This window comes from Phoenix dactylifera, unplaced genomic scaffold (assembly GCF_009389715.1).
Source record: "Phoenix dactylifera cultivar Barhee BC4 unplaced genomic scaffold, palm_55x_up_171113_PBpolish2nd_filt_p 000834F, whole genome shotgun sequence".
Taxonomy (NCBI): Eukaryota; Viridiplantae; Streptophyta; class Magnoliopsida; order Arecales; family Arecaceae; genus Phoenix; species Phoenix dactylifera.
In genome coordinates this window covers 139,294-211,382 of record NW_024068199.1, presented here as the reverse complement: position 1 = coordinate 211,382, position 72,089 = coordinate 139,294, and the positions used below count along the sequence as shown (strand labels likewise).

The 72,089-nt window shown below is 39.6% G+C and overlaps 3 protein-coding genes across 7 annotated transcripts; all 3 read left to right on the top strand.

Moving 5' to 3' along the window:
• The first annotated feature begins 25,299 nt into the window (after nucleotides 1–25,299).
• On the top strand, nucleotides 25,300–26,786 carry LOC120107353 (probable peroxygenase 4). The gene is made up of 5 exons (XM_039120598.1): nucleotides 25,300–25,378; nucleotides 25,484–25,569; nucleotides 26,003–26,097; nucleotides 26,373–26,498; nucleotides 26,628–26,786. The coding sequence occupies exons 1-5, from the start codon at nucleotides 25,300–25,302 to the stop codon at nucleotides 26,767–26,769; spliced, it is 528 nt and encodes a 175-aa protein (XP_038976526.1). The 3' UTR covers nucleotides 26,770–26,786.
• Nucleotides 26,787–37,029: 10,243 nt separating this feature from the next.
• LOC120107350 (probable peroxygenase 4) lies at nucleotides 37,030–42,962 on the top strand. Its single transcript, XM_039120594.1, has 7 exons — nucleotides 37,030–37,109; nucleotides 37,240–37,325; nucleotides 38,139–38,233; nucleotides 40,877–40,889; nucleotides 40,968–41,054; nucleotides 42,571–42,662; nucleotides 42,749–42,962. Exons 1-7 carry the CDS (start codon nucleotides 37,031–37,033, stop codon nucleotides 42,960–42,962), a joined length of 666 nt encoding a protein of 221 aa, XP_038976522.1. The 5' UTR covers nucleotide 37,030.
• Nucleotides 42,963–51,600: 8,638 nt separating this feature from the next.
• LOC103696166 (probable peroxygenase 4) lies at nucleotides 51,601–59,917 on the top strand. 5 transcript variants are annotated; one of them, XR_005509183.1, is made up of 6 exons: nucleotides 51,601–51,754; nucleotides 52,734–52,849; nucleotides 52,965–53,050; nucleotides 53,950–54,044; nucleotides 59,391–59,516; nucleotides 59,649–59,702. XR_005509183.1 is itself a non-coding variant. In XM_039120591.1 (5 exons), exons 1-5 carry the CDS (start codon nucleotides 51,697–51,699, stop codon nucleotides 59,788–59,790), a joined length of 507 nt encoding a protein of 168 aa, XP_038976519.1. In that variant the 5' UTR covers nucleotides 51,637–51,696; the 3' UTR covers nucleotides 59,791–59,917. The 5 variants fall into 5 exon arrangements, 1 of the variants encoding a protein (XP_038976519.1); XR_005509185.1 differs by lacking the exon at nucleotides 51,601–51,754 and adding an exon at nucleotides 51,797–51,918; XR_005509184.1 differs by lacking the exon at nucleotides 51,601–51,754 and adding an exon at nucleotides 51,797–51,926.
• Nucleotides 59,918–72,089: the final 12,172 nt, after the last annotated feature.

The window sequence follows — 72,089 nt, the reverse complement described above, 5'->3', positions numbered from 1 at the left end:
GCACACTAATCCTAATGCATTGACATCTGATGAGTTTGAAAGAGATGCTTAAGGCGAATCAACAACCTAATGACCAGTGGGTTACTTCGATTAGTGGAAGCTATGCATATAGGAAACTGTTGATTAAAAAAAATTATCATCATTTTAAGCAAATGTAAGCCATTCTCGCAATTCTAATACTTATTCTTGCTTTGAAATTATTGTAGGGTTGCTAGCCGGACAGAGTGGGAGATTTTACTCCTTGTTGCCAAGTGTAAGAACCCAGGAAAAGAAAAGAAAAAGAAAAGAAAAAGAAAAGAAAGAAAAAAAAGGGGTGGACGGGCCGGCCCGAAAAGATCGGGCCATCCACCATTTACGATCGTGCCCTAGCACGATCGTGGGAGAAGAACCACAAAAAGGGGGGGGGGGGGGGGGGCGGCGGCGTCGAGTCAATTGCCGGAGGAGACGAGCGCCAGGGAGGGGAGCGGTTCCGAGAACCGACCCGGCCGTGGAGGGTAGTCTTATCCTTCGGTGAAAGCCCCCCACAAAAGCTTGGGATCTTGTCGATTTCATCCAAGTGCTCACGGTTCCTCCTCGCCGATTTCTCGCCGGAAGATCGCCGGAACATCCCGTTGGACCGAGGTAAGCGTGGCCTCCTTTTCTTGTACTTCATTTGCTAGGATTAGGGCCTTGTTGGTGGGGGATTTGCCGGTGAGATCATCGAGAAGGTCCGAAACAGGGTACCCCTGTTTCGGCTCCTCTTCCGGATTCCGCCCGCCGCCGGCCGCCGGCCGCCGGGTTGGCCGAGATTCATGGCAGATGGGGTGGATCGAGTTTGTGTAGAGATTGGTGATGGATTTCTAGGGTTTGTTGGGGATGGGGATTGGTGGACCGGAGGGCTTCCCTCGTGGTTCCACCTTCTTCTCTCCCTCTCGCGTCGGTTGGCACCGGCGGTGACGACGGCGGGGGGGGGGGGGGGGGGGAGGCCACTGGGGTTGTTGTCGGGTGGGGGCTGAGTCACTATTATGATGGTTTTGATGGATGATTGGAGGAGGGGAAGAGTGGTCTTCGGCTGATGATGGAGGAGGGGGGGACCCCTTTGCTGGTTCTTGGGAGGAAGAAGAAGAAGAGGAGATATCTTCTTCTCCCTTTCTCTTGGTCGGCCACCATCGCTGGCGACTGCAAAAGTGGCGGTCGGCGATGGTTCGGCCAGTGGTGGCCGAGGTGTGTCGTGTTGGGGAAGGTAAAGGCGCAGCCACCATGGCTGCTGCCTTGGACTAAGAGGTGGAGGATGGGAGACATATTCCCATCCGTGAAGAGAGAAGGGTCTTCTCCCCTTCTCTCTCGTCTACCCCTTCTTTTGGTCTCTTCACCGGGATCGATCATCGTCGCGGCGTGGCTGCGGCCACGGCTAGTGACGACATAGGCTGGTGGTACAAGGGGGGAGTCAGGCCACCCCGACTGTCCCTAGATCCGAAGGGATTGAGATGTTTGGAGACTTGGTGATGGACCCCATAGCAGATGTGAATTATAGTTTAGAATATTTAAATAATAAATGATTTAGTTGTAATTTATAATTGATGTTGTAGGGGGAAGAGTCAGCGGTGCCAGGAGGTTTTGATCAGGGGATTCAACATCCCAGCTCATAGGTTGCGATTCGAATCCGTATTTGAGCCAGTCTACAAATTTCTGTAAGAATCGCTGCATCTGAGCACCTCTATGCATATATTTGATTTATCATTGGATTTATTTTATAATTATGTTGTTATTATTTTATGAGCTGATACAATACCTATGAGGCGTGCATTTGTTTATTATGAAAATATTGAAATAAATTCATTTGAGAAGAAATAACATATTTCTTGAGAATTTATGAAAATATGTGATGTGATGGAAAGGTGATTAAACATGTAAAACTAGATATGTAAAATGGGTTGGACCAACTTTGTCATGAGATAGCCTCTACGAGCTTATGCGTAGGATAGCTGCCACGAGCTGATGCGTGGGATAGCCTCTACGAGCTTATACGTAGGATAGCCTCCCACGGGCTTATGCGTGGGATAGCTGCCACGAGCTTATACGTGAGATTTGTGTAGTCTTGGACTGGGACATGATCTTGGTTAGTCCAAAGCCAGAAGTGATAAATTTTTAAAACTTGGGAATCAGAGTAATACGTGAATGGATCACATAATGTGAAAAATGAATTATGTATATGAAATGGTTATATATATACTTGTTGTTTGTTTTAAGCCTTTGAAATGATGAAATGATATTTATTTGATGCTTTGATTATCTTATTATTATTACTGTGTGTGGCTGTTGGGATTCTTACTGGGCTGGAAAAGCTCATACTATACTTACTTTCTTTTTCAGAGGTACTGGATTCGTAGAATCTGTCGGGTGGGACAAGAAGTGAGATCGATATGGAGTCAGACTACTAGATAGTTAGAAGTAGCTTATCTTTTATTTATGGACATTTGAAATTATGTAATAAATCAATACATTTTAGTTGGATTTGATTGAATTACATTAATCTTTGATTTTGGCATTTTGGGAATATTGTACCTTATTAGGCCTTACATGATCTCTAGAATTTTACTTTAGGGATTATGTGGCCATGTCACGTGGTCGACCCGAGTAATGGGTTTGGGGCGTGACATATTTGGTATCAGAGCTTAAGGTTTAGGAATCTTAGGGTTTAGGTTCGAGTAAGCTTGAGTGGGGAAAATCACTAAACATGTAAGATATTAAAATGGTGTGATTAGCCTCTTCTCATTTAAATCCTACTTCAGGTAGGCAGGTTTACCAATTTGAATATCATTAAAATTATTATCTTCTTTGTTAATTTCAGAGCTAAGCAAAACAAAAATACTATTGGACATAGCCCAACAGGGCCCAAAGTTGGCCTATAATGAGCACGAACCAATAGGGACCAAACTTGGCCCACATTGGACACGACCCAATAGTCCCGCATTGGCTTACATTGGACACGATCCAATAGGTCCCGATGTCGATCTGCAATGTATATGGCCCAAGAGGGTCAAGCTTAGCCCACATTGGATATGGCCCAATAGGCCCACATTGGCCCATACTGAACACGACCCAATAGGGACCGAAGTCGGCCTGCAATGGACACGGCCCAATAGGGCCTAAGCTTGGCCCACATTGGACATGCCTCAATAGGGCCCAAAATCAGCCTGCAATGGATACGGCCCAATAGGGCCCAAGCTTGGCCCACATTGAACATGGCCCTATAGGCCCAAACTCGGCCCACAATGGCACGACCCAAAAAGCCCGATCTCGGCCCATAATAGGCATGGTCCAGCAGGGCCCAAATTTGGGCCACAAAGGGCATGACCCAATGGGGCCCAAATTGGCTAAATTGGGCCCAAGTTTGGCCTGCAATGGGCACGACTCAACAGGACCCAATGTAGCTGAATTGGGCCCAAGTTTGGTCCGAAATGGACACAGCCCAATAGGGCCCAAAATGATTGAATTAGGCCCAACACAACCCAACACGAATGAATGGGCCCAACATGGCCCAATAAGAGCTCTTCAACCCGACGCGCTCGAAAACAAGAAGGAAGGAAGAAGAAGGAAGAGGGAAGAGGAAAGAGGCTCAGCAGCGACAGGGCTTGGGTGGCCGGAGGCCGTCGTCCGGTCGATGGCCAGGCGAATGCAGTGGCGGCTAGCATCCATTGTGGTAGCTAGCAAGAAGGAGAAATCGAGAATAGTCTCGGTTGGGGCCGGAATAGAGGAAAAAATTGGCCTCTATTTATCCAAAAATAGAAAATCAGAGGGAAGGGTGACTCACCGGCAAGTGGCTGGAAAGAGGGTTCTCAGTCGAGGAGCTCGGTCCGGCGGTTAGCGCCGGCGCCGGCGGCGGAGCTTCCAACAAAGAGAGAACAAGGATCTTGGAATTGGGGAATCACAAGAAACAAAAAAAAATTCAAAAAAAAGAAGACCCGGGGTGGCGGAGCTTGGTCGAGGTGGTGCGCGTAGCCACCGAAGGGGGAGAAGGAGGGAGTAGAGGGAAGAGTGGAGAGCTTGGTTGTCTCAGAGGACTGAGGGGAGTCTTTTATAGAGCCTCCAAAAAAGGATAAGCTTGCGGGCGGTTGCACCTTCTGTGAGGATCATGGCTGCAGCACCACGGAACGGCTTGCGACTGTTCTAACTCTCCTGCATGGTTAGAGAGTTCAGCTACCATGGAGTGGCCACGACTCCGCAGCAGCCCCGCTCCAAAGAAGACGGAGCTGGACTCCGCCCTATTCTGGTTTTTGGCCTGGGCTGAAGTTAGCTTGGCCTGCTGGCTTCAGCCCATTTTGGCATATTCTCATAATAGTCTTGAGTTATATTAATTTGTATTATCATAGGAAGTATGAATTCAATAAGGTAGAAGTTAGTGAAGAGCTTGAGGATGATAACGAGCTTGAGGCTGAAGTTGGCCGAGCATGAGATCAGGTTGGCGGAAGCCTGCGCCTTGGCCGTGCAGGCCCAAGCAGAAAGCCGCCAATCAGAAGGTAGTGGAACTTTCTACGAGGCTAGACCAGGTTGAGCAAAGGGCCAATGAGGTAGAGCGGCGCGGCAGCGAGCCCAAGTAGTGAGACAATGAGGCCAATTAGCAGGCTACTGGGGCCAAGGAGTAGGTCCTTTGTGCCTAGGGAAAGGTCACAGAGGCGGTCGAGGAGTACCATGCCTCAGAGGAGTTTCAAGAGGAGGACTTGAAAAATGTGACATATGCCTTCGGGAAGGGCTTTGAGGCATGCTGAGCTGAAACCCAATGGCTTCTCCTGGGGATGGACCTCTCCATCCTCGACGATGATGATGGAGACCATTTAGGTTGAAAGCCATAGTAGTAATACCTAAAGCAGTGAACCAGATACCTACTATAGGCCAAGCAGCCAAGAAGAAATGTAAGGAATGAGAATTGTTGAAACTAGCATATGTGATGAGTCCTAATCAGATCCCAAGCAGATCTAAAGGAGAATCAGCCTATCTGGGGGGACCATTAGCTGGAAACTCCAGGTATGGATCAACTACTGGGTCTTGATCTAAGACTGGATCTGCTGCTAGGTTAACTGCTTGCTTTACTCTTGCCATCCTTGCCTCTATTTCTATTAGGGCTGGTTCTCGATCTGGAACAATTGACTCTAGTACTGGTGCTTGCTTTGCTTATGACGTATATGGATCACAAAGGTTTGGGTCTTCAGTAGTTAATCACCTAAAATCCAAGGAGGTTGGCTTGCATACCGTACCTATACCATACAGTGTCAGGCAGGCAGGGAATTTCATCTCTTAAGTCACACCTTCAAAAACAGTTCAGAATGAAAGATCTTGGTGACTTGAGGTACTTTATCGGTATTGAGATTTTAGAAGTCTCTCGTGGGTACATACATCATGAGCCAACAGAAGCCCTTGAGTTGATTTGTTCGATTTACATCGGTGAAGGCTGGGGTGGTAGAAGTGGCAGCCCAATCAATGGCAAGGGTCGTGATGTCGGCTGCTGTGAAGGCACCGACGGGGACAAGTGTGAAGGATGAAGTCTTTGACTTCATCATTTTCTGCGTGCCTTTTCTTCTCACTCGGGTACACCAAGCTTGATGTCCTTTCTTTTTGGTCGGCCTCTATTGAGGTCAGTGTAATGATTCAAAAGTAATGAAAGTAAATTTTTTTTCATGGTACCTTACTTCAGTTTTCATCCTTCCTATTCACTTTTCCTTGTGTTGAGGTTGTCACCCCAAGCTTTGACCTTTTGTATAGTTCCTTTCGTTCAGGCTCTGCTGAGCTCAAAGTCTACATTAAAAGATAATAATAAAAGTTAAGAAATTCTCAAAGCATCTGACTTCAGTCTTTACTTATCTTCGACCACTTTTTGATTTGAGCTTGGGTCGTCGCACCAAGCTCTTCCCCTAGTGGGGCTTCAGCTTGTGTTGGGCTCCTCAATCGATCTTCCTGGAGTTCGTCTCCCAAGGAATTTTGAGTGAGCCCGGCTGAAGGAGGTTCTAGGTTGGCTCCGGGTGTCTCCTTTCATCTCTAGACTATAGTCCTAGAGGCATCTCTGGATTGAGATGTGAGAGGAATTCTGAGTGGGCTTGATCTTCAGCTCTCACCATTTTCGACCTAGGGAGGTTCGTTGGTACGCCATGCCTGCAACATGGAGCCAAGTCTTCTGCTTGGGCTATTTTCGATCTAGTCGAAAGACATGTGAAGCCTTCGGCGCGACGACCGGTCTTCAGCTTGAGCCGTTCGACCTAAAGAAGTCGATTGGCATGCCAAGCCTTCAATGCAGCGGCTGGTCTTTTGTTTTAGTTGTTTTCGATATAAAGAGGTCGGTTGGCATGCCATGCCATCGGCACAGCAGCCGGTCTTCTGCTTGGGCCATTTTTGACTTGAAGAGCTCGGGTGGCACATCAAGCCTTCGGCATGGTTTAGGTCTCCTACTTGGGTCATTTCGATCGAAAGAGATCGATTAGCATGCCAAGTCTTTGGTGCTGAGATCGGTCTTCTGCTTGGGCTATTTTTAACTTGAAGTGGTCGGTTGGCATGCCAAGCCTTCGGCGCGGGGGCCGGTCTACTGCTTGGACTATTTTCAACCTGAAACGATCGGTTGGCACACCAAGCCTTCAGTGTAGGAGCCGACCTTCTCATCTCTGGAGAATGCTCCTAGAAGTATCTCTAGAGTTTGCTCCTAGAGGAAATCTGTGTGGACATGGTCATGAGGAGGCCCCAACCCCTCCTTCTTAGTGTGTGGAGTGATTGATTAAAACCCCATTTGATTTTGATGAGCTCAAAGCATTTGAGTATATCTTGTGATTACTAATGAATTCAATTGAGTGTTTCAGTGAAAATCCTGTCCAAGTGTCTCTAGATTTGGTTCATAGTATTTTGGATAAGTTAAGAAGTCTGCTGAACCAAAGTCTGAGACTCGAGTCGACTTCCGAGTATCACGAGTCGACTCCAAGCGTATCAAGTTCACTGGCACGAGCTCGAGTCGACTCCAGACTAGTACGAGTCGACTCCGACTGAGAACAGAAAGAAGAACAGAAAGCCTCATCTCAGAACCTGTCAACGAGTCGACTCCTGAAGTGCGCGAGTCGACTCCAATGTTCAACGAGTCGACTCCAGGGTAGTAAGAGTCGACTCCAAGAGGTACACAAAGAAAAGGTCAGAGAGCATTTTATGGACTCTGAGATTCGAGTCGACTCCCGCAATACGCGAGTCGACTCCGAGACTGTGCGACCATCGACAGACAGAAAACCATGTTACTGCCTCTGAGATTCGAGTCGACTCCCAGACAGCTCGAGTCGACTCCAAGACAAGCTTCACGTCAAAAGGCAGAAGACCAACTTTCGAAAACTGAGAGCCGAGTCGACTCCAAGGAAGTTCGAGTCGACTCCAAGACTGGATGAGCCAAAAGACAGAGAATCGGGAGTTCGGGCTCTGAGATTCGAGTCGAGTCCAAGGTCAGTCGAGTCGACTCGAGTGGACAAAATTCAAAATTGGATCCACGGACTTCTGTGGATGAGCCGACTCCAAAATTGCCAGGTCAGCTCCAGAAGTTGGCGAGTCGACTCCGGGTCAAGACGAGTCGACTCCCAGTCGTGACGGCAACTTTAATTCAAATTTGGAACAGTTGCCGAGTCGACTCCGGAAAAGCTTGAGTCGACTCTCGCTACAGCCGAGTCGACTCCTGATCGCGCGAGTCGACTCCAACCCACCAACGGTCATATTGTCAGGCTGCGCAGAGTGTGCAGAACGGACAGAAAAAGCAGTGTAACGGCTAGTTTTCGTGGGGGTTGGCTTAAATAGCCACAGAAGACTGTAGCAAGGGAGAGAACAACCATTCCACTCCAAGCATTCAAGCTTTCAACTCTGCAACTTGTTCTTCAACGAAAAAGAGGGAAGATCTGCAATAACTGCATCCAACTACATCTTCTCAACATTAAAAGCTTCCTCCTCCTGCATTCAAGTCGACCACTCTTTCAAGAGGAGACCAGAAGTTCAAGAAGCCATTCCTCATCTCCGATCTAAAAGCGTTTGAGGCTTCTTAACTTCATTTATTGTTCATATTGTTTTTATCTGCTTTTTGAGAAGCTGTTTTCTGTTTTCTTTTACACACTGTATTTACTTGGTTCAATCGGGGGATTGAATCAAGGGGATTAAGGTTGGTTGGTGAGCCAAGTTAAAACCAACGTGTGTAAGGGTTTGATTGTGAGCCCGGGAAAACAATCGGGGTTGGTTCTAGTCGGTGAGCCTGGGAAAACCGACCGAGTTCGTTGTGAGCTCGTAAAACAACAAGTTTGGTTGTGAGCTTGCAAAACAACCGGCTGTAATCCAAGGGGGTTATAGTGAATTCCCAAGAGAGACTTGGGGAGTGGACGTAGGAGCAAGGGGTAGCTCCGAACCACTATAAAACTCTGTGTTTGCATTGGATTGTCTCTTCTCTTCTTCCTCTCACATCACTCACAGCACTTAGCATTAATTAAATAACTTGCAATAGTTTTTAATTAATCATCCATAACGTTTTAATTATTCAAATTAATTTAAAACCCAATTCACCCCCCCTCTTGGGTTGTCTATCTGGGCAACAAGTGGTATCAGAGCCAAAAACTCTTCCACTCAAGAGTTAAAAGATCAAAATGACAACCCCATTTGGATCTTCTCACATTGAGGGTCAGTCCACCCAAAGACTCCCTTTCTTCAATGGATCCGACTACTCATACTGGAAGGCTAGGATGAGAATATTCATCCAAGCCCAAGACTATGAGATGTGGACCATTGTAGTGAATGGCCCATACATCCCATCCACATATGTAGAGGGTGTTAAGGTACCCAAATTAGAAAAGGATTGGGATGAACATGACATGAGGAAGGCACAATTAAACTCTAAAGCTATGAATGTGTTTTATTGTGCCTTAGACCGTAATGAATTCAATAGGGTTTCAACTTGTAATTCTGCAAAAAAAATTTGGGACAGACTTGAAGTGACCCATGAGGGCACGAATCAAGTCAAGGAATCCAAAATAAACATCTTGGTTCATAAATATGAACTATTTAAAATGGATTCAAATGAAACAATCACATGCATGTTCACTAGGTTTACTGATATTGTCAATGGCCTAAAAAGCCTTGGCAAGAACTATACTAACAGTGAGCTTGTCAGGAAAATCCTTCGGTGTCTACCAAGGTCGTGGAAAGCTAAAGTGACGGCAATCCAAGAAGCCAAGGACTTGAACAAGCTACCACTTGAGGAGCTTCTTGGATCCCTTATGACGCACGAGCTCACCATGAAACAACACAACGAGGAAGAGTCCTCCCATAAGAAAAAGGTAATAGCTTTAAAATCTACTTCATCTAACAAAGACTTATCTTGCAGTAGCAGTAGTGAAGAAGAAGAAGATGAGGAAGATGGTGGTGAGGCACTTCTTGTGCGCAAGTTCAAGAAATTCATCAACCACAAGAAGTCCTATCATCAAAGGAGAGGCCCCTCAAATTCCTACCGCAAGGACAAAGGTAAGGAAAGAGAAAATGAGGGGATTGGGTGCTATGAGTGCAAAAAGCCGGGACACATCAGAGCTGAGTGTCCCTTACTAAAGAAGGGCAGCAAGTACAAGAAGAAGAAGAAAGCCCTTGTCACCACCCTATCAGACTCCGACGCATCATCTTCATCATCGGATGAAGAACAAGAAGAGAAGGCCAATTTCTGCTTCATGGCCAACGAAAACGAGGTAACTTCCGATACGCATTTTGATTTTACATTTGATGAACTTTATGATGCGTTTAATGAATTAATGATTGAATATAAGAATATAAATGTTAAAAACAGAGAACTAAAAGTAACTAACCAAACTTACATTCATAAGCATGATTCATTAATTAAGGATAAAGATAATCTTACCAAAGAAAATCTAGAACTTAAGACAAGCAACCAACTCTTAATTAAGAAGACTAACAACTTAACGAAAGATAATGAAAAACTAACTAAGGAACTTTCAGAACTTAAAAACCATAAACAAATCTTAAACAAGGATCTCACAAAAGAACTAAATGATTTAAAAGCAGAAAATCAAACATTAACTAAAGAACTTGGAAAATACAAACCTTTAGTTGAAAAGTTTACGTATAGTTCTGAAAAGTTAAATATGATACTTAATAATCAACGAGCCGTATTTAATAAAGCGGGTTTAGGATATAAACCAAGAAATAAACAAAAACTTCTCAGTAACTTCTTTGTTAAAGCTGGGAAAACTAAAATTAAGAAAATAACTTGCTTTTGTTGTGGTACAGTAGGTCATAAAGCAAATGTGTGTAATTTTAGGAAAAGTAAAACTAAAAGAAAAATTAAAAAGGTATGGGTTCCAAAAGGAACCAACTTGACTAACCATGAAGGACCCAAGAAAACTTGGGTACCTAAGATGACATGATTTGCTTCTGTAGGAGTGTCTTGCAGCCAAAGTCAACAAAAACTACTGGTATTTGGATAGTGGCTGCTCAAGGCACATGACGGGTGATAAAGATCAATTTTTCACCCTTGAAGCTAAGAAGGGAGGTGCTGTGACGTTTGGAGACAACAACCAAGGTCACATCATTGGTGTTGGTAAAGTTCAAATCACCCCTTCTACTTTTATAGATAATGTTAGATATGTTGATGGTCTTAAGCATAACTTGTTAAGCATTAGTCAATTATGTGATAAAGGATATGATGTTATGTTTAAACCATCACTATGCATTATAACAAATCCTAATGATAATAGTTTAGTTTTTAAAGGAATTAGACGTGGAAATGTAAATGTTGTAGACCTAGAAGATCTTGCAAAACATAACCAATGTCTAGTTGTAAATGAAACTAAAGATAATGATGCTAGTTGGTTATGGCACCGTAAGTTAGGTCATGCAAGCATGGACACAATAACTAAACTAGTTAAAAGAGACTCCGTGATAGGTTTGCCAAAATTAAAATTTGAAAAGAACAAAATATGTGAAGCATGTCAATTTGGCAAACAATCTAGGAACTCTTTTAAATCCATAAAATGTGTCTCTACTTCTAGGCCTCTAGAACTACTACACATGGACCTATTTGGTCCAACTAGAACAACAAGCCTAGGTGGAAATAAATATGGTCTAGTTATAGTAGATGATTACTCTAGGTACACATGGGTCATGTTTTTAGCGCATAAGGATCAAGCATTTTCTATGTTTAAGAAGTTCCATAAGGAAGTAACAAATGCTAGAGAGTCTTCAGTCGTAGCCATTAGAAGTGACCATGGTACCGAATTCGAAAATCAATTATTTGACGAATTTTGTAGTAAAAAGGGGATAACCCATAATTTTTCTGCACCTAGGACACCACAACAAAATGGAGTTGTGGAAAGGAAGAATAGAACACTAGAGGAAATGGCTAGGACTATGTTATGTGAAAGTAACCTCCCTAAGTACTTTTGGGGAGAAGCCATTAATACCTCTTGTCACGTATTAAATAGAGTTTTATTAAGACCCATTATAAAGAAAACACCTTATGAACTTTGGAAAAACAGAAAACCAAAAGTTAATTACTTTCATGCCTTTGGATGTAGGTGTTTTGTACATAATAATGGGAAAGATAATCTAGAAAAATTTGATCCTAAATCTGATGAAGGAATATTCTTAGGTTATTCTACAACTAGTAAAGCCTATAGAGTCTTTAATAAAAGAACCCTAGTTATAGAAGAATCTATACATGTTGTTTTTGATGACTCTAGTGACATCTCATCTAGTAAGAAGGTTAATTTGATGATGATGTTGAAATACTTGAAGAAAAGATAGATGAGATGGGATTACAAGAGGATAATCAAAAATTGATTGAAGAAGCATCATCAAGCCAAGAGCCTATTGTGGATCATGGGCTAACAAAAGCTTGGAGGTATGCTCACGGGCATCCTAAGGAACTCATTCTAGATGATCCATCTCAACCGGTTAGGACTAGAGCTTCACTTAGAAATTTGAATAACCATCTAGCTTTTGTTTCACACTTTGAGCCCAAATATATAGAAGAAGCCGAAAATGATGTAAGTTGGATAAATGCAATGCAAGAAGAACTAAACCAATTTACTAGAAATAAAGTGTGGGATCTAGTAGAGAGGCCTTCTGAATATCCAATTATAGGTACAAAATGGATATATAAAAATAAGCTAGATGAAAATGGAATTGTTATAAGGAATAAGGCTAGACTAGTGGCAAAGGGTTATAATCAAGAAGAAGGCATAGATTTTGATGAAACCTTTGCTCCCGTAGCTAGACTTGAGGCTATTAGACTATTATTAGCATATGCATGCTCTAAGGATTTCAGACTATTTCAAATGGATGTAAAAAGTGCATTTTTAAATGGGTATATTAATGAGGAAGTGTATGTAGAACAACCTTCTGGTTTTGAAAATCATCAATACCCTAATCATGTGTATAAACTGAACAAAGCACTTTATGGATTAAAACAAGCACCTAGAGCATGGTATGAGAGACTTAGTAAATTCCTATTAGAACATGAATTCTCTAGGAAAAATGTAGACACAACATTATTTCTGAAAAAGCAAAACAAAGATATGTTATTAGTACAGATTTATGTTGATGATATTATTTTCGGTGCTACTAACAATCGCCTCTGCGAAGAGTTTGCTGATTTGATGCAGAGTGAGTTTGAGATGAGCATGATGGGAGAGCTGAACTACTTCCTAGGGCTTCAAATCAAACAATCTGAAGGAGGAATCTTCATCAATCAAGCAAAATATATCAAGGAGATGCTCAAGAAGTTTGATATGGAGGGAAACAAGTCAATCAGCACCCCCATGAGCTCATCATGCAAATTAGATCAAGATGAATCAGGTAAATCTGTAGATCAAAAACTTTATAGAGGTATGATAGGATCTTTACTGTATCTTACTGCAAGTAGACCTGATATTATGTTTAGTGTGTGCATGTGTGCTAGATATCAGGCTAATCCTAAAGAATCACACCTAGCTACAGTTAAGAGAATTTTTAAATACTTAATAGGAACTAAGAACATTGGGCTATAGTACTCTAAAGAATCTAGCCTAAACTTAATAGGATACACAGATTCAGACTTCGCTGGATGTAAGCTTGATAGAAAAAGTACCAGCGGGTCTTGTCAATTTCTAGGAGAAAACCTTATCTCATGGTTTAGCAAGAAACAAAACTCGGTTGCATTATCCACTGCTGAAGCCGAATATGTGGCAGCCGGGAGTTGTTGTGCTCAAATCTTGTGGATTAAACAACAATTAGAAGATTATGGCATTAAACAAGATAAAATTCCCATTAATTGTGATAATACAAGTGCCATAAATCTAACTAAAAATCCAATTCAACATTCAAGAACTAAACACATTGAGATAAGACATCACTTCATAAGAGATCATGTATTGAATGGTGATGTGACACTCCAATTTGTTTGTACTGATAATCAATTAGCAGATATTTTTACAAAACCCCTAAGTGAAGAGAGGTTTAGTGTGCTTAGGAGGGGATTAGGAGTGATTGATCCATCCTAGTGGTGGTTTTCACTAGAATAATTGATTTTGATGATTACAATATGGTTAAAATAGAGTTTCTTTTCAATGATCATCAAATCAGATCATAATTAGGTGATTTTCCCTCATTTGGCACGATTATAGCATGAGTTTTAGGTGCGTGCCAAAGTTAGAGACGACTCGAGTAAGTTTCAGAGCCGGCTCCTAAGGGGGAGTCGACTCGCGCATTTGCGGGAGTCGACTCGCAAAGATGGCAGCTGAGGGGGAGTCGACTCGCACATTGTCGGGAGTCGACTCGAAGTCTACAGGCGCATAAGGAGAGTCGACTCGCGCATATTCTGGAGTCGACTCGAGGTCGAGTCGACTCGCGACTCAGGGGAGTCGACTCGCAGTCGGGATCCGACTTTTTAACCCTAGGTTTGTCGTTTCGCAAACACTTTTCTTTCAAGCCGCCACTGTTCAAAAAGCCCTAGAGCCGACTCCTAGGTCGTCCCCGATCGTCTCCAACCTCTGTTCGGACGATTTTTCACCGGTTCTTAGGGTTTTCATCCGTTCCTAGGTCGTCTCCTGTCCGTCCCGAGTCTCCTCCGTCGACCTTTCTCCGTCCTTTAGGTGTTTCTTCCCGTTTAGGTCAAGATGCCTCGTAAGACTGTGGTTAGGAAGAGGTCCCGTCCCGAGGCCGGTCCCGAGCGGCGCTCCAAGGCGCGGCACGATCCCGCGAGGGAACCACCTTCGGCTCGTTCCCCGCCTAGGGCGGTTCCCGCAAGGCCGTTGGCCGGGAAGGCCGTCACCACCGGGAGGTATGTCGACTTTGACTATCTCTCCCGGGAAGGGTTCACCATAGGTGATAGGCTTAGAGCCCAGGGCCTAGAGTACTTCCTCACTTTGGACCTTCCCACTTACCCTGGCCTTGTTCAAGAGTTTTATAGTACCGTCCATCGGGGAGATGGAGGTATCGAGGGCACAGTAGTAGGTGTCCCTGTGCGTGTCACGGAGGATCTCATTGCCCACATCCTCCACCTTCCATTAGTAGGGGTGGCTCCCGCACACCCTGAGGATAGAGTTGAGGCCCTTACGGTCGTCTTAGGGCATCCACCTCAGTCCCCCCTAGACGAGGTATCTACTAGCTCACTTTCTATTGAAGTGAGAATCCTTTTGAGTATTCTGTCCAGGTCCATCTTCCCTAAGACAGAAAGATTTGATTTTGTAAATGAGAGGGACCTAGCTATTATGTCTTACATTCTTCAGGACACCCCGGTCAACTTCCCCAAACTCATCTATAGGTATATGTGTGAGCCCCTAGATAGACCTAGGCTCACCCTCCCATACGGCATGATTTTTACTCTTCTCTTTAGGGAGTACGAGATTCCCATTCCTGAGAGGGAACCCTCTCGTGCATTGCGATGGACAGATCGCTTGTGTACGGGGACCATGCACAGGATGGGGTTTCGGAAGAGAGAGGGGGTATGGGTTAGGAAGTCTACCCTCACCGCTCAGACCACCAGACCTTCACCCAGTCCTGAGCCCGATTCAGACTACCCAGACCTTCCAGACCATCCAGACCTTCCATCCACTCCTCCTGCTCCTACCACCTCCGCCGGACCTTCCTCCTCGGCACCACCCTCTATGGCGGTCCGGATTGATCCTGAGCAGCTCCGGGAGCTGCGACAGGAGATAGTCAGAGAGGTGAGGGATGAGCTGCTTCGGGAGCTCCGAGGTGCGGTGCCTGCTCCCACTCCTGCACCCGTATCTTCTCAGTTGGTCCCTTCCTTGACAGCCGTGACTGACATGACGGCTCATGTACGGGAAGAGATCTACAATGTCCGGAGTTTGGTCCAGGCCCAGTTCCACAGCATGAGTGAGGTCACGAGCTCCACTCGACAGATGCGAGAGGAGATAGGTCGTGACATGCACACCACCACCGAGGGAGCCGAGCGCTTGTCGAATGTACTCATCGACAAGCTGGACGCACTTCAGACATCGGTGACTGGGCTTCAGGCGTCGGTGACAGAGCTCTCCACTACACATAGCAGAGCCACCACGTCTATCATCACACAGCTTGGCCATGTCACAGATGCAGTCACCCTCCTCATGGAGCAGAGCCGATTGAGAGGAGGAGCACCATCCTCGAGAGGAGGAGCCACATCCTCCAGAGGAGGAGATGCATCCTCGAGAGGGGGAGCTTCATCCTCGAGGAGGACATAGATGTGTTTGAGTTCTGTTTTGTATTGTTTTACTTTACTTATTGTATGCTCAAATCTACTTCAATTCATATCAATACAATGAGTAGACATCTTATCTTCAATTATGTGCCATTTGATGATTGGTTGCGCCATTGATTGTGGTTGATTACCTCTTTTTTGGTATGATGACAAAAAGGGGGAGAAATATGTATAAAATGTGTAAAAGGGGAGAAATATAAAAAAATATGTAAAAGAAATCAATGGAAATAAATAAAAAGATAAACTCTTAAAAACACACACAAATTTGTTCTAAGTGGATTCGGTACCTCGAGGCTCATTATCTCTCTTTTGGGGCTCCTAATGGAGTAATCTCCAGAATCTATTCAAGGAATATTCGGAGATTAGCTGAATCCTACTCAAGAACAAATTGACAGATTTTCCCTCTAAAAACAAAAAATTCAGTTCAAAAACTTCAAAGCATTAAAAGGAAATTCAGAGAATCAAAACATAGTTGAATGCATATGTTGAGGGGGAGAATCTGAATTTTAATCAAGCTAAATCATTAATGACATATAAGCCAAACAATTGATTGCATAATATGAAGGCTTATATAATTCCAAATGAAAGGGGGAGCTTTAACTCCGAAATTTGTTGTTTCACTCCTTTCAAACTTGGATAAATTAAATTATCAGACATTTGAATTCATTTATGGATTTTATTTCATTATTTATTGAGCAAGTCATTTTACATATACTCAAAGTTTTGTCATCATCAAAAAGGGGGAGATTGTGGAGTGATTGATTAAAACCCCATTTGATTTTGATGAGCTCAAAGCATTTGAGTATATCTTGTGATTACTAATGAATTCAATTGAGTGTTTCAGTGAAAATCCTGTCCAAGTGTCTCTAGATTTGGCTCATAGTATTTTGGATAAGTTAAGAAGTCTGCTGAACCAAAGTCTGAGACTCGAGTCGACTCCCGAGTATCACGAGTCGACTCCAAGCGTATCAAGTTCACTGGCACGAGCTCGAGTCGACTCCAGACTAGTACGAGTCGACTCCGACTGAGAACAGAAAGAAGAACAGAAAGCCTCATCTCAGAACCTGTCAACGAGTCGACTCCTGAAGTGCGCGAGTCGACTCCAATGTTCAACGAGTCGACTCCAGGGTAGTAAGAGTCGACTCCAAGAGGTACACAAAGAAAAGGTCAGAGAGCATTTTATGGACTCTGAGATTCGAGTCGACTCCCGCAATACGCGAGTCGACTCCGAGACTGTGCGACCATCGACAGACAGAAAACCATGTTACTGCCTCTGAGATTCGAGTCGACTCCCAGACAGTTCGAGTCGACTCCAAGACAAGCTTCACGTCAAAAGGCAGAAGACCAACTTTCGGAAACTGAGAGCCGAGTCGACTCCAAGGAAGTTCGAGTCGACTCCAAGACTGGATGAGCCAAAAGACAGAGAATCGGGAGTTCGGGCTCTGAGATTCGAGTCGACTCCAAGGTCAGTCGAGTCGACTCGAGTGGACAAAATTCAAAATTGGATCTACGGACTTCTGTGGATGAGCCGACTCCAAAATTGCCAGGTCAGCTCCAGAAGTTGGCGAGTCGACTCCGGGTCAAGACGAGTCGACTCCCAGTCGTGACGGCAACTTTAATTCAAATTTGGAACAGTTGCCGAGTCAACTCCGGAAAAGCTTGAGTCGACTCCCGCTACAGCCGAGTCGACTCCTGATCGCGCGAGTCGACTCCAACCCACCAACGGTCATATTGTCAGGCTGCGCAGAGTGTGCAGAACGGACAGAAAAAGCAGTGTAACGGCTAGTTTCCGTGGGGGTTGGCTTAAATAGCCACAGAAGACTGTAGCAAGGGAGAGAACAACCATTCCACTCCAAGCATTCAAGCTTTCAACTCTGCAACTTGTTCTTCAACGAAAAAGAGGGAAGATCTGCAATAACTGCATCCAACTACATCTTCTCAACATTAAAAGCTTCCTCCTCCTGCATTCAAGTCGACCACTCTTTCAAGAGGAGACCAGAAGTTCAAGAAGCCATTCCTCATCTCCGATCTAAAAGCGTTTGAGGCTTCTTAACTTCATTTATTGTTCATATTGTTTTTATCTGCTTTTTGAGAAGCTGTTTTCTGTTTTCTTTTACACACTGTATTTACTTGGTTCAATCGGGGGATTGAATCAAGGGGATTAAGGTTGGTTGGTGAGCCAAGTTAAAACCAACGTGTGTAAGGGTTTGATTGTGAGCCCGGGAAAACAATCGGGGTTGGTTCTAGTCGGTGAGCCTGGAAAAACCGACCGAGTTCGTTGTGAGCTCGTAAAACAACAAGTTTGGTTGTGAGCTTGCAAAACAACCGGCTGTAATCCAAGGGGGTTATAGTGAATTCCCAAGAGAGACTTGGAGAGTGGACGTAGGAGCAAGGAGTAGCTCCGAACCACTATAAAACTCTGTATTTGCATTGGATTGTCTCTTCTCTTCTTCCTCTCACATCACTCACAGCACTTAGCATTAATTAAATAACTTGCAATAGTTTTTAATTAATCATCCATAACGTTTTAATTATTCAAATTAATTTAAAACCCAATTCACCCTCCCCCCTCTTGGGTTGTCTATCTGGGCAACATAGTGAATTTTGAAGGCCACATTCTCGGGCCCCGAGATTTGTGATGCCTTGATCGCTTGGTTAGTTGGGACTCTACCCTGAGTGCCCCCAACTATATGATTCAGACTACAGGCATAATGTGGCAGCATTCTGATTCAATGAAAATAGGCAAATGTTATAAGGTCATCCAAACAAAATAACAAAAAGTTATTAGCTAAAAGCAATTAACATTATTCCCTTGTCTAGTTCCTATCCATCTCTCAACCTTTTCGATGAATCCTAAAATCTAGGCTCTGATACCACCAAATTTATCACGCCCCAAGCCTGAAGCATGGCAGGTGCCGCACGCCTCCACGGCGGACTGTACAGGCTTGCTAGGCAACAGATCATATCAAAGTAATGACAAATTTTTAAAATTTATTTAATCATTAATTTATTTAAATGGTTCTTACAAAAGTTTCAAAGAACATATGTAAACATAAGTCCAATAATCTTGCTAATCTAACTAAAATGCCAATAATTGAATAAAATATTTGAAATCTAAAGCACTCTCTAGTCCCGTGGTATTATTGAGTGGGGTCAAAGCATGCCAAATATTTAATTAAAATACAAACTAATAACTAAAAAATAAATCACAAATAAACATATTTTTCTTTTGAAATTTATTAAGTATTTTTTTAAAAACTCTGATCCTAAAATTCCAACATCAATATACTCTGGGCATGTAACCTAGTGGTATGGATCACACAAAGTTCCAAAAACCATTATTAATTAACCACCGGTGGCAACAGTATCCAAATACCACTATTCTAATCTCTAGTGGTGCGGCATCGAAATCGGTTCGTCACAGATTATAAGTCAGACAGGGCCAATGAATAATATCCATTGGCAGGGCCAGATCATAGCATTGCTAAGAATATATACATACAAAATAGATAACTTGCTGAGTTAAATTTTCTAAATTTGATAATATATAATATAATTTCAAAATGATCATTAACATGCCTGACCCTTTTTAATTAAGTATAAAGCATGTACCAAAATCTAATCCACTAATAATTAATTTACCCTAAATAATTTGGAAATACACTTTGAAGCATTAGGTTACTTACCTCTTTTCGTTTTAAATTCTACTTTAGGTAGGCAGATCAGATTTACCTGTTTAAATATTATTAAAATATAATTAATTTTTTTGTTAATTTTAGAGCTAAACAAAGTCAAAAATACTATTGTACACGGCCTCATAATAGATGAACAGGCCCAAGGTGTATATGTAATGAACTCTGCTCTTAATGGGTAAGGCCTAATAGGGCTTGAACTCGGCCCACAAAGGGCATGATCTAATAGGGCCCAAACTTGGCCCACATTGGACACATGCCAATAGGGCTCGAACTTGGCCCACGTTGGACACATGCTAATAGGGCTCGAACTTGGCCCACGTTGGACACATGCCAATAGGGCCTGAACTCGGCCCACAATGGACACAACTCGGCCCACAATGGACACAACTCAACAGGGCCCGAACTTGGCCAATAATGGGCACGACCCAATAGGCCCGAAGTTGGCCCACATTTGAGATGGCCCAATAGGGCCTGAACTCTAGCAGAGGTCGTCGTCTGGTTGACAGCCAGCCTGCCACAATGGCGGCCGGCAGCCACTGCAGCGACTAGCGAGAAGGAGAAACTGAGAATGATCTCGGTTTGGGTCCGGAACAAAGGAAGAAATTGGCCACTATTTAATCAAAAATAGAAGAACAATGGGAAGGAGGGCTCACCGGCAAGTAGCGGAGAGGTGGGATCTCAGTCGAAGAGCTTAGTCCGACGAGCTTGGATGGTGATGACAGCATTTTCCACGATTGGATCTTGGAACAGGGGAAGCAGGGAAATCAAAGAAAACCAGGGACCCAAGGTGGCGGAACTCAATTGAGATGGGCGATGGCCATAGTAGAAGTAGGAGATGGAGGGATTAGAGGAAGAAGAGAGCTTGGTGCTCTCAGAGAGATGAGGGGGATGGGTTTTATGGGGCTTCCAAGCGGATAAGCCCAAGGGTGGTTGCACCATTTGCGAGGATCGTGGACAATGACACCATGGGATAACCGGCGACCGTTCTAACTCCCCATGGAGTGGCCATGACTCCACGATAGCTCCCTCTGAGGAAGATGGAGCATGGCCTTTTTCTTGTTCTGGTTCTCTGGGGCCATAGGCTGAATTTAAAAGTTCACAACTTTTAATTTTTTCTAATCTTTTTCGGTAGTGTGTCATGCATATCATCTTTTACCTTTTAGTTCTCATTATATGATATTATTTTTGTTATATAATTTACTTTTGAATTAGAAAAACAGTTAGGCAAGCGGTAAAATTGTTGAGAGCTATGGTTTCAAAAGTTAGAAGTTACGAAGTTGTCTCTAATTCATTTGGATGTTGCGAGCTGTATGTGTTGTTCTAAACTTGATGTAAAATATTTGAAATTTAAAATTAATAATGATTATAGGATATATGGATATTTTTCTATGGATGTTTTATGAACATTTTAAGTTATTTATTTTTGTTATATTGAAACACTATTGGAGTGAGAAGATCTGAAGGCTTTTGAATGTGGAGGTAAATATTATTATTTCAAGTGCATTATTATATAATTTTGTAGCTCTTGCCTATTATGGGTACTTTTAGTGGAGGCCACTTTGTCGCAAAATATATCACTTTTAGTGACCGCATGAATGCCACTAAAGACATATTAGTGGCGGCCATCATTGATTGTCACAATATGTAGCTCTTCTTGTGACCCTTGGAGGCTACCACTAAAAGTTTTTATAGTAGTGGCTGCTAGCGTTTGTTGCAGAAAATTTAACTTTTTAGTGAATGATATATGGCCACCATTAAAATATCGCTCTTTAGTGACCATTACTTGGCCGCCACTAAAAAAAACAACTTTTTAGTAGTGGTCACTAGCAAAAATAAAAAGCATCCTTCCGTGACCACATCATGGCGGCCACTAAAAGTTCTTTTGCAGTGGTCACTATAGGAGACCACTAAACTTTGATGTTTTAGTGATCAGGATCTGGCCACCTCTAATCAGGTGAGGTCAAGTTCAATCCATTGAAATTTTTTTTGACTTAGTGGATCATTCAAGTTGGGTCAAGCTTGCAGTTTAGGTGAGATGTCTAACTAATCTTTTATAGCTAAAATATAATAGTTGATATTAAATATAAAATTACTAAAAAAATTAAATGAATTGAAATAATCTAACTTAAACTTGAATTTCCATTAAAAATATTTAATGTCTTCTAAGTAATTGATCATTCTTAACTTAATAAACTATACTTTTATTATATATGTGAGGGCATTGTAAATAAGACTTCATAAAAACAAATAATGACATGCGAATGTTTAAATATAATTAAGTGAAAATAGATGAGAGGAGATGTAGCTCTTGAGATGAAAAGAGGAATTAGTATAAATGAATGTTCATTCAAAAAATTGGAAAAAAATATTTAGTTTGAAGGGGAAGGAGGTTTACATGATTTCAGTTTTTGGTTTGGCCCGGATTGAGTTTGGATCAGATTGAGCCCTTTTCTTCTTGTTCCAAATTAAACCTAAAATATATATGGCTCGGGATGGGTCAGGTTAGGTTGAAAATAAAAGATCCAAACCCAATCCAAAGAATTAGATTAGTTCAATTTTTGAACCCAATCCAACCACGAGTCCTTAAAAATGGATTTGGTTAGGTCAAATTTGGTTGGACTTTGGTGTCATGTCACAAGTCAACTAATCCATTTGCATTCTTAGGTGTCACTTCCAAATTAGAGAAACCAAGTGGATATCTATAAATTTGGAAATGTTTTAATGGTTTGAGCCAATTGAGAGTAGTATACAAAGATTGGTCGGACATGATTTGTGCCTTAAGAGTGCGCAGATCCTTGATATGACTTGATTGGTTTAATTTACTTTGGAGATGCCCTCATATACAAGGCAATATATGTAGTATAATAGAGGCTAATTGCCAACTCCTCAATCATACAATATAGCCAATTTTTGAAAGGAGATTGTAGGTTTCTAGTATCAGATTAATGGACAATTCAGCACGAACATAGACGATGTGATGCACTCAACTTTATCTGAAATATGCTTTGTCTGTCAATTATCCTGCTTTATGCGGTTAGCAATACAAAATGTAACTAGCAAGTACATTACAAGAATCATAAAATCCCCAACATTCAAAAGATGATAGCAAAAATTAAAAAATAAGGCCCATTACATCCTTGCATTTTCCAAAAATGTGGAATAAGTGTTGGCTAATATTGTGTCGAGCATTATAACTCCGGATTTGCCAGCATATTACACTACAAGAATCATAAAATCCCCGACAATCAAAAGATGATAGGAAAAATAAAAAACGAGGCCCATTATATCCTTGCAGTTTCTGAAAATGCAGGATAAGTGTTGGCTAATACTGTGTTCAGCATTATAACTCTGGATTTGCCTGCATATATAGAATGCAGGGATCTAGTGTTAAAAAAATCTAAAAACCATCTTATATACCACTGCTAGAAGGAATCAAACAGTGACCCATTTGTTATCTAAATACCACCCAACCATCATGACAACAATCCACTTTGTCAAATTTAGATTTATTATAGTTATTAAAAGGTTATTCGCATTATGAATCATACTCATTTGAAATATGTTGTGATATTTCATAAAAAAATGAATCATTTTCTCTTTGATAGAAAATAAAAAAATAAATAATTTCAATACATTCTTTGTAATATTTGCAAAATAATTTTGTTTAAAGTATTTCAAATTATCAATAACTTTAACATAGTCCTATTGTTGTATGTAATTTTCTCTTACAAGTTCTTTAAAATATGGATAATTTTATTTCTATCGGAATTAAAGAGTAATAGTAGTATTTAGTGGTCTATTTTTAAATACTTTGTATTATATGTTACCCAAATAATTTATAGTTTTAATATAATTTTAATACAAAGTATGGTCAGATCAATGGTCATGACCCTTAGGCAAATCAATCTTACACATTCTTATCTGGGATCAAATTGAACCCACTACTATTAGATAGCATTTTTATTATGTGTTAGCTTATCATGTATTTAAAGAGTCTTTCTGACTTACCAGTATGAAAAATAAAGACAAGCTACAAAATTAGAACTAGCAATTACATAATAAGATATTATTTTCTAAGTGTTTTAAAAATACCTGCTCAAATAATGTCACCTATTTCATGATAAAATGAGCTACAAAGTAATACCCAATAATTTATCATAAATGGAGGGAAAAGTGTTATTTCCTGATTTTTTTTAAAAAATGCTACTAAAATAATTTTGCAGATTTTATGATGAAGAAGAACTACAAATTAATACTCCACATTTTATTATAAATGCCGGACAAAGTGCCATTTCCCAGAATTTTTTAAAAAATATGAATAAAAATAATATCATGGATTGTAAAATTTTTGGAGTGTATTATGACTAGTTGGACCGTACCATTCCTTGTTTCATAGTATCCAATGGATTCGCAGGCCTTGACAAACAGGTTATATATATATATATATATATATGTTGCGAAAGAGCATGCGTAAACTTTGACAATCACATATTATTTTATTTCTATCTTTCGAGCAAGCATGCGAGAAAATATATAGGATTTTGAGATTTTAACCGGATTTTCCTGTAAACATTCCAATTGAAGACTATATCAACTTTTAAAGATATTATTTTATAATGAACAATTCTAGAATGCTTTCTTATTAGGAAATTTTATATTTAGTATGGTTTTGTACTAGGCCATATACCTGAATGAGAGATCATGTCGTATATATGCTTCTAATAAATTGTATGAAGGGTCGCCCTTTTGACAAATCAATAAAAATTATTTGGAGAACTTCCTTCAGGAAATAATGGGGTTTTCAATCTAGCTTGTGTTAAAAAAATCATGTGCTGGCCTTGAAAGTTTAATCCTGTCAATTAGATTGCTCTTTATTCTTCAAATTGCATTATGTGCTATTTACGTTAGTTTTTATGTTCCTTTCAGCAAAAGGAGGAAAGAATAAAGATACATGGAATTTGCAATCCATGACAACTGTGTAAATATATATGTACAGAATTCCAGCCTAATTCACCAACAAGCAAATCTTTACCGATTCTAAATAATTACACCAAATATTTGCACGCAGGGAAATCATAAATCCATGCCATTTTTTCCATCATTTTGTAGATATAAATAGGTGGCGGCGGATGCTATACTTCATCCTTCAGGCAGACATTCTTAAGAGATTTTGTTTGTTGTTGTACGCGAAGATGGCCAAGTTATCCTATACTTCCTACATTCTCTTGCTCCTCCTTGTCGTTGCACCAGGTATGCTTCCAACCATTTTTATCATCTGTCCAACCAAATAACCTATATGATCTCACTGGGGCTCCGCAGTTGAGATATCTTCCTCTCTGATTTTGTGGCTCTTTGAGTCTTAGAAATCCGTCCAGACTCTAGCAGTTGGAAGAACCAGTGTTTCCTTTCCTTCTTGTAGCTTGTACTGATCTTTCTTCCTAGTCTTCTAGGAGCACTGCTTGCGGCTAGTTGACGAGATCTCGTTTTAGGTTTATTCTCTCCTCCACTTGCCTTTCGGGTGAGCGAGTGTTAGATGGGTGCATTGTTTTTCTTTGATTCTGTTTTATCAAGTCCATACGTCCAGTGAAGTGCGTATGGATGTAGACGACGCAGACATCAACATCCATTATTTAACACTAGTTGGTGATAGTTGCGTGTGTCACACACACAATGCTTCCATTTTTCCAGTATTTTTCTTATGGTTTGGAAAATTAGGCTGAGAGAACTCTATTTTTTCGGTGACTGCTGAGAGAAGTTTATTTGTTGAGAAGTATGTTCGCTATTATTTTTTGATCAACATGGTCTCGTGATTTATTTTTTATTTTCGTAACTTTGGCCATGGTGATTGTAGGGAGTAAAGGGCAGGGTCAGAACAATGGAACTGACATGACTCCACTTCAGAAGCATGTGTCCTTCTTCGACAGGAACAAAGATGGCGTCATTTACCCGACAGAGACCTACGAAGGTCTTTTCCCTCTTTTCTTATGTTTTTATTTCATTCACTCAATACTATTTTGCCGTCCTTTCTTTCAATCGGCCATTATTAATTTCTTTGCTTCCTGTTTGCCAGGATTTCGCGCTATTGGGTGCAGCGTTGCCTTGTCCGCCGTGAGCGCCCCTTTAATCCACGCCTTCCTCAGTCCGAAAACCAACAATGTATGGTCATTTTCTCCTATCCCTCTCTTCCATTCCCATAGCGTCAGGCATTTCAGGAATATGGTCACTGTCCATAAATTCTGGCTTCTCTGGATATAAATCCCAGGATCTTAAACCGTACCTAAGGCGGTTTAGTAAGCACAGGTCAGTGGTGCCAGCGGGCAGTGAATTTAATAAATACTAAATCGAATCTTCAAATAAAGAATTACTCTTAAATGTCTCTCTCTCTCTATATCTGTCTTATCTATGAACCAATAAAATTAGAGGTACTCACCATAGGGACCTTGACCAACATGAATAATTATGAAAAAATGTACATCAGTGCTTTAGGGAAAATAAATTTCCATATTTTATATCTTTATCAGTTGCTTTCACATATACCATTAGTTGAAATGCCTTATTTCTTTTCCTTTTCCTGTTGTCATATATTCAGGGAAGCCTACCGGCAATCACACTTCCTATTATCGTAGCCATCATTGCAAAAGGCAAACATGGAAGTGACTCTGGTGCCTACGACACTGAGGGAATGTAGGTTTACAGATATTTCAAATTTTGCAGTACTTTTAGTGAGAAGAATATCATTCCTTTCTTAAAATATATGTAGAATTTTAGTTTATACTAAGAATATCAACCTTAGCCGCACAGCATGTTGATTGGATCATCTAGCAGTTTCATTCTAGTTTTTGTACTAGACTTCAAGATCGATAATTATTTTCACTCTTTATTTATACAGCTATTGGAGAAGCGATTATTATTTTTCTCTCTTAGGTTCTTTGACTTGATATAATATCTACACTTTTCAGGTTTGTTCCCGAAAAATTTGAGGAGATTTTTCAGAAGCATGCACACACTAATCCTGATGCATTGACATCTGACGAGTTGAAAGAGATGCTTAAGGCGAATCAACAACCTAATGACCGGCAAGGATGGTGGGTTACTTCGATTAGTGGAAGCAATGCATATAGGAAACTTGTTGATTGAAATTTTTATCATATTTTAAGCAAATGTAAGCCATTCTCGCAATTCTAATACTTATTCTTGCTTTGAAATTATTGCAGGATTGCTAGCCGGACAGAGTGGGAGATTTTACTCCTTGTTGCCAAGGATAAAGATGGATTGCTTCAAAAGGATACAGTAAGATCTGTCTTTGATGGAAGCTTGTTTTACAAACTGGAGGCGGATAACAAGTCTCTCAAATGAAAGCATGATAGTGATAGTTGAAGAGTGGATTGTGTTACCTTATTTGTGCAGTGAACTTATTGTGAGAAATGTTGCTTCACTATGTATGCGAATAAATTATTGGGAATGCCTGCAATTTTGCAATTCAAATTCTCTCTCTCTCTCTCTCTCTCTTTTACGGCATAAGGCTAGATTGGGATGGGCTTGAGCCTATAGATGTGTTGATAGTGTCGTTGCATATAGCCTGAACTTTGCCTAGCCCAATTGAAACAAGGGCCTGTAGGGCACTTTTGATGTTATTTCCAGATTTTCTAATATATTTTCTTAATTCTCTCATTCTTATTGTTTTAGTATTTTCTTTCTTCTCTTAATTTTTTCAACATAGATGATGCTAATTGATTTATTCTACGCGTTAATAACATTTTAATTTTTTTTTCTCATTTTAACTTTAATTTGTTTAGCATTTGTGACTCTTTTGAAAATTCATCTTTGACTCTCCTAATTTCTATTTTTCACTCTATCTTCCTGCTATACTATTATCCATTTTAATTTTTTTTTTTTATTTTTAAGACTCTGAGGCCATTCGGGATTGCATGCCTTAGGGTTGTTTTATAAAACTTTCCATTCAGTCAGTAAAGTATGTATTGATTATACAGCATCTTTTAAATACAATTCTATTTCATTTAGCCAAGTTTGTACTCCAAAATATGCCATTATGTTCTTTGGTTCACGTCTATTATGATGAGAATATATTTGTCATACAGTAACAACTACTCTATAGCAGACATGTCCTCAATATATTTGATGTATTATTTGGATACATCCTTTCTTTCTAAAGCTTGTCAAGTGTTCTTTTTTCAATATTTACCACAAATTATCCCCAAGTGAATACAAATTATAGCTATTTCAATCCTATTTCTAATATTTGAAAATAAATCATGACTGAAAAATAAATCACAAATAACATATTTTCTTTTAAAAATTTACTAAGCATTTTTATTAAAAATTTTGATACCAGAGTTCCAAAATCAATAGGCTACGGCCATGGCACCCAGTGGCATGGGTCACACAAAGTGCCAAAAATCACTATTGTTAACCATTGATGGCAACGGTGTCCAAAAACCACTATTCTAATCATCGGTAGTACGGTGTCGAAATTGATTTCTCACAAATTACAAGTCGATAGGGCCAATAAATAATTCCTATTGGCGGGGTCAGATCATAGCCATACTGAGAATACATACGTGTATACAAAATATATTTTTCATAATTTATCCGGTCATATTTTTCAGATTTCATAATTAAATACAAAATATATATCAAAATTAAATCCACTAATAAGTATTTTACCAAATACTTTAGAAAATACACTTTAAAGTATTAAGTTATTTACATTTTCTCGCTTAAATCCTACTTCGTTCACCTATTTAAATATCATTAAAATTATTATTTTCTTTGTTAATTTTAGAGCTAGGCAAAATAAAAAACATATTAGACACGGCCCAACAGGGCCCAAAGTCGGCCTATAATGAGCACGAACCAATAGGGCCCCAACTTGGCCCACATTGGACACGACCCAATAGTCTCGTATTGGCCTACATTGGACACGACCCAATAAGTCCCGAAGTCGGCCTGCAATGTATACAGCCCAATAGGGCCCAAACTTGGCTCACATTGGATATGGGCCAATAGGCCCACATTGAACACAACCCAATAGGGACAAAAGTTGGCAAGCAATGGACACGGCCCAGTAGGGCCCAAGCTTGGCCCACATTGGACACGACCTAATAGGCCCGATAGGCCCACATTGGACACAGGTTGATAAATCCAACTTTTGTCCATAATGAAGTTTAATAATGTTTTATGAAGTTAGTTGAAAAATTAGCTAATGATATGCAAAAACTGCGAGATAGAAGAATATAGAATTGAAACCATGAGTTTGTCTAAAAAAATTGTGGCCTTTAAACCACGAAGTTGTATAATGAAGACATGCTCTTTATCAGAATGATCTAAAGAGATATGATTTTTGTGAATGACATATGTTGCCATTATAGATCATTTACTAGAATCTATGCTAACAGGATACTTCAAATTTGTTTAGTTAGTGTCAGACCAGTATCAAACTTGTACTATGACAGTTTGGAATCTTATAAATAAAGAATTCCTAAGGTGGAAGATATAGTTACTGTACAACCAGTCAAAATAAAGGATATTTTATGATTATGGATGCGGGGATCTCACCCAACTTATGACTTGACATCACCACGAGTCGGATTAGCTCTGATTTCTCGACAACTTTATGAAAGAGAGGGATTTTTCGTTGTTATTACAATTCTAAAAAAAGTTAGAAAAAGCAACCTATTTCGAAAACAATTTAAAGCTATTATGATTGATGTTTTCCCAAATTTAACCAAAATATGGGCACATGGACACTCGGTATAGCTATGTGGTTGTGTACAAGCTTTCTCACTAGACATGTAACAACCCATGATCTCACCCCAAATGGCTAGCCGGAAGGTATTATTTGGATTTTTTGATCTTGTATAAGTACCCAAGATTTACCCAGCGAATTAATATACGCCCATACGAGTCCTCCCATAATTTTTTTATTTAAGCCCTGACATTTTCGTTAGGCTAAGGGTTCAAATCCATTCAACTCTAATCACAAACATCACAATCGGCTCGTGGTCAGCCCCAATAAATTCGTGCTGCAGTGTCTTCTAGTCCACATAGGTTATGGGCTGAGACCGCTCTGATGCCATTTGTAACAACCCAGGATCTCACCCAACTAGCCAGAAGGTATTATTTAAGTTCCTTGATCCTGTATAAATATCCAAGATCTATCCACATAGGTTATTTGAGTTCTCACAAGACATAGTACATATATACAAATTGGACAACATATGTCTAAACAAACCAGTTGTATTTATATTTCCACTAGTATGGCATTTGCATGACAAGCTTGCAATAAATAAAAAGGCTAGAAAACATACCATCAAGCTATTTGATGAAGCTACCAAGTACATTATATATTAGAATCATTGAATCAACAAAGCAAAATGACAAAAGCCCTTCCATATATTATGTGCATGGAATTGGTAGAATACCTGCAAGAATTGTCCTCCCACAAAAGCTGTCACAACCTATCTACAACTGTTGCCCAGTAGACAACCCAAGAGGGTGGGGGTGTGTGTGTGTGTGTGGGGGGGGGGGGGGGGATGAATTTGGTATTAATAAAACTTTGGTACTTTTTAAGTAATCTAATGAGAATTGTGAAAGCTTTCTTGATTTCTCATTATCAGAAGCTTTAAAGACTTGATCTCTGACTTGGTCCTCGGAGTTGACTCGGCCTTCATTCGAGTCGACTCGATCTCAGTGCCGTAGAAAACATTCTTCTATCATTCTTGTCGGAGTCGACTCATTCATAGCCGGAGTTGACTTGATATCAGTTGGCTTAACAACGAGACTTCTGTCTTTTCGCAGGAGTCGACTCGCCCACAGTTGGAGTCGACTCGATATTAGTTGGAGACGACTCGATATCAGTTGGTTTAAAAACTGATCTTTTGTCTTTTCGCAAGAGTCGACTCGCCCACAGCTGGAGTCGACTCGGGCACTGTACCTTAGAAAATACTTCTCTTGCTTTGCTCTTAGAGTCGGCTCGGTTTCAGTCGGAGTCGACGCGCGCTCTGCATTCAGAAATCTTGCTTTCTGCCAATTCATCAGGAGTCGACTCGCCCAAACTGAAAGTTAGCTCGAGGGCGTGCCAGTTAGCAGTCTTTATGCCAGAGTCGACTCGAGAATCTTCGGAGTCGACTCGAGTGCAGGGCGGAAATTGAAATGGTTCTAAATATAGTAAATGTTGAATTTAAACTTCTTGAACTAATTTTTAAGTCATTCTAGTACATTCAACAATATTTTGTTGAAATACTCATTTGAATTTATTAGTATAATATGAAATATACTCAAATGTTTTTGTGAGGACCCGTGCGGGCATGTGTTTAGTCCCACATCGGTTATTCGCTGGATAGATCTTGGGTACTTATACAGGATCAAGGAACCCAAACAATAACTTCCGGCTAGCTATTTTGGGTAAGGTCCTGGGTTGTTAGAAATGGTATCAGAGCGGACCCGATCCTTAACTTATGTGGACTAGGAGACACTGCAGCATGGATCCATTAGGGTTGACCACGGACCGATCGTGGTGTTTGTGATTAGATTTGAATGGATTTGAACCCTTAGTCTGACGAGAACTTCAGGGCTTGAACGAGGGAGCATGTGAGGATCCGTGCGGGTGTGTGTTTAGTCCCACATCGGTTATTCGCTGGGTAGATATTGGGTACTTATACAGGATCAAGAAACCCAAACAATAACTTTCGGTTAGCCATTTTGGGTGAGGTCCTGCGTTGTTACAGTTTTGGGCTCATCAAAATCAAATAAGGGAACAACAATCACTCAACAATCTTTTCCTTTTTTGATGATGACAAAACACTGAGTATATGCAAATTAATTTATACATACTAAGAGTTAAGTCTAAAAAATTAAAATGAATTCAATATCTGATAATTTAGTTTATCCAAAAGTTGAAAGGTATGAACAATAAACTTTAAATTTAAGGCTCCCCCTTTCACTTGGAATTGTATAAGCATTCATAATATGCAAGCAATTGTTTTGCTTATACTTTACTTAATGAGTTGTTTTTAGTCACATACTTGTAGTCTTGTCTTTTTATTCTTTACTATCAAAGGCCTTTTAGTTTGAATTTATGCTTTAATTCATTATTCATCCAAAGTATTAGAGCTAGATTCAATCAAATGCATTGAAGCTATGATTATCCAATGTTGTATTAGAGCATATAATTTTAATCTTTGATTTAATAAATGCATGTGATTCCAATGCTTAATTCTGACTTAGGTATTGCATAATACTTCTCCCCATCAATCTATGCATTCTTATATTTAATTCTTCTCCTCCTTTTTGTCATCTGCAAAAAGAAAAGCATTATTGATAGAAAAGTAGTTTCCATTCAAGTCAAATATGAATAAGAGAGATACACAAATTGAATTGCTAAAAAGGGAGTTTCATTGCATTGCAAAAGGGTGATTACATCTGTGATGTATAAGTGAGTACAAAATATTCATCACAGGATAGTGAAAATCCTAACGAATTTATACATGAGATAGCAATCAAAACAGCAGGCATACAAGTAGTCATATTCGTCAACTGAGGTAATATTTTTAGAACTACTAGCCCTAGAAAGAGGACCTCTGGGAAAAATTCTAAGATATCTAGTATGGAAGGCAATCTGTGTGCGCTGAGTGGGTTGAGAACGTCTGCTGGCTATCGCTCTAGAAGGACGACCTCTGGAAGATGATCCTATTGGCTGTCGCTCCAGGCTAGTGGCAATCCTTTCTACATTCGTCACAAGGCGCTGGAGTCGTTCCTCCTGAAGGCGAGCTATGGCCTCAATCCTCTGGATATCCTGTTCTATCCTTTCTGTCAGTCTCGTATCCACTTCATCTGTAATCATCCTGATCATCCTCCTCATCTGATCATTGTCGAATCTCACAGAGGATGCCGCCGGCTGTCTTGATGATTCTAAAGGTGAGGTATAGGAAATATCAGACGATGAAGGTGAGTTGGGTGCAGTCTCTGCTCGTGCTCAGCTAGGCTCTCCTTTTTCTAGTTTTCTAAATCCATTTCATTGTCATTTTATATTCACCTTCCTGAACCCCATTCTATGCAAGGATTTTTCATAATAAATATCAGCGTGATGAAGTAATTTCTGTGGCTTCTTCTCAGTGATAACAATTTCAAACACTCGAAACAATAAAGTGAGAGCCATTCCATAGGGTAGACTCAGTCTGGTCTTTGTGGCTGCCTCACTCATATAAATCATCATCATTTTAGGTAAGTTTAGCTGAGAACCTACCAACACAGAGTGCATTACTATAATGTCTCTCTCAGTCAACCTTTCAAAATGTCCCGTCTTGGGGAACAAGATTCTCCCTAGGATGCTGTGAAGGAGCCTCATTTCTACAGGTAGATGGGTTGCTGTAATGGCTTCCAAAGGACCTATTTCATCCTTACCGAAAATTGCTCTTAAGTGCTGCACCTTTATCAGCATGTATTGAAGCAGTGATTCCTTCATTTGGCATCTTCGGAGTTCGAGCAAACAGTTGTTCGGTCACAATTATTTCAATCCCTCTGACAGAGCTAATTAATGTTCCTATCTTGGTATCCGTCTTCAAGGAACTATAAAATTCTCTAACTAGGTCAATATAGATGGGTAATCTAATGAGCAAATGAAATCCCAACCTAAGGCTTTCAACTTTTCTTCTATTGTAAATCCTTCTCTTTCAAGAAACTCAAAGTCGATTCTCCTACTGTGGTTACGACTCTTTCGGCCGAGGACGAAGGGGAGATCGAGATTACGGGCTCCGTCGAGTTGGTTTTCGGCGCGTGGACCTTCTTTAGTTAAGTTTATAGCACTAGTATTATCTCAATTTATGGGATTTTTAGTTCTTGGTGTATGCTGCAGATTTTGCAATTGTGTCATCTATAAAACCCAATTTATTTTTGGCTGAGAGTGCAACATACATTGCTTTGCTCCAGGAGTGATAATTGTGAGAAGTAAGAAGTTGGGAATAAGAGTGAGACCTGGATTTTCTCCATGGTGCAGAAAATATGGATTGCTTGATTCATCTGTGCTGCCATTTTGGGTGTTTTGATTGTTGACATTTGTCTATAAGGCTTCTGATATAGAAGAATTCATGATTGAAAAGCAAAATAGAGATCACCTTCACAGAACAGATCACCTTGGCAACAAGGGGGGCACTCGGATTGGAGTGCTTGTCTCCTCTTCTCTGCGGCTGGCGACCGGCAGCGGCACGCGGCGACGACAGCAGCATGTGGCGACGTGATGAAGACATGAGGAAGGCCATGAGAAATGTAGCAACGAAAGCAAAGCGAGCCGAAGCTAGGAAAGCAAAACAAGTGGTGATTAGTTGTGTATATGGTTTGGAAGGAGGCTTGCATGGACCAATTGCAATTGGGTATGAGCCAAAATTGTAAGGAGGTGTGCAAGGCTTGATGGACCAGCAAGGTGGCATGGCACATGAGGTGGAGCATGGCGTGGAGCATGGCATATGGCTTCTTAAATCTTAGGAGGAGCAGTCAGTTATTTGAAATTAAATTAAAAGGCATGCGGATGAGCCATTTGAATTTAAAGTCATGCGCATGGGCTTGGAGGTTGACTTGGTTATTCCTTAAAAGAAGAAGGATCTTTAGACTTTAAAGTTGCTCTTTTGAATTTGAAATGTGAGTTTGAATTGTCTTTCATTTGAAAAGATGGCTGAGATCCTTAAGGGGTCCTATAAATACGTCTCTCATATAATTTGAAAGGATCTTTTGAATGAATGAAAAAATTCTGGGCATTAGCTCTAAACCGACCCATAGAAATAGGTGTTAGCTTGAGCTAGTCCTATCTCCAAATTCTATCGTCATCCTTTGATTTTTGGTGTTGCCTCGAGGTGGTCCATTAGTCCCATCCATCCATCACGCCATCAAGCTCCAACCAGCCATTCTACCGTAGGCATTCATCCAATACTTTGGTGAATCTTAGCCATCCAACACACCATCAACATATCATCCACCATCCATCATTTGAGAGCTTCCATCATGATGGCAGTAGCACGCGGCGATGGTGGAGCACTCGGCTGCGGACGGGTATGCGGCAATAGTGGAGCGCTCGGCCACGGACGGGTATGCGGCAATAGTGGAGCGCTCGCCACGGACGAGTCTTCTCTCTTGCTCGCGTCCGGGGATAGGGACGTTGTCGCTTCTCTCCACCGGATCTAGCAGCAGATCTTCTCTCTCACTCGCATCCGAGGGCAAGGACATAGGCACTCAAGGAAGGGAAGCTTTCTTCTTCCTTCCACGCTGGAACCTCCAAAGGTGAAGAAGGGCAACAGGAGAGACAGGAGTGGCGCTCTGATACCATATCAAACAAGCAAAATATTTGAGGAAGAAAAGAAAGATGTTTTCTTCTATATTGCACTATATGATTACAAGGCTATATATATATATATATCAATTGTGGGATAAGGATGAGTTGCAGGATAAGGATGAAATGCAAAACCGCAGAACAAACTAACTAATAACTTTAGCTGTTCAGGATAAAGATGAAGGCTAACTAATGTGCGCTTTCCAACTGTTCCGGATAAGGATGAAGTTTAATTAATGTGTACTTTCCAATTACTTTCGCGGCGCTTTCAAAAGTGTCAGAAAGTAAATTACCGACGTTTATAAGCGTCGATAAAGAGCATAAAAAGCGTTGCCAAAACTTTTTATTGTATATTATTGTTCTTTAACAAAAAAAAAAAAGCTTATTATTGTTGTAGTGCTTCTTTGACGTGCTTTTTCTGTCAATTATCCTGCTTTATGTGTTTCAATCCATTTACTACGATGCATTGAATCTATACCGTTTCAATTTTCACTTTTTAATTCTATTTTCGTTAAATGTTGGTTTCTACCTTCCTTTGTCAAAAAAAAAAAAGCAAAAGAAGAAAATAAAGATAAATGGAATCTGTACTCCACGCAGTTGTGTAAATTTATGCCTAATTTCCAGTTTTGTTCGCATGCATGCGCTGGAAATATTCTGAATTGATCAATGAGAAACCTTTACGGGATATCGTTACATACATTAAATATTTGCAAATACAGAAAATTATAAATCCCGTTTCGTTTTCTCCGTCATCTTTCAGATATAAATATGTGGCTCCGGAAACTACTTCATCCATCGAGGAAAGGAGTCCCTCGTCAAAGATTCTATTTGTTGTTGCGACTGAAGATGGCCGTATTATCCTATGCCTCCTGCCTTCTCTTGCTTCTCCTTGTCGTCGTCTCAGGTATACTTCGAACCTCGTTAATTAATTATCTGGGTTCAGTAGCTACGATTCCTTTTCTTGCCAATTTTGTGGTTCTCTGAGACTTAGAGATCCATTTAGACTCTAACAGAAGGCCAGAGATCAACGGATTGTTCTGGTTGATTGTAAGGGCCAGCTATGTCCTTTTGCTGCTCTCTCTCTTCTTCGACGGCGGTGGCCATGGCATTCCGGTCAGCGATTGTTTGATCGGTGCAATATTGTTCTTTGATTCTGTTCCATTTATTATTAAACCCCCCCTCCGTGCCGGCATTTTCCGGCGAGGTGTGTGTTGATGCGGGTGCATCATCTAACTCTTGTTGGTGATACCAGCCCGTGCCACAGATCCATGTTTCCATTTTTCTAGCATGTTGATATCCAGATATGGTCATGGCCTTTGCTGGTGATAACAGCTGAGCTATGGACTCTCTCTCTCTCTCTCTTCTCTTCTCTCTCTCTCTCTCTCTCTCTTTTGGTGCTAAGAAATAGGAGTGAGGAGAGAAAACCTCATCCGCGTAGCAGCTTCCACTGGCCCCCTTCTACCAGAAAATGTTCAATGCGGATAGAAATTTTTGCTTATATCCCCTCGACTATGGTTACCCTACGTATGAGTACGTCATCCCAGCGCCACTTCAGTGCTAGCTGGACCAGATAGCGTTTTCACCAAGCGTGTCCAGACGGGGCATTCGGTCCCCCATATTTAATTGACGTCCGTGCGTTTTGAACCTTGACCGCGCCAATGGAAGCAAAGCCTATTCCAACTTGCTACCACCATGGTGGCACTCTCTCTCTCTCTCATAAGTGGGAAGTTGTGCATTGTTTGTTGATGTGCGCATGGGGAGACAAATCCGGCGCAAAGAGCCTTGTGAGGGAGTTTAACCCTCCCCCAATGGAAAACGAAAGGAATCTTAGGTTTTCTTTTGTGATCTTGGGCCGATTTTCCTTTCTGTTTGGTTCACATGACAAATGAGCCTACTGATTGTCTGTTTGTCTATACGTTGCTTTCTATCCTGCCCATTTGCCTAAGAAACGGTCTGCTCATGCCACTATAATTTTTTTATTGGGGTCTTTCGAATAATTTCGGTGACTAGTGCAAATTTTTTACAGTGCCACTACAATTTCTTATAAGTTCTTTCATGGTGGTCTTTGGACGACAAAACTAGTGCAATTTTTTTGCTTACAGTTGGCACAAATGGCTGAGAGAAAACTTTATATTAATATTTGAAAGCATGTTACCTAAACTTACAGTCATCAGTTTTTTTTTTAATTATTAATATTATTTTACGTTTCCTTGTGACCAAAATGATCCCGTGAATCCTTCCCTAAGGGATTAAAACGCAGGGTGAGAACAATGAACTGACATGACTCCACTTCAGAAGCACGTATCGTTCTTTGATAGGAACAAAGATGGGGTCATCTATCCAAAAGAGACCTACGAAGGTCTTCTCGTCTACTTTGTTTTCATTTCATTCACCCTCGTAATATTTTGTCATCTTCCCGTTTTTCTTGGTTCACGCCCTCTTTTTCTTTTGGCTTGCCAATATTAATTTATTTGCTTATTGTTCTTCAGGATTTCGTGCAATTGGGTTCGGCGTTGCCTTGTCTTCCGTATCCTCCGTCCTAATTCATGGCTTCCTCAGTCCCAAAACCAATAATGTATGCTCGTTTTCTCCTCACTCTCCCCCTCTTCTTCACTTCCCGCAAAATTAGACGGTTGATGTATGCGATCAGTCTATGACTACTAACTCCACCAGATAATAAATCCAGCAAAATTTTAGATGGACTTTTCAGCCTACAATACTAGTACCAATTCCCAATAACTTTACCAACTACACCAATCCATAGTAGAGCAAATATCAACTCATTTAAAATTTTTATTTCATAACAGACTCAAAGTGTCCCTAGAATGACATTGTGTGCTGAGTGAAGATCCCTAGACTACACTACAACGATAGCCGAGTAATTGAGGCTTCTTAGTCTAATCTATAGTAAAAGTATAAATTTTTTGCTCATCGTCTAAAAGATAACTTATAATGAGGCAAATTTACCTTTCTTAATATTGGCAGATCTCAAAGCATACCAGGAATTAAAGTTAATTGTATCAACGTTTATCCGTAACAATGACCATTATTGACCTTACTAATATTCATAATTGAAATTATTTTGAAAATTTATAAAGTTTAACACATAAATGGAAATTATAAAAGCTAGAATGTTGAAACTTTCAGTCCATGAATTTCTTTGAGCATGATTAGCCCCTCTAGTATTTCACTTTCAAAAATTAAAAGTACCCAACATGGGGACCTAGATCAACATGAATGGATTAATTGTACTTCACAGCCTTGCACAAAATTTCAATATTTTATATTTTCAATAGGAAGCAAATGCATTTTTGTTGGTTGCTTCCACAAAACCCCTTAGGCGAAATGACTTAAATTTCTTTTCTTTTTCTCGTTGTCATATATGTAGGGAACAATTCCAGCAATCCTTCTCCCTATTCTTGTAGCTAATATTCAGAAAGGCAAACACGGAAGCGACACTGGTGCCTACGACACTGAGGGAAGGTAGGTTGATATATATTGTTCAATTTTTATCGATACTTTTAGTTACAAGAGTATAATTCTTTTTTAAGAAAACAACATTTTGTTGAATTTGGATACTCATATCTACCAAAATATTGGTGTTTACTATTCAAAGAAAGCCATCGATTATATGTAGATTATGGAATGAGGATATTGTATGTGTGATTTTCTATGAAGATATATGCCTATGTATATTCACTAAACTCCAAAGAAAATCAAGAAAGAAAAACGTATATAGCTTTATGTGAAACCTTATGAAAAGTTGTTGTAGAAAAGGATTTTGAGCTATCTAGAGGGAATACTCTTAGGCCCTGTTTGGGGGAGCTATTGGAGGGCCAAAAAGTACTTTCTGGCCCTCCAAAAGTACTTTTAGATAAAAAATAGTGTTTGGTAAAATTTTCGCAAAGCTGTGTCGAAAGCTGAAAACAGTTTTGGGGAGAAGCTCCAATTTTGAGCTTTCCGAAAATGCTGTTTTCAGCTTTCTTGGAAAGTTGTTTTTTGGACCAAAATACCCCATTTAAATCATACTTTTTTTCCCAAAACGCTTATCCCGCCTCTTCCTTTCTCCCTTTCGCTCTCAATCTTCTTCTTCCTTTCTCTCTATTTGTTAGAAGATAAATGGTCATTAGAATGATGAAAAATTAATTTACAATAATAATTATAATATTTTATATATGTATTATTGTATTATACTATAAATATAATATTATATTATATTATATCATAATACATTGATATGCTATGTTAAATAATTTAATATTATATTAAATTATTATTCTATAATACATAATGTTATAGTACTATATTATAATATTATTATATTACATTACATTAATATTATACTATATCATATATTTATATATTAATACATATTATATTTTATTATGCTCTATTATAATACTGATAATATCCTTTATGGTCATTTTATCACACAAAAGTACTTTCTCAGTTTGTTTACAAAATACATGTCTAAGTGCCACAGCACTTTAGAAATGTAGTTACCAAACAGCAAACAGCTTTTTATAAACGCTCTACTTCAACAGCTCTACTTCCAAAAGCTCTACTACTAACAGCTCCCCCAAACAGGGCCTTAGGGCATTTCTACATAGAGAATTCTTATACTCAAATTCAAGGTCCATCGAACCGATAACAAGATTTGTACCGGTCAGCTGACTGCTCGGTATAGTATCGGTTCGGTATCTTACCGACACATGGTACGGTAGGGCATGCCGGTTCCATACGGCACGCCCATTTTTTTTTTAAGTTTTTTAAGTTTTTTTGTAAACTTTTTCATTGATTTTAAGTCTAATTTGATATTTTTTTGATATTTTTTGATGCTTCTATAATCTCAATTTAACCTAAATAATGGATCTTATTGTTTTTAAAATGATACAAATCATAAAATAATTAGTGAGATATTGCATTCTATAAGAAGCAACATGAAATATCCTCAAATCAAGTAGTGAAGTGAAAAATATAAAATAATACAATCAATTATATATATCTAAAGTATAACATATATACCGATATCTAAAATTTCGTCGAGTCGTGAGCCTCTCATAAATATCCATATCATAAGCATAGTCAGGAGGCACATCAGGCCATCCCTCTAGCCATGCACGTTATAGTCTTGTATGTTCTTCCAAAAAAAAAACATGCTCTGGGTTATAAGCACTCTGTAACAACCAGGATCTCACCCAAAATGGCTAGCCGGAAGTTATTATTTGGTTTTTGATCCTGTATAAGTATCCAAGATCTATCCAGCGAATAACCGATATGGAACTAAACACACGCCCGCACGGGTCCTCACATACTCTCCCGTTCCAGCCCTGACATCCTCGTCAGGCTAAGGGTTCAAATATATTCAAATCTAATCACAACACCATGATTGGCCCGTAGTCAGCCCCAATGGATCCGTGCTGCAGTGTTTCTTAGTCCACATAGGTTATGGGCGGGTCCGCTCTGATACCATTGTCACGCCCCCGCCTACGCAAGGCACGTGAGGCACCCAGTGCCCACATGGGGGTCACATGAGGAGGGACCGCGGGGCTCCCCTGCCAGATATTGTCCGTTCCGGGGCTTCACGCAAGCGTCCTTCACCCCTCCCGATTTTGTTTTCCACCAAAACGTCTGCAGGATTAGGAGACACCCACCTCATATGCCAAGCTCTGGAACGGCTCTTGTCCGATGGTGGGAAGGATGTGAGGCCCAATAGTCCCATATCGGAAAGACTCATTCCAGAGCTTGGCATATGAGCGGGTGTCTCCTAATCCTAAAGACGCGTTTTGGGTGGAAAACAAAACCGGGGAGGGGTGAAGGACGCTTGCGTGAAGCCCCGAAACCGGACAATATCTGGCAGGGGAGCCCTCCCTCCTCATGTGGCCCCCACGTGGGCATTGGGTGCCACACGTGCCTCGCGTAGGCGGGGGCGTGACACACTCTTGGTTCTTACTGAAACTCTGGCTCGGAGAGTTATCTTCTGGCTGAAAAAATAGTTGTGAAGAGACCCATCCGAATAAATCGGCAAAAAATTCAATCCGTAAGATGCTCCGAATTGTATAATAGTAGCCACCATGAGATGCCTCAGATGTACTATATCTATATCTACATCCGTATGGGTCATAGGCTGTTTGTGGCTGTAGGTAATAGGATCCAGTATACGACTCAAAATCTGATGCATCTGTGAATCCTACTCCATATGTGCGGTTATTTGCAGCTACATTATGTCCTTCTAAATGACCTCGAAGAGCCTGTCTCCTATATGCAGTCGGATCCTGATGGGCTCACCAGATTATGTATCGTGGTTTCTATCTTATATAACATTTGTAAACTAAGACTCTCCAGTGAATCGAAGACTACCCTATGATTGTGTCTCATAAATGGTGGTCTCATAAACTCCACTCCCTCCTTGCCCAATAAATCCATGACCACCAGAACTGCTGTTTCTGTCTTTGAATCTGAGTGACTGATTCCTCCTCGACAGTCTCCATTAAGCTTGTAGGTGCCTTTTATTTTTCTATTTTTGTGTGCTAGGCAGTTGTTTTCTTACCTTTTGTGCCACTTGCTGTCTGCTTAACATTCGTGCCCCTCTTCCTAGCTATATTGGAAGCATATATATCGTTCTCCTAACAGAGTCGACCGAGTAGTATCGTGGCATCGTCTAAGTATCTCTCATCATATCTTTGAGAAAATGTCTCGGACAAGGAGTCATGTGGTGACTGGCTCTTGTATAGTTGTGGCTGATTAGCTGGAGGATGCGTGGAATATTGTCTCTGCCCATTGCTTTGCATCCACCCTATTATTGTTGACTACAAAATTGGCTGACAATGCGTAGTCTAAATCTGGCGGCAAATTTGGTGCGCCAGCCAAATTGCCGACGCTTCTCCCTAGTGTCGGCAATTAAGTGGTCGAAGTAACTATTTTCCTGTAGTGAAATGGTTTAACCTATGTAGATCTCATCCAAATTATGTCAACTCTATTATGATAATATTAGCATTTGCTAGATTGGTTTTACTTTTTCTATATATGTTGATTTTTGTATACATCACTGCCTCATTTGTGTTTCTTTATATTCAGCTAGGATAGTTGTTTTAAATAATGTACCTGATTAATTACTCACTCTTCCTGAGAATATATATTAATGGCCAACACGATTCTTTTGCATAAGGAAGACAAATAATTGTAGACACCCATGTCTTTTCCATTGAGTATGATGTTGTCTATAGCGTAGACCATATAAATCATTTATTTGTAGAGTTCTTTCATAGCTTTCTTGTGTTGTTAAGATTAGTAACATAGAATTATTAGGACAATAGTTATAGGATATTTCTGCATATTAGTAAAGATTATACTACTTCAAAGATCTTTGGTCACCCTTCTTTAGATTATTACTTCCAAGCCTCCATCACATCATTACTAAAATTTAGCATCAAGTAACCATCAAATTAATTTCTCCAGTGTCATTTTAACTCACAAAGATCCCTGTTTCTGTTTTCATATTATGTTGGAATGAATCACTATCATATGGCTGATAAAAGCTTAAGTAGCAAGTGCACAACATGCTAATTGGATTATCTCTTATCATTTCATTCTAGATTATTTTAACTCTTTATTTATACTACATTGGTTGTGGTATATAATTAATAGCATGATGTTCTGTTGTAAGACTCACCTTCACAAATAGAAAAGTCAGGTTTCTTTATCTCTTTTACCAGAACTTTTAGAAAAGTGATAATTAATTTCTTTATCTTAGATTGTTGACTTGACATAGTGTATACAATTTTAAGGTTTGTCCCTGAAAAATTTGTGGAGATTTTCAGAAGCATGCACACACTAATCCTAATGCATTGACATCTGACGAGTTGAAAGAGATGCTTAAGGCGAATCAACAACCTAATAACACCCAAGGATGGTGAGTTTCTTCAATAGCGGAAGCTAAGCATATAGGAAAATTGTTTCTTAAGAATTTATTTAATTTAACTTTGAAATTTGTTGCAGGGTTGCTAGTCGGACAGAGTGGGAAATTTTATTCTCTCTCGCTAAGGATAAAGATGGAATGCTTCAAAAGGACACTGTAAGACTTGTCTATGATGGAAGCCTGTTTTATAAATTGGAGGCAGAGCGAAAGGCTCTCAATGAAAGCGTAAATGTGAGAGTTGAAGAGCGAATTTTATTCAAGTCAGTGAACTTCTTGCGTGAGATGCTGTTCTAGAACATTGCATACATATGCAAATAAATTGTTTGTAATGCTTACAGTTGCATAATTCAAATTCTCTCTCTCTTTCTCTCTACCTGTCATCTATCTCTTTGTCTGCTATGGCTTATACCGAGTTGGGATGGGATTAAGCCTGAAGATTTGGCATCGATAGAGTCATTTCTTGTTGTCTCATATCTTCCATCCATATTTTCTAGGTCCTTTCTTTCTTCTCCTAAATTTTTCATCACAAATATAGTAATTGATTTTATTCTATATCCTCATAATATTTTAATTGATTTTTTGACATTTGGCCTTTAATTTTGTATCTTTTACAGCTCCTTTTTAAATTCATTTACGCTATCTCTCCTAATTTCTATTTTTCACTATATCTTTCCTACTTTAATATTATACATTCCATTTTAATGTTTATTTATGTTTGTTCAGACTTGAGGCCATAAGATATCATGTTTTATGATTGTTTGATAAAATTTTGGTTTGAGACAATAAGGTATGGATTAAGTTATACAAAATCATATAAATTCAATTCTATTTCATTTACATAAATTTTAGCACCAGAATATATCATCATGAACCTAAATACATTGTTGCATACATCCATCCTTTATAAAAACTGGCCAAGTGTTTTTTCAATATTTTGTCATGAACCATCTCCAAGTACATAAAAGGTATTGCTATTTCAAGACGATTTCTATCAATAGCTTAAATAAGAAAATAATAGTCATTATTTACCTTTTTGATACACAACCAAATTGGTTCTTTGATATTATTGTCATTTTCCTTGATATTTGTCTGATTATACATTCCTTTAATATTATAAAGTGGATCATACATTTAAATTCCTCATAATTAGCAGAATTCTATATCACCTCTATTTGTTTATGTAAATACATATGAGAATATTGCCCTCCATTCACTTGATATTTCAATGATTTTTAGAATTTCATAAACAATCTTTTTGATACTTAAGTTTTTATGCTTACTAAAAAGTAAACTATCTCCTAGCCCGAGCCGCTTCCCCTGTAGTTGTCAGCTCGTTCTTGACAAATCCATCGGGTGTTCATAATCTGGAGTAAAAGGATTCCAACCTTTGCATGCCGGTACCAAAAACCGATGCCTCTCCACCTGCTCCTTATGTCGATACTCCCGTCTTCTCCTTCTCCGCTTTCCCCCTTCGCCTTTCAGTATTTCCGAGTTCTACCGGCTCTCCTTTATCATATTTCCTATAACGAAGAGAGCAGTTGGCGCCAAAGATTGATCTTTCGTGTCTTCTAAGCATAGGGATTTCGGGAGAAGCTCCAATAGAAAAATATTGGAAGGGAAAAAAGCTTCTAAAATGAATCTTTTCCCATGCAATAGTAAGGAATTCTTGACGATATCGAGCTGGAACAACCTGTTCTTCCTGAATACCCCGATTCAGGGCCAAAGAATTTCCCGCCGCTACCATATAATATTCATCTCTATTTGGTGATAAATAAACCACCTGTGCCTCTTTTGATCTCTGAGATATTTCATAAAACGGACTCTCTATAGATCCCCAATGACCAATCCTCACATGAATAGCTAAGGATCCAATAAGTCCAACATTGATTCCTTCGGACGTGTCAATTGGGCAAATACGTCCATAGTGGCTAGGATGGATATCTCGTATCCGAAAACTAGCAGTTCGCCCCGTCAATCCTCCAGGACCCAAATAACTCAATTTTCGCCCATGAACGATTTGTGTCAATGGATTAGTTCGATCCAAAACTTGAGATAACGGGTGTAGGCCAAAAAACGATTCATAAAAGCTGGCACTTTTAAAGGACATTGTCGATGCTTATAAGTGTAGTTAGCTAGGCCCCTAACACTATGGAAAACGTTGAAGAAACATCAACTACACAAGCATCGAAATAGAAATTTTCCATGCTTGCTGGCCATGTCGCATTTTTTTTGTTGAAACTAATGATGCTTTTTAAAAATGTCACTAACTAACAATGCTTCTTAGTTCCATTGAACCACGATGGCATCGCTAACTGACGACACTTCTTACCATCGCAAATGATGGCATTGTAACGATGCTTTAAAGCATCACTCTTCTCAAATTTTGTGATGATTTAAAACATCACTAAGTTGTATATATATAATATATATTAAATTAATAAAAAGTGTACAATACTTGTATATATACAAAATTAAATGTCGATGATAACATAACTATGTATAGCCTCTATAATAATAAAACATATATAACAAAACTCACATAACAAAACTTATATCGTATATGAAAATGTATACATAATGTCACACATAATTAAATGTCCATGATAACTCCAAAAACTCCAAAATATAAATGTATACATCATATCTAAAACTCCAAAAAAAGGTCAAGCTCAGGGCTATCAGTGGTCAATAGCATTATCACCATCATCATCATCTTTATAACTTCCGAATGGATAATCCTAAGGGTGGTTGCACCACCCACGAGGATTGCAGGCGGAAAGGCTCTACGAGATGACCGGAGGCCATTCTAACTTCCGTGTAGTCGAAGAGTTCAACTGCCTTTAGAGTCGGCCACGACTCTACGGTCTCATCGCTCCAAGGAAGATGGAGCAGAGGACCATGATTCTCTGTTCTTTCTTCTCCTTAAAGGCCACGAGCTAAAGAAGGTTGGGGCTACCGACTTCAGCCCAATACGGCCTATTTAGAGTCTGTCCTTATGTTGTCGAACCTAGGTTTCTGATAGGAAACATAGTTGATCAAGATAGAGACCGAATAAGAGTATGGCCCTATCGTTACCTAGACAGTTTCGGAAATGTTCTCCATCTCTTTGCAAAAGAAGACTATGTTGAACCTAGTTAGATTGTCCCATCTGAGGCAAGATTGATTGGCTCAATGGGGTGAGCCAAATTTGGAGATAATTGTAGCCAATGTATTAGCCGTCCACGGATCATAGGTAAGCTCTTGAGTGTTGCGAAGGTTTTGAACTTCAGATTATGAGGTACACTATCCCGAAACTGATTTCGATGGTTGGTGACAAGGCTAAAACCATCTCCCTTAACGTGACCCTCCACCATGATGCCTTGGATAGTTTGGTTTTTCGAACAAGAGACGACAAATTCATGAGAAGAAAGCTGGCTCCGATCTTATGGGCAAGATCTGATCTTATGGGCTTTGTGAGCAAGGATAATTGAAACATCGTTAGTTTTAATTGGTCTTCCAAAGGACTTCACATGAGTGGCTTGGATCAAGTAGCTAGAGATTCCAACCATTTCGTCCATGAAGTGATGCAGAGCGAACGCAGCGGACGGGCTTTGATACCACTTGATGGCACATGCGGACGGGTGTGGGAACGAAAAAGATGACTATGGGGATGGTGGGCATGGCAATATTTTTTTCTCTTGATGGTGGCTGTGAATTGAAAGGAAAAGGTATGCTGAAATGTGATGAGATGAGAAAGGGATGCTCTGGTACCAATTGATGCAGATGGGGGTGGGATGGTTGCTGAAATTTAGGAATGATGGCAGCTGATTTCTTTCTCTCTTTTTTTTTCAATGGTGGCTAGGGTATCTAGGGTTTTCTTTGCGGATGGTGCAAGAAGATGATGAGATGAAGGCTAGTTGGGGTTCACTTGGGTTCAATTAGGAGTCTCACCTTCACCAACTTCTTCCAAAGTTTGGCGTCTCACCAAGAAAAGAGGATAAAGCGTCGCACTCTAAAAAAAAAAGAGAATCACTCTCAATTTTTTTTTCCAAACTCAAATCAATCTATCTCTGAATTTTATTCTTCAACCTCCCCTTTATATAGAGTAAGAGGTTGGAAAAATACGAACTTTTACAACCAAAATTTTAGAATTCTAACTAAACATGGACATTTTTAAATTAAATCAATCATTTAACGAAATAAACTAACGACAACTAAAGAAATCAACTAAACCAACTAAGACTCTTAAATAACTAGGACTCCTCATGGCACATGGAAGAGAGTTCAAATCAACTAGGACTCTTTTTCAAATGCTACATGGACTAAATAGACAACTCCTAATCAATCAAGAACTCCTCAATGCCATGGACTCAATGTGGTTTCATGGCGTTGGGACACAACTCTAATTGAGTCTACACACCCAATCAAGAGGACTCAATGTGACTTTTGGGCGTTGGACACTTGGACTCAAATGAAATTTGACATGCCCCAACAAATGGACTCAAACTCCATAATTCAAGACTCCTGATCAACTTGGACTCTTTAATTGACATATGACTAAGAGTCCAAATCAGCTAGGACTCTTTTACACGACACATGGACTCATTATAAAGACTCCAAATAAATTAGGACTCATGGATTCCAAATAAACTAGAATTTCTTCAACGCCTGAGGACTCAATTGAATTAGGCGTTGGAACACTAAAACTCAATGTAATTAGGTGCTGAAATTTTGTGGACCCAATGTAATTTGGTGCTCACCTAAGGAGGAGATTCAATCTTCATGCATGCCCTAGGATTGGGCTCATGCTCTTGCATCAATTTCTACTGCTGAGAAGAACTCGACTCTGTCGAGTTAGAGTTGATTTGATGAATCCTGGCTCGGATGGGATCCGGCATCTAGTGCACACTCGGGTGCGGGCTGGTGTGTGCCGGAAGAGTCTTGGTTCGGATGGACTCGGCTGATGAAGTACTGGTTGAACTGTTGCTGATGCGGCACACTGACATGAGCTGATGCATGCCGGAGAAGTCCTAATCCTGGTGGACACAAGTCTGGTGCGCACGGGATGTGGGTCCAGTGCACACGGGATGCGAATTCGGGCAAATGTTGGGAGGTTGCATTGCGCACGGCCGCTGCGGCTGCTGCGCTCGGTTACAGACTTGTGTGCGGGCATTGGGCGTGGCACCGCACGCGGATCAGCTAGCCATTGCCTGTGCTTTTCTCGGCTTCTCCAAAAAATCAGATTATCCTCCTCGAAATCAGATGGCAACACTTCTGAAATTTCAGAACCATCTTTTTTTGCAATCGACGCGAACATGTCCTTATCTTCATGGCTGATCTTCTCGACTCATAGTCAACAACCCTTCGGATTGCTGAATTTTCGGGCTTGAACTTAGCAATCTGAAGTGGTCGGTATGGCTCGGGATGAGGCTCCGGTTTCAGTGTCATCTTGTTCAGCAACTTGTAGGAGACAATGCTCATCCTGCTCTCGTTGTCGATGATGAAGTTCATGGCCTTGTTGTTGTGCTCGACATAGACATGGACCACTTTTGGTAGAGCGAAAGAAGGAAGGGTAGCAATAGAGAAGAAGGTCTTGGGAAAGGTGATGGTGGGGAAGAAGGGATCACCTCTGAAATTTCAGATCCAGCTTTCTCGCCTTGCTTGCAATCCGAAAGAATCCAGCAAACCATGCAAACGGGCATATCTGAACTTGCTAGTTCCACCGCGTCAGCTTCTTCTTCGTTGTCTTTTTTTTCTTCTTCAACCTCAGTGGGTTAGGAAGAATTTTAGATGTCGCGGTGATCCCCTCTTCCTCACAAACCAATGTAAATCACTGATCTTTAGTGGGATAAGTATCAGCAAAGTGCCCTCGGCTACTGTACTTGTTGCAATCAGATTGGCTTCCCCTTTGCGGGATAGGACCCTTTTCTTTTTTGCTGGTCCTTACTACTCCTCACTCCATATTTGGACTTCTATTGTAGAAGTTTTAGATCTCATAAAAGGAGAATTACCTCGATAAAAAGAAGTGCTTTTGTTGCTGCATTCCGGAGATCCTCGCCCAACTTAAGGGCGATGCTGAAGTTTTGTCTCCACTGCATCCATCTTTTGTGCCATAATAGTAAGTTGATTGGCAATTGCCCAACATATCTTAACTTGGACTCTATAATTGACACATGACTAAGAGTCCAAATCAGCTAGGACTCTTTCACATGACATATGGACTAATTACAAAGACTCCAAATAAATTAGGACTCATAGACTCTAAATAAACTAGGACTTTTTCAATGCCTAAGGACTCAATTGAATTAGACGTTGGAACACTAAAACTTAATAAAATTAGGTGCTGGAACTTTGTGTACTCAATGTAATTTAGTGCTCAATCAAGGAGAGGACTCAATCTCTACGTACGTTTCAGACTTGGGCTCATGCTTCTGCATCATGAAGGAGAGGAAGACCTTGGGAGTAGGAGCTTGATTTGAGATCTGTGATGGGTAGTAACCATTGTGGTTGTACATTTTTTAGGATTTGCCTTAAGGTTTCGAAATGTTAGAGAGGATGGATTTGCACCCACGTTGGAGTGGCCAAATTTTGTAGCACCTATCGCAATGGATGGGGCTTCGGCAAGCTGTTTTGAGGTGATCGAGGCTTCCGTAGCGAAAGCAGGAGCCACTTCTAAAGAGATTGGAAAGGGGTGGGCAGGCATGGTGAGATGTGATAGGGTCTTTTCTCTATGCCATTATTTGTGCAGGATATGAGGGACTGGGGCATCCGTACTGAGCATCTCGTCGTATGATTTGCTTGTCATACCTACTCTTTTTCAATCGAACGGATTGACCTCCACTTCAGTCGTCGGTACCGAGACACTTTTTCTTTTTTTTTTTTTTTTGCGCTAAAACGGGTAATAGCAAGACACTTCTTTGGAATGTGGTTCGCGTTAGGCCATTGCTGGAAGTCTGACGTTTTGATGTGGAGGATGCAGAGATACTACAGTCGATACCTTCTTTTAGTCGGTCGCGGTGGTTTGATGATGTGGGTGGGAACGGGGTACAGATTTGGGCATGGGAAGGCGGGGTGGGTAAGGGTCGTTCAATCTGGGTTTGCTTGGCATTGATAGGGGGATGGAGCTTGTTGTTCATGGCGAAAATGGTGGGGGAGATAACTGGGACCTCTGTGGTGAACGGTCTTTCTCTCTCCCTGTGAGGAGCTTCTCTCTCTTTCACCCTTCCTCTACCAAAAAAAAAAGGTAGAGTGGTTGGTTGACTATTAATGAGAAATTGGGGGATAGATTATCTGGTTGGAAGAGAAGATATTGCTCTTCTGGGAGATGTCTTACCCTTCTTGATTCTGTACTCACTGCCCCCTCTTTACTGCTTTTCCTTCTCTTAGCTCCAAGATGGGTCATTCAGAGAATTGATAGGATTAGAAGCGCTTTCTTGTGGAGGTCAGGCTTCTATTAGTGGCGGCTTCTGTCTAGTTAGCAAAACAAAGCAGCAAGTAGTGGTTTATTGAACTCTCAACAGTTTAACTGGGCTTTATTGGGCAAACTGCCTTGGAGATTGTTAATAGTGAACAAGCTTATTGACAACAACTCAATTGGTTTCTCTATTTCAGAAGAAGGTTACCTCTAAAGCTCATTGCACGACCTCTAAGCTATCTTCTTTTTGGAAGGGTTAATGAAGATTTCCCTGGCATTCAACTTTGATATCTTTTATATTCGGAGTTGCTGCAACCAAATCGGCTTTTGGGAAGATATATGGATAATGAGTTAACCCTTGGAGATTACTATCCACAGCTCTACCTTTTGGCCTCCGATAGTTCAGCTTTTGCATCCCAAGTCTGGAATATTAGTTCCAGTTCTTGGAAGATTGATTTTTTTTTTTAATATTTGCTCCAATTCTTGGAAGATGATTTCAAAGGAGTCTGGACATTCAGCTTGCTAAGGGGTATGGGGATCCAATGTATTTCACTTAGAATTATGATATGTTAGTTTGGAAATCTAACAATTACACCATCAAACAATTTATCGGTTCTTAATTTTGGAGGTATTGCTGTTCTAAGGATTGTAAGGATTTGCAAAATCTTGTGCTGCCGAAGAGATCAAGATTTTTGCTGGCAAGCTATTTGAAATAAGATTTTAACAGCTGATAACTTGATGAAAAGCTATAGCCTATGTTTTGTGCAAGTCTACGGATAAATCTCTACGCCACCGGCTAACATCCATAACTTATTTCATTTACTTTGCATACAGAAAGCTATTTCTTAAACAACCAAGTAAATAATAATATTCATTAACAGATTTTCGACATGATATGTTTTTTTCCATCAATTATCCTACTTTGTGCTTTCATTTCCTACCATGCACAAAATCCATCGTATTTTTATTTTTTAATTTATTTTTATTATCAATAAAAATATTTGTTTTTTATATTCATGCTAAAATAAATAAATAAATAAATAAATAAAAACTATTTGGACGATGAAGCTCAAAATTTTATCAAATTTATAGATTGGCCAGTAGAACCAACAAAATTATATGATTACAAGTTGTTAGATTTTTTGTCGGTATTTATAAATATAAGTCTAACTTAGTCTATAATTTTATGATTTTGGTGATGGTATAGGCCCAACCTTCGAATTTCATTGGAAAAGCACCTAGAGTCGCCTAATGTGAGAATCGTATTCTCATGGGAATACAACTTTTTCATCTCTCTCCATTAAAAACTCTAACTAAACAAGTGGCTATCTCATTATTTACTGTTGACCACACTTTTCTCTCTCATTTTTCGGCAAACCAAATGAGCCCTAAGCGTTTCTACTAAATCGTTGCTAATTTCTAGTTTCGTTTGCATGCGACGCCGGAAATGTTGACTAGAAAAGCATTTACGGGATGTAACTAAGGACGCGAAGTCTTTGCAAATAGGGGAAGCCACAAATGTCATTTTCTCCCCATATCTTTGTGTATATATATAAATATGTAGCTGCGGAAGCTACTTCAACCATCCGGCAAAGAAGATACTTGCGGTGATCTTATTTGCTGTCGTTAGTGAAGATGACCAAATTATCCTGCGCCTCCTACCTTCTCTTGCTCCTCCTTATCGTCTTCCCAGGTATACTTCCAACCTCCTCCATCATCCATCCAACCAAAATAATCAATAAGATTTCATGGGGGCTCAGCAGCCAAGATGCCTTTCCTTGCCGATTTTGTGGCTTTTAGAGGCTTAGAGATCCATTTAGACTCTATCCGAAGGCCACCGATCAACCGATTGTTCTGGTTAATTGGTCAGTTATTTCTTTTCTTTTTTTTCTTCTTTTACTGTTGTTCTCTTCCTTTCTCCGACGATGACAGTCTTTCAGGCGAGCGATCTGTAACCCCCATGGCGCCGGTGATTTCCGGCGAGCTGTAAATGGATGTAGGCGACGCAGATTTCGACATCCATTTTTCTAACATGTTGTTATCCGGATGCTCACGGCCAACTCGCTTAGCTTTTGTCACGACAGCTGCGCTGGGGCCAACTTTTTGTTTCGTTTTGCCTTTTTTCTGTTTGTTTTTCAAGGAAGCTGTGTTCAAAGCCAAAAAGAAAAAAAAGGGAAGCTGTGCGTTGTTTGTTAATGTACGCCTAGCTGAAACAATTCCGGCACATAGACTGTTTGCATTAATGCTATATAGTGTTGGAGTGGACAGCTATCAATAATAATATCTTGTGATGGCGGCCATCAACCACTACATAGCATTTTATAGTGCAAATCATGTACCTTATGGCCCTACACCAATGGAAACGGAATCTTGCATGCTATGTGGGACTCAGTGCTCCTTTTTGTTTTGGTTCACATTTGCTTTCTATCATGATCATTTTCTCCATGATATAGCTTCTGGATGTTATTCCTTCCTTCTCCTTCAGAAAATATTAGGCTTAACGCTGCCATAATTTTTTTTTTAAACTCATCAGTTTTGGATGACTGACAAGTGACAATAAAACTTGTGCAATTTTGCTTATAGTTTGCATAAGTTGCTCAGATAAAGCTTTATATTAACATCTGGCCGAAACGATTTAGTGTGTCCTTTAACAACTAAGGCCTGGTATGCAGGAGGAGTTAAAGGGCAGTGGGATAACAACAAAACTAACCTGACTGCGCTTCAGAAGCACGTATCGTTCTTGACCGGGACAAAGATGGGGTCATCTATCTAGAAGAGACCTACCAAGGTCTTCTTCTCTTCTATATTTCTTCGTTTCATTTACTCCTGTACTATTTTGGCATCTTTTTCTTTCCTTTTTTCGTTCAATCAACCAGTATTGATTTATTGCTTATGTTTGTCAGGATTCCGTGCACTTGGGTTCGGTGTTGCCGTCTCCTCCGCGGCCTCCGTCGTAATCAACGGCTTCCTCAGTCCCATAACCAACAACGTACGATTGTTTCTCCTTCCTCTCGGCCCTCTTCTTCCCTTCCCACAATATTACGTGCTTAACGTATATGAGTACCAGTCCATGACTACTAAGTAGTAACTACGAACACCCCTGGAGAAATAAATCCAAAGATCTCGAGCCAAACTTTACATGGATTTTTCCGCCCACAATACTAGTAACTATTTTGAATTAGTTTACCAGCTAAGTCATCGAGCATCCACACCCCAAACAGCTCTATTAAAATTTCACTTCATAACAAACTCAGAAGTTGGAGCCCCCCGAAAGTTATGGTTGTGTCACTGAAGATCCCTAAACTACTGTACAACAAAATCTTAGTAACTGAGATTTCTTAGCGTAATCTATAACAAAAGTATGAATTTTTGCTGGTAATCTAAAAAAATAACTCCTAATGAGGCAAATTTGCCTTTCTTAATATTGACAAATCCCTGAACGTACTGGGAATTAACGTTAATGGTATCAAGTTTTATTTGTATCAGCAACCCATTATTGACCTTGCTAACATTCGTAATTGAAATTATTTGAAAATACATAAAGTATAACAAATAAAATAGAAATCATGAAACCTTAAATGTTAAAGCTTGTCGAGTTCATGAATTTCTTCGAGCATGACTGATTGCTTTATCTTTCGTTTTCTGAATTAGGGTTATTTTTCAGAAAGAAGTATCAGCTCCTCTCTCTCTCTCTCTCTCTCTCTCTCCCGTTAAAATTAAAAATAGTCACCATAGGGCACTCAACCATCATGAATTAATTATGGAGAATTGTGCATTAGCTTTTGTGACACTTTACATTTCTTTGTTAATTATAATCATTTCTTAGGTCCTTTTTGGTTCTTTGGACAAAATTTTCATAATTCATAATTTATATTGTCGTGTATGCAGGGATCAATACCAGCAATCTTTCTCCCTGTTCTTGTGGCCAACATTCAAAAAGGCATACATGGAAGCGACACTGGTGCCTATGACACTGAGGGCAGGTAGCATTAAATATATTGTTTATTACTATTTTTACTAAAAGAAGAATAATTCCTTTCTAAAGCTGTATTTAATTATTGAATAATTTTGAAGGAATAAGAAAAAGTTATTTTAATAGGGCTTATGTTGTGGAGCAGAGGATCTTGATGTTGGTTGAGAGGATAATTAGAAAGGGAATAAAGTGCATTGGGTTTTGTGTTAGATTTGAATTTCATCACATAACATTACCCTCCCACTTTTGTTTGGATAAAAGAGTGAATAAGGGAAAAGGATAATCCGAGGGAATAAGACAGACATCATAGAAATTCCACCCCCTGGTGGAATTGTCCAATTTTCGCTGACTAGGGAATAAGATACCTGTTTAGAGGATAGTCTATTTGTGACATAAAATGGTTCTTGGGATGGAATAGAGCAGAATAGGTGTCTTATTCCATCCCTCTTCCACCTTTTGAACAGGGCAAAAGATTTATATGGACAAACTATCGAATTATAGTAGTTGTTAGTATCTTTGATTTTTTTTGGGTACACAAACTGATTCTATCAAAATGCAAACCACCAAGTATATGTAGATCTATGGAATGTGAATATTGTATATGTAAATTTCTATTAGTATTAGATGTCTACCTTTTGATTTTATTCATTTTACTCCAAATAGAATCTTGAAAATAAAAAATATATACAGCTTCCTGTGAAAGGCATATGAAAAGCTGTTGGAGGAAGGGATTTTGAACTAACCATAGAGAAAATTATGAGAGCATTTCTGCATATAGAATGTCTTATGATCGAGTTATTATTCTAATAGCTAGATAGAAGCCTAGGCATGGGATATTGCAATTTATGCAAGTTTAGCTTAGGACATCCATTAGCAATTATGACAAAAAATAGCAGAAACTAATAATACAAGATCCAAATTTTTACATTGTTCGCACTCAAGTTGAAATCTTTCTTACAAACTTCAACTCCTTGAAAAGAAATGACCTTCACTTTTAACAACAAATTTGTTTTTTTGGTAATTGATTAATAAGAAAAAAACTTCCAAAGGAAGATCTTCCAAGAAAATTGCTCTTGGGGAAGCTCCTCATTTCCTAGTTCTATGGTTTTGTTTTTCCCCTTAGCCTCTTCTTCTAGTTCTTTTTCTCAAGAATTAACCTTCTTTCCTTCCACAATCTCTTGAACAGAAATACCTTGGCTTGCCTTGCACAATAAGCAGTGGTGTTTCTCAAAACAATTAAAACAATAACTTCTTTTTTTTGCATGGGTGCCAACAAAACTGCCAAATCCCTTATGATCCTGTGCAGATTGTGAAAGCAAACCCAATAAGTTAAAATGGGAGAGGAAACAAGTGCTAACCCCAGTCCTATATGGACATAAAGTCTAAATATGCCTACTAAATAGAATAAACATTCCATGACTCTCCATTTTCATTCAACTAGAAATATTACTTTTCACTTGATCTTGCAACCCTAATTAGCAGACTACCTCCTCAATTTAGGTGTTAAGGAATTACAAGATCTTCTTGATAAGAGAATCTAATTTCTAACTTCAAATAGCTTTAACTCAATGACATTCATAATCACATATGGGTCAATTAGAACTCCATAAATCTCACTGCTATCACCACTAAACGAAAAGATGCCTTTATTTACAAGCATTGACTTCTGATGTCTTCTAAGCATCGAAGTGCTGACAATTTATTTGCAGATATTATACATTCCAAAGAAATATTTCTGAAATTTATCTTGCTTTATTGAACTTATATTTAGTACCATACCCAATAAGACACCAAAAAAGTAAGAAAAAGAATATGGAATTCTAGCACAAAGTAAACCACAAAATCTTTTAAAGAAAATACAAAAAGAAGATTAGGGCATCGAAAGTCATAACCCAAGGTATGCCGGCTCGGTATCAGGCCTTATACCGGTGCCACACTATCACTGTGTTCGTACGGTACAGCATATCGAGTGTTGGTACGCCCCCCGTATTATATACTGATATAGTATAGTATGCTTCCTGGTTTGGTATGGTGCGATACATATGTCTCATATTACCTGGTTCGGTATGATATGGCGTACCATGGTCATAACCATGAGTTATTCATGAAGAAAGTGGAAAGTTAACAGTTTTAATAATGTAGTTAGAAAACAGAAGCTAACCACTATGATTGGACAATTATTTTATTTTATTTTATTTTGAGGGAAAACTAGTGTTGATTTGTACAATTTTCTGAATTCTGAAAATGAAAGAAAAGAAAAGCAAGTGCCCATGTTTTAAGCGTACATGATACAAGTTGGAACTGAGAAGTAATAAGAAGCTAGTTTCTCTATTTGATAATCAGTGTTAAGGAAAAAAACTACCGCCTTCATTCTTTGTAGGTCACCTTATATGAGTGTTCCATTGTTGAGGTGATACCTTGTGAAAAGTGTATATATTCAAGTGATTTTCCAATTAATGAAGTTTGTTTCCTTTCATTTGATACAAGAATCTGAGATCATTTTCCTAAGCATCAATTGACATTATCATTGTCTTGCCCTTTCTCCTCTTATCGAAGTGCTAAACAATCGTATCCTGTAAGTTTCATTAATTTTTTTTAATATAAACTACATGATCTTTGAAACATCAATTTTGGCAACCATTACATAAATATGCTCAAAAATGGAGTTTCTATATGGAAATTGTTTTGATAGTTTAATGCGAATACTAATTAAACAGTGTAGATGCTAACTTAAAGATGTGTAGCAAATAGTTTTTATTTTCAATATGAAGCACTTTATTCAGGTAGCTGAATAATACGTAATTCACAAGTTTTATGCCTAAAATAGAGTTTGTGTGTAAATATAATGATTGTGGAGATTACAGAGCACAGAGGAACATAATTTTTATTGTCATTAGAAACCTTAATAGTAAAATGAGTAAAGATTATGCAAGAGTATACTTCTTCGGATATTCTCTTAGCAGCAAGGTATGTCGTCTCGGTACCGGACCCCGTACTGGTGCCTCCTTATTAGTACGTCGGTACGCTTGGTATGGGGGCCGATTCGGCATACTGAGAGTCAGTATACTCTCCGTACTGCTTATCAGTATGGCACAATGCGTTCCATACCATCTGGTTCGGTACAGTATAGTATATCTTGCTTAGCAACAAGAGCCTTGTTTATAAATGTCGAGGGGCATGTTGAGAATTTCAATTAGTATAGGATTCAGAATACCTCGTGCTGTCCGGTTCGGTACGATATGGGCATACCTTTCTTAGTCGCATGAGCCTTGCTTATAAATATTGAGGGGCATGTAATTGAGAAGGCCAATTAGCATAAGACTAGTTGCTTTATTATATGTAACCTTATTGTTGAATCAACCTTTTTAGAGAATATTCGTTAATGGCCAACATGATTCTTTTGTTCAAGGAAGCAAATCATTGCAGAGACCCTAACCTTTTCCGTTGAACAATATGTTCTCAGCATAGAAATTCTTTTGTATTTGCTGAGTTACTTTCAGTAAAGAGCCTCATTAGACAAGTCAGATGACTTTAGCAACTATTGCATTATCTTAAAGCCATGTTTACAACTCATTTTAGACTTGGACATATCAGAGCTTTCTGTCTGATAAGATTAGTAGCATAGAATTACTATAACAATTGTAGAGAAAATTTTACTTGCATAACTAATAAATATTCCACTATGCCAGAAACTTTCTGGCCAACACAATATACATTGGTCCAAGCTCAAGGCAATAAATTATAAATGAGTTCCTGTTGACATCCAGATAACCGAAATTAGTAAATAAATCAAATTTGTTTTTTTTTAAAAAAAAAACACTCTCATTGCCCTTCTACAGTGATGTTTATAATTCTAAATTTGGTAATTTATGTATAATTGTTGGTTATAGTAATAATTTCTTAAATTAACTAATTTTTTTTTGTATGGTAGAAATTTTTTAGTATCATATTTTTGTTAAATTTGTAGTACATATACACACAATATATATATACATATACATATAGTATCGAGCTGGGCTGGGTTAGGTAAACTAGGCTCAAAAATTACTGGCCCAAGCTCGGCGTGATTTTAAATCAAGTCTAAAGTTTTTGTCCCAAGCACAACCCCAGCACATAGAAATACTAGCCCAAACATTGTCATAATGTGGGCTGGGTCGAGCAGGCCATGGGCTGGCCCAACCCCAGTTTTCCTTTTGTTTAAAGTTGCATCCAGAAATCAGGGTATTTGTTATTAGTCTTTCACCAAACCCCGCCACCCACCCGCCCCCACTTCTTTTTTTTTCTTTGTCCTTCGTTAAATAATTTTCTACTTCTTTTCTTCATGAATAGGCTAGGTTCTTGCTTATCCCTCCTCTTCCATGCTCATGTTAAAAAAAACCAAGGGGGGAAAAAAATTACTCTGAACTTCCTGTCCCTTGTCCTCCTTTTCATTACGGATGATGTTATCGCATCTTGATATTCTAATGGTGGCTGGTTCTTCATTTCTTGTCAGAACTCCATTAATTTTTTTCAAACCTTAGGTTGCTTGTAGTATTATAGAAGACTTGTTTGAGGATACCAGCAAGTGATTGCGAATTTGCTCACTCATAAGTTGATATACATGTGATGATAAACCCAAAACTAATAAGAAACCAATTAATGAGAACATATTCTTTGCAAGGATCATTTCATTCTCTACAGGTCCTTGTTCTTTTTCTTTTGTTGTTTATTTTCTGGTCTTTGATATAGTTTACAGACACCTATAGGAAAAGTTTTGTTATTGCTTCCCTATAATTCATGGTTTGGTGACTTTCAATACTCGGAGAAAGTAGAGTAGGGAACCCAGCAGCAAAGGGACATCCCCAACTTTTTATTCTTTTAAGTAAAAATTTACACTATTAGTTTTGCACATTTGCGGTTCTCTGATTATAATTTACGGGTTTCGTCCACATGTCACTATAATTGGGTCTTTGAGATAATATGTTCTTATGTTAACTTGTCACTATTAGTTTCGCACATTCGTGATTCTCTATCATTATTAGAGTATTGCATCGGGTAATTTTATTTTCTCATAACATTATTTAAGTTGTGCAGAAATGTGTTTCAATTTTTATATTGTCTTGTGATTAATTACTAAAAACTTCACTAGCAAATTAACCTATTTGCGCAACATGTCAATTGGATTATCTATTAGCAGTTTCACTCTAGTTTACTCTGTCATACTTCAAGATCACACTATGATGTTCTGTTCTATGGCTCACCTTCCCATCTAGTGTAATCAATATTCATTATCTCTTTTACTAAAACTTTTAGAGAAGTGAGAATTATTTTTCTTTATCTCAAATTCTTGACTAGACATAATCTATACAATTTGCAGGTTTGATTCTGAAATGTTCGAGGAGATCTTTCAGAAGCATGCACACACCAACCCTAATGCACTAACATCTGATGAGTTGAATGAGATGCTCAAAGCGAATCAACAACCTAATGACTTCCAAGGAAGGTGGGTTTTCTTGAATTAATAGAAGCTACGAATATAGGAGGCTCATTACTTTAGAATTTTAGTCACATTATAAGCAAATATCAGTCATTCTCATTGGTCCCATATCCATTCTCACTTTGCAATTTGTTGCAGGGTTGCTAGCCGCTCAGAATGGGAGGCTTTATTCTCTCTCGCTAAGGATGATAATGGATTGCTTCAAAAGGACATTCTAAGATCTTTCTATGATGGAAGCCTGTTTTATAAATTGGAGGGGAAGAGAAAGTCTCTCAAATGAAAGCATGAATGCGATAGCTGAAGAGCGGATTGTAGCTTATTAATGCCAATGCACTTATTGCTTGAAATATTGTTTTGGAATGATCATATAGGTTAAAAAATTGTTCCTACTGCTCACAATTTCATAATTCTCGATCTCTGTCGCGCCCTGCCCCTGGCATGACCGGCTCTTCTCTGCAATAGTAGTGATCGGGGATTTATTTGGTGGGGCATGACGAGGCTCAAAATGAGCATAGATGGTATAAAGCCAGGCTGGATTGGGTTTGAGCCTGTAGATTTAGATTTCATGTTCCTATTGACTGGTGGCCTAGCGAGCATGAACTTTGCCTACCTACCAGATATTAGATAGGTTCTTAATACCCCAACCTCCATTTTTAGATTTGCAGACTCCTTTCCAAGGAATGCCTTGTGAATTTCGATGGTTCAAGCATGAAGATCAACATTTTGTTGGCTTCATGTTATGCCAGAATGATGAAGATTCATAGCTTTAGAGAATGTAAGTTATGATTCTTTCAGTGGCTTCTTTCTTTAGGACTATTATAGATAAAAGTGTTTTCTCTATAGGTTTATGGTCTGATATGAATCAGGTTCACATGCTATATTTCAGGAAACATTATGTCATCGCTATTCCATTAGAGTGCAAGTCCATGGTATTATGTTTGGCAAGTGAATCTGAAAGATGTACATTGAATACTATGCTTGCTGGCTGTCGCAAGTGGTGGAAACATATGAAGAATTGTTATTTGATACTTAAATGCAAAATAATAAGATGTAAATCTGTCACCATACTCGGATCATCATATTTTCTTGAGATGTTCAAGTTAAGGCGGCAGTATTTTTCCTCTTGCTTAGGTCTACAATTTCTAAGCCCTTTTAGCATAGGTATGATTGTCATGTCCTGAATTATTTCAATTGTAGAATTTCTATCATGCCCCAAATCCACCATCTGGGTTGACACATGACCCGGCTATACATTTCTTAGTGTAAATCCCTAAGGAGCATGCAAGGCTTGCTGCACAAAAATAACATTCACCATGTAATTCATCTTTTCAATATAACATAAATAACTCCGCTATTTATAAATAACATCCCATTTAGACTAACTATGTGACGACTATGCAGACTTGTATTTACTCTCATATTAGCTTGGACTGAGTAGAAGGTAGGTATTTATATTAGACCAATAAATCCAATAATATCTTCTAGCTAGTTTTTCTGGATGAGATTCTAAATTGTGACAAATGGTGTGGACCCTATAGCCTGTATGGACTGGAGGATACTACAACAATAGCCCATTTGAGTTAACCACGGACTAATCGTGATGCTCATAATTGGATTAGAATGGATTTGGACCCATAGCCTAATGAGAATACGAAGATATAAACGGGGAGAGTATGTGAGGATCCATGCAGATCTATATTTAATCCAACATCGACTATGGACTAGGTAGATTTTGGGTACTTATACAATACTAAGGAACCGAAATAATAACTCCTAGCTAGCCTTTTTGGGGAGGTCCTGCATTGTTACGGTATAAATTTATTTATCATCCAATGTCATCGAAACTTTATTCTTCTTCCTTCTCTCACTAGTGGGCCAATTTCAGCCAAATCCTATGCATCCTATCGCTCCGAAAAGATAGTTAAGAAAATAGTAGAGGCTAACTAGCTTAGTAAGAAATTTCCTATACAAGTATACCAATATATATAATGCAATAATACATACATACATATACATATACATATACATATACATATACATATACATATACATATACATATATATATACATATACATATACACATATACATATACACATATACATATACATATACATATACACATATACATATACACATATACATATACATATACATATACAGATACACATATACATATACATATACACATATACATATACATATACATATATATATATATATATATATATATATATATATATATATATATATATATATATATATAAATTAACTGTTGAAAGGCAGCAAGCATAAGGTAATAGTATATATTGTAAAATAAGCAATAATCAAATATTGATAACATCCGATAAACCCAATATGCATCAAAATATGTTAATAATAGCAATTGTCTCATTTTTGTTTTCAAATAAGTATCTTATCTTCAATTAATTCAAGTTAGGCTCGATGTCAATCCTGAGATTTCATAGTAATGACCTCTAATTATTTTGATTGAATTGGACTAGCCATAGCCATGCTCCAGCCCATGATCTGTAAGCCAAAATATCACATTCCTGTCTATGGCGGTGCTATCCATGATGTCATTCCTGCTCATGGTAGGCTATCCATAATGCCATGTTGCTCCTCGTGGTGGTTATCTATAATGTCACATTCTTGCCTTGCCATGTAGTCCAACACATCATTTTATTATTCATTCATTAAATCATGTCAGCTTTAATTCATCTTATCAATGGTACACATTATGCTTGTCAAATGCAGTTATATCATGGTTTATGCAAATCAGAATAAATCATCTCCTGATAAGAAATGTACTTAAAAATATTTCTTTAAAACAATCTCATATATAATAATTTCTTCTAAATGAGAACATCTAGGAAAATTATTATCTAAGCCGACCACCAAACTAATTATGCCTATGAATCCAATCATAAATCTAACAATTTGAAATAATTTTTGATATGAATAAAACATCATGATTAATGAATCCAATAAAATTGACTCTACAAGCCCTATGTTTTTCCCCTAATCTTTGCTAACTCAATTTAATTTATCCAAAAGCAATTGAATAAGGAGATCATAATCTTTAACCTAGTTTGAGGGTTCGAGTAGAACCCATGCTAAGTACTTACTGCCTAGATGCTGGTGCTCCTACAAAATTAAACACCAGCAGATTAGGGAGGAAATAAGGTATGAGGGAGGGGTTCGAGACATGGTCAGCCAAGTGTTGTGCATGGCTTCTAAATCTAGTCAGAGCTAAGTAGAGACCAACTACATCAGTGGAGTGGCCCGAAATGAGGGGCAACATGACCACTAATGGCTCGATCATGTTGAGACAACGTAGGATTGATACTCAGCCAACCATCAATCAAGTGACAAATCAGTGATGGAAAGATGGCAAAAGGGAGTAACCAGCATGAGAGGAGTGAGACTCTCAAATTAGGTGAAGGCCATGGTCGTGGACAAGTTTCATCCATGAGACAAGGCTACGTAGACATGCATTCAGGTTTGTTGCCGGTGGATGGCTTGGCCACGAGGATGCCGGCGGTACATGCGGCGGCCAAAAGGGCAAGAAACCAACAAAACAGGGAGGGTATTTGGGTTTGGTCTCATGGCACAAAGGATCACCTATCTCTTGGCCCAGTCTCGCAGTGACATGGGATGCCCTGTTTCGATAAGAGACCGTCGATCTAGGCTCGAACCCATCACCTCCAGGTGGTGGGGCCTGGAAAGCATGCCAATACCCACGAGGAACCCTTGGAGTGAGAAGGAGGAATGATGAATTGGGAAAGAAACCTCAAAGAAGGGATCCTTACATCGGCTTGAGTAAGGGAGGTGGAAGAGCTTCAATTTGTCATGGGGTGAGTGATTTCCTAACCCAAACACCCGTGCGGTGCCCCAATATGCTACACACCAAGGCCTGCCCTCCTAAGTTTTCCCTTGGACATACAAATAAATATGCAATAGTTCACCCATATGGCCAAGCATGCACCTCTATGCCCCTCAGCAACTTTATCGAAGTGAACACATGCGACATCGAGTGCCTGCAAATAACCCGACCCCTCAGGTCTACCGCAATGTTCATGTATTCCTCTGAGCCATAATATAGACTCTTTCCAAGAGTGCTCTGCAACTCCGTTACCTCTATGTTCATTCCATGGTTTTGCCCTACAAGCCAAGTATTGTTCATCCAAGATGCCCAGATTCTTAGAGTACCCGTGTTCCATGACATAACAATTGTGAAATCGATGCACAAGCTACCATGTTGCCCTTTGGGAATGCATAGAGCAAATCTACATAACACAACCATTTAATGCCGCTACATGTATGGGGCTCAGACAAATCCATCTTTAGTTTCTCTCAGCCAAACCGCCAAGCCAACACACCCCACAGCGCCTCGAAGCTACGGTTGACTATGCATGTCTGAGCCCTTCTAGATTCTAGTATCCAATCTTCCCCGCAAGCTCTTATGCCACGATTCTAGTTTTGCATCTTCAACATGCCTTTCCATCCAGGGCCATCTGCTTGACAATGTTCGCAACCTGTTTGCACATCGCTGTGCATTGCCCCCAAAGTATTGAGTATCCATTGCCATACCACCCAGCATTCTATGTACGTAGCTTGGTCGCACACCATGCACTGTCACAACATGGGCATCCAAGTTTGTCCATCAAGTAAATATATTCAATTGGCTAATCCTTGCATCTAATTGTCCTCTCCTCATCATGACTCTCTTGGTCGTCCTTGATCCTTGGCCTAGCTCCAAGGCATCTAATCTGACCAATATTCCATAAGCCACACTTGTACTCTATGGCCGACCGGCTCCCAATGATCCTCATGAGATATCGTTTTGCAATGCTCATAAGACTTCTCTATCAGGGTAGGTGACACCCTAGCTTGACTAGTCCCTTATCGCCTCTCCACTCCATCATAGAGATCAAGGACGCATGGAGCAGCTAGGACCATTCCTCCAAGATAAACCTCTCAGAAATTCTCTCTCCGCACAATGTTGCTAGCTCGTCCAACTAGTATTACTCTGAACACCCCCATGTAAGACCATCTAGGCATCGCACCATCTTGCCCCAAAATCGTGCCACGGTGGACCTATGTCCAGTGAGGCCTGGGGGAGTCGAGAATGCAACCAAAGATCCACGCCTTTCCTCAACTAAGAGAAATCCTTAAGTATCCACATATGTGTCGACGGCCGCCGCTATGCCAAATATTATGCTTCCTAAGCCCCCCAATATCATGCTACGACCTTGCCGCACCTTGACTAACCATTGCTCCTCTCAATACCCCAACCAAGGATTCAACCAAACTCCACCTAGGGGGTTGCAAAGTATCGAGGTGCGTCGCAAGTTTTGACCCAAGCCAAACCCTTCGTAGCACCATGCCAAGCCCATAGGCACTCCCTGTGACAAGCTTCCAGCTAATAAGTCCGTGACAGATTTCTAGTGAAGAGGAAGATGCCAACGTTGATCAAAGGTTTGGAGGGTAGAAGGGATTATGGATCAGAGGGTCACTAATTCGATGGAGGAAGATCGAGAAAGGAATGTGGCAAAAAGTTAGAGGAAGGAGCGGTGGATCCAAGCATTTTCGCCCACCCTCACCAGAGTGTTCGCTCCAATGGTTCTCTTGTGGAGGTCTCATAATGCATGGTTGGCCATCACATCAGCCTCCCCAGTTCCCCAGTTCAATTGTGGGGGTCTTGCAGCTCGGCTGGCGACGGGTCTCCAGTCTGGTGAGTCTTGCTTGGTTAACTCGCCCAACTCAATCGAATTGAAGATCGAGCTAGCCTAGAGGTGACTCGGATATTACATCTTCCCCCTCTCAAAAAAAAAAAATCTCAAAATTGACATACCTAACCCTCCAAAAAGCTGAGGGTACTTAGCCCTCATTTCATCCTCAAGCTTTCACGCAACCTCCCTCTATAATTGATTGCTCTACTGAACTTTGACATGGTGGATGGCATCGCCCATCAAGACTTGGTCCTTTCTATCCATAGTTTGAATAGGATGCTCTTCTTAAGTTTGATCTTCACGATGCTGTAGTGGCTTGAATTTCACCATTTGGTTAGGATCTGGCACATACTTCCATAGCATCAATACATCAAATACATTCTGCACTTCTAATAAAGCTGGTGGGAAAGCTAATCGATATTGTAACAACCCAATTCCTGACCTAAAATAGTTAGCCGGAAGGTGTTATTTGGATTCTTTGATCGTGTATAAGTACCCAAGATTTATCCAGCGAATAACTAATGTGGGATTAAACATACGCCTGCACGGATCCTCACATACTCCTCCCATTCAAGCCCTGATATCATCGTTAGGCTAAAAGTTTAAATCTATTCAAATCTATTCACAAACACCACGATCGGCCCGTGGTCGGCCCTAATAGATCTGTGCTGCAGTGTCTACTAGTTCACATAAGTTAGGAGCTGAGTCCGCTCTGATACCATTTGTAACAACCCCAGATCTCACTTATAATGGCTAGCCGGACGGTATTAATACTCAAGATCTACCCAACGAATAATCAATGTGGAACTAAATACACGTCTGCACAGATTCTCACAGATATATACTTTTCTCACTCTATTCAAAGTTTTGAACAGAATTATACATCAGGGACTTAGCTTGCCAAGGATTCCAAACCTTTTACACCCTTCATTGGAGATATCTTTAAGAAAATATGGTGGTGCTTCACAGCAGCGGAAGCATGGTGGTGCATAACCCATAGGTCTCAATTTCGTAATCTGGCTCTGATCCTAAAATTATCATATTTGGAGGGTAACAATTCCTTGTCGAACAATGTAGCCACTATTCTCCCAATGAACACATGCATTTCAACATTGTGTCTGGGCGAGGAGGGCTTGGAGGCTGTCTGGAATTTCGGAGGTAGCGTGGAGCCGGAGGGATTATTTTCCGAAGGAGGTCCGACGTTGGTCCAGTTCCCACTAGATGCGCTCTGTGGCTATTAGGGCGTCCTGCATAGCTTATCAGGTATGGATGGCTAGGAACGCTCGAGTTTTTGGTGAGCCTAACATGTCCCCACGATTTGTGATGGAGCGGGCGCGGGCACAGGCAGCAGAAATTCTTCATGCAGGTCCGGATCATAGACCTTTGACACCTCGGGACACCTGGGGCCCCCATGCTGCTTCGGCAGCCTCTCACACGGTGTTTTTGACCTGGGATCCCCCACCCTCAAGCTTCCTCAAGGTCAATTTTGATGGCTCGGTCCTGGACGGAGGCAGGAGGGGAGGAGCAGGGTTTGTTATCAGGGGTCCGAGCTCCAGCATGGTGGCAGCAGGGGGTTGTCAGATCTTTGATACCTCAGTCCCAGGGGCAGAGCTACGGACGGGTTGGATGGGATTACGGTATGCACGACATGTACTTCAGACGAGCTCCATCCTCCTGGAGAGTGACTCGGCAACGGTGATCAGCTGGGTCCGAAGGGGCTCTCACAGAGATAGAGAGGTCCATCCTTTGCTCCGTGATATATGGTTGATGGTGAGGGAGGGGTTTACTTTTCAGGCTATGCATATATATCGTGAGGCAAATGAGGTGGCTGACTGGGTGACGGCGTATGTTGCCAGCCACTCAGGAGGCACCTTTTGTTTGCAGATTCTACTGGGTGTATTTGTAGCCGTATAGTATGAAATGCCCGTTTTTAGCCTCTCCAAAAAAAAAACACACACGCATTTCAACAACTCAGCAAAGAAGGCCTGCCACAGATTAGAAAGGTCACGACAAAACCAATATTTAATTACTAACCTTTTGACCCGGTCCTATGCTTCAGCTTGAGGTTGCTTTCCTTGCAAAATTCATGGCTATTTTTTAATCCATGTGACCACACTTATTTCCATATGATTTTGAGAAAGCTTGGCGTTCGTGATGTATTCGATCCTTGTTCAGACCATCTAATGGGCCACACAAGTCCAATGTTTCCTCTAAAGCTCTGTGGGGATGCCAATGAGCCAAAAGATAATATGCACAAGTTGTTCAGTGAGAGTAATTTGATGACATGATATCCGGGCAAAATGACAGTGAGACGTGGGAGATTGCATATGAAGACCAACCAATTACAGGCTCTTAGAAGCAAGAAATAAGAACCTTGACCTATGTACGTAGGGCCAGGAAAATTGACCCGTCCTTTTCCCTCGTCCCTTGACTCTCCTAGGTCTTTCCACAAAGCCTACTGAAACGACAAGAGGAGGAGGTTAGGCTAGTGGCTTGCATGGTTCCTGGTCAAGAGAGGAGGATGGATTATTTAATCCAATAATTCTCTCCTTTGCCCTACTTGATGGCGCAGTCTGCACATTGTTCGCACTGCAAAGATACAAGACTGCCCATTTCTTTCGCAAGGTTTTTAGGTGAATTAGGACACAAATAATGCAACAGAAGTGTTTCATAGAGAAGACACAAACGTTGACAACAACTGAAAGAGGCTGTGCGTCCCAGGAACTCTAAACTACTTGTCTTCTTGCATTTTGGGGACTAATGATAGATGCGCACCACTTGAAAATCCATGGATTGGTAATTAAGAGTATTAGTGAAGGAACAGAGTGTTCCTTACAAAACCTAAAACTCTTAATTCTTGTACCATAACAGCGAGGTGCAGTTTGACGTACGCCATGCAAGGGATAAAAGAGTTCTCTCAGGGGCAGGATGCTGTACGGTAGGGAGACTCTCAGATTAGCATACAAACATACCAACATTTTACGTTTGACGAGGATCCTCCAGTAGTGTACGGACCACACCACAGAGTGCTCTACAGCTGTATATGACCCCATAAGAAGATGGACATCCATCAAATAATGCGCGCACATACACGTATGTTGTTTGATAACTGTCCATCTTCTAATAGCGGCTATACAGGAATGCACAACACTTTGCAGTGCCGTCCATTCATTGCAGGAAATCCATGCTCCTGCAGTTTGCAGTGCTTGCTTGAAGGCAATTTTACATCAGTGTCAAACAACCAATATTTTGTTCCTTTATGGCCGAGGAATTCTAGTGAGTTGGGAAATAATGGGCTCCGCTGCTTTGCTTAGCATTGCTGGAAGCCGCCCATAGCCGACACTTATAAGTTTCGGAAGGATTAATTACCGACACTTATAAGCATCGGCGGAAGCCAAAATCCAACAAACCTTATAAGTGTCATCGGACTCCATTCCCCCCACCCAAAAATACAAGCTTATATCCTAAACCCATTAGAACAGAAACAGAGACCAAGTTCCATCGCATGTCCGATGCATAAAGAACATCATGTAGGTATAAGGTTCGACCACCATGCAACTTGAGTTTGCAAGTACCAATACCCTTAACCGCAACTCTGGAGTTGTTTTTCATATGTATCCATCTTGTACCAGCTCCCACCCGCCGGTACTCTACATATGCTTCTCGATCTCTAGTTATATGGTCGGTGGCTGCTGAGTCTACAGTCCATATAGGATTAGATTCAGTGAGCATAATAGAGCTAGAAACATAAGCAACACAATGAGAAACAAAGTTTAATAGTATTACCTACTTCAGCTCGTTGCACTCACGAGCAAAGTGGCCCAACTTTTGGCAATGGAAACACCTCATTTTGGTCCTGTCTTTCTTTTTGCCATGACACTTGCCACCTTTATGATGATCAATTTTGTTCTTTTTGGGTCCTCTTTCAGTCTCCTTTCCCTTCTTGCCCTTATTGCAGCTGTGCTTACGTTTGGAGCTTGAAGCTCCCAGTGCACCATTTTCAGCCACATATGCAAGACTAGGAGCCCTTGCTGCTCCAAGTCGTTTATTTTCTAGCTCAATGTGGCGGGCAATATCAGCAAAGGTCTTTATGCTATCATTATGGGTTAGATTTATCTTTATATATTCCCAATTATCGGAAAGAGATCGGATTAAAGCTTGTACTTTTTGCTCATCCATGAGTATATGACCATCTGATTTTAACTCCCTAATCATATTAGCCATCTCTCTTAGATGTTGTTTAATTGTATGATTGGGACATTTTTTGTATGTGTCAAACTTTATAGTCAGCTGTTGGAGTTTGGTCATGGTGGTTTTCCCAAATTTATCTTTCAAATATACCCACATTTCATGAATAGTTAGGAATTGCTCACATTCACAGATGAGATCATCAATCATGGAGCTTATTAAAATTCCACGAGCTAAAGTATCCTTTTGTTTCCATGCTTGATAAGTCTCCATATATATCTCTTATATGTTGAGCGCTATTCCCTTTACCAGGATCATCCATTTTCTGATAATTGGATTTAACTACTTGCTGTTCCTCAAAAACATATTGGATCTTACGGTGCCATATATTGTAGTTATCACCATCTAGTTTTTCACCTTTATTCAGATCAGCTATTATAATTTTTGATGCCATAGTCTACCAAGTAAAAAAAGACATTAATCAATGATAATTTTACATAAGTACAAATTTGAAGGTTCACTATGTTTCCAACATCATTTGTAAAACAAATATTCCATCATCATGTATTTAATTGCATTGCACAAAGAACAATTCTCAAATGAGAGTTTCAATCATAATGCTATTTTAGCTCCCACTTAAAATGATATTTCCATATAACCAACATTAATTAATTGCACAGAATATTTAATTACAAAAATACCAAATAGGACAAATCATATATAGCATACACATCAAACTACATGTGTTCACAAGTAATACAAATTTCGTCCTACTTCATACATAAGTTCTATGAAATGCACAAATAATATGTGTACATTAATCTCCACCTTTAAAACTTTAAGACATTGGTATTTTTCTATTGATTAAATTGCTTGCAAGTTCAGGTCCATTTTTTCTATCCAAGGGTATAGGCCAATGTAACCTTTTGTACTTCGAGGATTTGAACAAATGGAGAATGTTGCAGCACGCTTTGCAGCATTTTGCACATTTAACTCCAAATCAAGTTTCCACTTGTAGCACAAAATTCGTTTCACAACTTTGTACTCCTTTTCAAGGAACTCCAATTATGTCCAAATAACGTTAACCATTGTAGCCCAACGGGCCGGTAAGGACCTACGCAACTCTTCAACCTTTTCTTCTTCTAATGGAATAAAACCAGCTATCTCAACGTTCATTATTAATTTATCTACTACTTTAAAGTGTTATCTAATGGTGTGATTTGGGTCCATTTCATAATACATTAAGGGCTCGTTTGGTTCGCAGGAAAAGGAGGGGGGAAAGTGTGGTCCACGGAAAAGTAATGAAATGCCTCTTGTTTGGTTGGAGTTTTCAAAGAAGAGAGATGGAAAAGTTGTATTCCCATGGAAATATGATTCCCACATTTCATGTTAAAGTCTTTCCCATAAGAAACATGGAAAAGTTACTTTCCCATGAGGTGGGAATCACTCCTTTTTTATTTTTTTCCAAAAAGATCCTTCAACATTAAAGAAGCATTAAAGAGGCATTAAAGACCTAATTTTTATTAAGGACATAATAGGAATTATACATAACTTTACTAGGAAAGTGGATGGTCAACCAAACATAAGCACTTTGGAAATTTGTCACTTTCCCATGGTTAACCAAACATGCCAAAAGTACTTTCATAGGTATCCTCTTCTTAGGAATCTGATTCCCAGGATTCATATTCCTAGGAGGGAAAATACTTCCCGCGAACCAAATGAGCCCCAAGGTGTAGTGTAATTCCTCAAACTCATAGGGCAACGTCCTTCTATTATACTCGGCGGCAACCCTTAAAGCATTTTCAGCTTTTGCTTTCTTAGCTATAGCCATTTCCAATTCCGCTTTCTGGGTTTCAGCTCTCTTGCCTATTTTTTCTTTTTTATTATACGGTGAAGACACCATCTGCCCCACATAACAAAATACTAATCATTATGCAGAAGCAATTGAGAAAAATTCAACTACTAAGAAAATATAATTTAAGTAATTGATATGAAATAGCATTAAATTTAAAAATTTCCAGAATTGGAATCACTATTTTTTGATTAATATATAATTTATTACAATTTTTTGAAAAAAAATGAAAAATAATGCCCCTTCATATGTTTTCGGAGGATATAAAGTCCTAACCGTAAGTTGTTTCTCCCACTGCACTTCAAACCCCCTAGAACATGAAGCCCAGAAGCCACTAGAAATTTTCAGAATTTTTAATTTCCAAAAAATAATTTTTCTTTCATTTTCTTCTCATTCCGAAACAAAAATAATAATAATTTATTTTATGTTCAGAAAAATAAAATAAATGACAGAAAAATTCAGTAAATTGAGTTGGCGTGGTCAAAATTTGATTTTGATGTCTCTATGATGGAGAGTGAATAGTAAAATAGTCAAAGTTATTGTTCATCATCTTGTTCCTTGAGCCAACAAAATTTCAAGAACTCTAAAAACTTTCAAACCTCATAACTCTCTTAATGCACAGAAAGCTTGTAAAAGGATCTATCCAATGACACCAAAATCATGTGTATAAGTTTTCAAAGTTTCGGATCCCATAACTAGAATTTGAGTTTTCTCTCCCCACAGTGAGAGTCGGGTCTTGAAACTTTTACTATAGCTTCTCCTATATGTTGGCTACATCCATATAAATTTTCAGATCAAAATAACG

What these genes read in the sequence shown, in the direction of transcription:
- LOC120107353 (XM_039120598.1), top strand. Translation starts at nt 25,300, where the DNA reads ATGACTCCACTTCAGAAGCATGTGTCCTTCTTCGACAGGAACAAAGAT. An exon ending in CCCGACAGAGACCTACGAAG is followed by an intron (nt 25,379 to 25,483) that starts GTCTTTTCCCTC and finishes CCTGTTTGCCAG; the next exon opens with GATTTCGCGCTATTGGGTGC. An exon ending in CCTAATGACCGGCAAGGATG is followed by an intron (nt 26,499 to 26,627) that starts GTGGGTTACTTC and finishes AAATTATTGCAG; the next exon opens with GATTGCTAGCCGGACAGAGT.
- LOC120107350 (XM_039120594.1), top strand. Translation starts at nt 37,031, where the DNA reads ATGACTCCACTTCAGAAGCACGTATCGTTCTTTGATAGGAACAAAGAT. An exon ending in TCCAAAAGAGACCTACGAAG is followed by an intron (nt 37,110 to 37,239) that starts GTCTTCTCGTCT and finishes ATTGTTCTTCAG; the next exon opens with GATTTCGTGCAATTGGGTTC. An exon ending in CCTAATAACACCCAAGGATG is followed by an intron (nt 42,663 to 42,748) that starts GTGAGTTTCTTC and finishes AATTTGTTGCAG; the next exon opens with GGTTGCTAGTCGGACAGAGT.
- LOC103696166 (XM_039120591.1), top strand. Translation starts at nt 51,697, where the DNA reads ATGACCAAATTATCCTGCGCCTCCTACCTTCTCTTGCTCCTCCTTATC. An exon ending in CCTCCTTATCGTCTTCCCAG is followed by an intron (nt 51,755 to 52,964) that starts GTATACTTCCAA and finishes TATGTTTGTCAG; the next exon opens with GATTCCGTGCACTTGGGTTC. An exon ending in CCTAATGACTTCCAAGGAAG is followed by an intron (nt 59,517 to 59,648) that starts GTGGGTTTTCTT and finishes AATTTGTTGCAG; the next exon opens with GGTTGCTAGCCGCTCAGAAT.